This window comes from Salminus brasiliensis, chromosome 15, assembly GCF_030463535.1.
Source record: "Salminus brasiliensis chromosome 15, fSalBra1.hap2, whole genome shotgun sequence".
NCBI lineage: Eukaryota > Metazoa > Chordata > Actinopteri > Characiformes > Bryconidae > Salminus > Salminus brasiliensis.
In genome coordinates, this window is record NC_132892.1 from 19037492 (window position 1) to 19109580 (window position 72089).

The window sequence follows — 72089 nt, forward strand, 5'->3', positions numbered from 1 at the left end:
CATAATTAACATCAGTTTTTTTAGGCCCCAAAATAGAACCCTTCAGGACTCCACAAGGTTGGAATGGGCGATATGGCAAACAAATATCACCATATTTAACGATTCTCGTTATTTTTTGCGATACACGTGATCGCAGGCACAATGCGGCAGTAAAGACTGAGTCTTAGGAACTATTAAGATTTTTTATTTAGAATCTGCAGCACTTCTTCCAATTAAATAGGACTAGTTACACTGTTCGGAATGAAACATGCAGATGATCAATGTTCTTTAGCACTGATAATATCCTCAATATGCTTAGAAAAGTAGCTGTATTGTGTATCACGATGCAATAAAATATCATCACACTGCCCAGCCCCACCACAAGGTGCAATATAGCCAGAGGCTACAAAGGAATTCACAATAGTTTCCACATTGGGATCAACAAGGTGTTCATAAATGACCATACACCTGATAAAGCTACATACAACCATAACAGGTCATTGCATAGATGTCATCACATATGACCAAGTTACAAATACATGTCTTTAACTGCAGCAGATTCAATATAATCTCTCTTCCGCTTACTTTCATCCTATTAAAATGCGTTTTGAAATAGCACAAACTATCTAAACCCAATTTAGCAAAAAAGAAGTGTATGGGCAATGGACTTGCATGCATCATGTGACCTTTCCTCTAACAAAGGGAACAGTATCTGCTCAGTGGTGATAAGCCTGCTGCAGTAATACAGTAATTACATGTCTGCTGTCTTAAATTGAGACCAGTGGACTTCTATTTCCAGCCACCACTTTAAAAAGATTCAAAATGTCATAATCAGGCAACGGTTTCAATCACACACACACGTTAGGATGTAAACTACTCGCTGCAGACCTGTTGCACTGTGCACTACACCCAAATCGCAAACCTCAGATGGCCTGTGTGTCCAGAGGAAGATATAATACTCGTAGATCAGATGTACTGTTTTGAACTGCTGATGACGCATAATCATTAATCTAAATGATGGCGCTGTTAATGCCAAAGATTACTCATCCGCCGACAGTGGGCCAGTTCTGGGTCAAACTGCACTAGCTATATTAAAAGAACTCAGGTCATGATTAATAAAATTGCTTTACACACTGTTAAATGATATACTAGGTGTCAAATGTTTGTGGACACCCCATTTAATGAATGCATTCAGCTACTTTAAGTTGCACCTGTCGCTGACACAGATGTGCAAAGACTCAAATACAGCTTGTCTAGCCCCTGTAGAGAAGTACTACCAATAGGACAGGACTCTCAGCAGCAGATAAACATGAACCTATTGGAACCATGAGGGGCTAGAAGGGTAGGAAGCCCCAGTCCGGTTCCTGGGAAGGCCACTGAAGAATGCAGAAGCCATTGTCAGGTTTGAAATGTATTTTGCTTTGTTAGACAGTGCATTATCATGCTATAGCTAACCTTTAGATGATTAGTAAATTGTGGTCATTAAGAGATGCACATGGTCAGCAACAGTCCTCAAATAGGCTGTGGCCTCGAGCAACGATGGATTCCCGGCACCATTGCACCACCTCCACCAGCCTGGCCTGTTGACACAGGCTGGGTCCATTGAGGTCATGCTGTTGGTGCCAAGGTCTGACCCTACCATGCGTGTGCCTCAGCAGAAACTCATTAAAAGATCCATCAGACCCGATTCCTTTTGCCAGTCTTCAACTGTACACTGCAGCCTCAGCTCACCAATATGAATAAATACATATTTTGACATTACATTAGGAAATATGGTCATCGCTCAAGTTTTCATTGGGAGGCTCAGTTGCAACACTTCAAACAAACCTCATCAGACCACATACCATTTTTTTTTCTTCAATGGTACACTTGACAGAAGTGGAATCCGATCCTCTGCTCTTGAAGCCAATACTCGTCAAGGTTCAATGTGCTGTACATTCTGAGACGCTTTCCTGCTCACCACAGTTGTACAGTTGAGTGGTTAGCTGAGTTACTGTAGTCTTTGTCAGCTCAAACCAGTCTGGCCATTCTCCACAGACACCTCTCTCTCTCTCTCTCTCCCCCTCTCATTTCACCATTCTGTGGAAACTCTGCAGACTGCAAGAAAATCCCATGAGACCAGCAGATTTAGGGTGTGTTCATACTGGTGACCTAATTCGATTAAAACGAACCCTGGTTCTGACTGCTCTGTAAGTATGTTTCATTAGACATATGTTTCACTAAAAACTTATAGAAGGGTTGAGGGGGCTGAGACCTCTTCTAACCGAACTCTGCATACCAACCAAAGGCATCTTCACAAACCAACCTCCAACTTCACCATGGCTCAGTGCAGACCTGCCTATGTTTCTGTGCTTGAACTACTTCTGTCTGGCACTTTAGTTGAGCAGGGCTGTGTCCCAAACCCCACACACACACCCAACAGTGCTTCAAAACTAGCCACTGTTGCACTAATTAGTGTAGTTCTCAGTAAAGACATGTGAGAGTTGGGATGCAGCCACAGTAACTTTCAATTTGACAGCTTTAAGGTATGTCGAGCCATAAACTATACTAAATTACAGTTTAACACTGAGGTTTTATTATTATTATTATTTTTTTTTTAAATTTGTGTAGATCGCAGAGGGCCTGTGGCCACACCTTTTTTTTATGCAGACCTCAGCTTTGTCATACATCACCTTTTTCCCCTTTTGGGCTTGATTGCAAGTTTGTCGGCATGAACGCAAAGCAGACCAGCTTTAAAATGAAACTACGTATAATTTGTAGCTTTTTCTGGACCCAGAGAACCAAACTACAGGTTAAAAAAACAAAAACAAAAAAATCCAACTCAAAAATCAGCCTGTCTCGCACCAATAATCAAGCCACGCTCCCAATCAGTGTGAAAAGTTATCCCATTCTGCGAGGGTACATTAATTTACAATATTTATCAAAATAAATAAAATTACTGATAACAAGGACAGTGAAACAGCACATACAGGATAAAATGTTTGTTTTTATAAGTATTATAAGTATAATTTTTAACTATGTAAATAAATCTAGATTTTCGAAATTACATTGAGAAACATGCTCATCACTAAAGTTTATCTGGAGGCTTAGTTGTAACACTTATCAGACGACCAGAAGCCTGTTTCACTTGCATTACACTGTTTCCAGTCCGCTACTGTGCAGAGACGCTTTTTGATCAGATTCACTAAAAACAGACTTAAAAACGTTAACAGATGAAGCCTTCATCTCTCTGCTGGTCTAGACACAGGAGTAAACTATGCTCAACTTCTCAAACATGCACAGAAATATATGCAGCACAGGCTGGAGGATTTAGTATTTATAATGTGAGCCCATTTAATAAGGACTATTTATATTGAACAAGTTAGTGTGTGTGAGAACTAGGACATGGAGGCCTTGCGAGAAGTGTAAACCTACATAATGCTGAACTATTATTCAAACAAACCAACTGATCCCAAAACAATAAAGCTGAATGTATGATGTTGAGTGTCGAAACTTCGTTGCCTGAAGCACGTTAGAATTGGATAGGTCATCATGACCTACTTACTTTATTTGTTACATGTTCTAAATTTCAGAATCCAATAATGAGAGGGAAAAAAAAAATGGGGGAATCAGGGACGGCATTATCCGCGTTCTGAGCAACAACCTCATTTTCTGGCACCATTTTCGCCCTTATGCTGACCTCAATTTGATTTAAATGGTAAAACCTACAACAGGAATGATACAACTGCCGGCAGCTTCTAAAAGAATGCACAATGTGTGTCACCAACTTTATTGAAGTATATGGCAGGGGGTATGTTTAAAAAGGTCATAAATCTTTTTTATATATTATACTTTATACAGTGTGTCCATAGATATAACTAGGCTATTTGTTCAGTTTTACGCTTTATGCTTGCCATTTCACTTTGCATCCATTTCAATGTCAGCAGACATTGAAGGTAAATAAAGTTCACATAAATTAGTATGTACAAAGGTAAAGGTGTACGCATTTGTCACTGTACAGTGTACACTATACAGTACACTGTACTGTCACTGTACAGTGAAATGTGTCCTCCGCATTTAACCCATCTGGTAGTGAACACACACACACACACACACACACACACACACACACACACACACACACACACACACACACACACACACACGGTGGGCAGCCAACTCCAGCGCCCGGGGAGCAGAGAGGGTAAAGGGCCTTGCTCAAGGGCCCAACAGTGGCAGCTTGCCGAGCCCGGGAATCAAACCCACAACCCTGTTATTGATATCCCGGCGCTCTAACCACTGAGCCACCACTGCCCCAGATGCTGAACCTAAGAGATGTTGACATACTTTGGAGCATTTATCAGTGTTTACAGCTATAATCCTACAGACCTTATCTTTCAGTGCATGTATGTAACTAAGGTGACAACCACACAATGCTTGCTGTGTAAACCAAGATACCACCCTCACCTCCACTAAACCCAGTAGAGGACAATGGTTGAACTGGACAAGAGTGAAGAAATACAGACCGTAAACACAGGCACATTTTACTAGTGACCAGTGAATGCTAAGCAGAGTGCATTAACCCTTACTAATTTATGTGAACTTTATTTATACTATAAGCTCATAAATGAAAGAGGTACAAACCTTGGTTTTATTATATTTATACTGCTGAGGCAAGTTCTTTTACACGAGGCCACTTGTACAGGAGTTATGAGGGTTGGAGGTTTGTAGCTATTATGATTAAGCACCAAGTGGTAATCATCAACACTGCTCTTTAAGTTGAGCACTTCTCAGAAATGATAAATCGGTGTGGTATTTGTTTAAAGGGACCTAAAATAACTCGCTTCAACAATTCCAGCAACAACAGCTTGCCTCACTGATCTCGTCTCGACTTATTTGGAGAAGCGGCTTCGCGCGCTCCTAAAGAATTCTAAACAAAGGCTTTCCATGTAAGTTGGAGGGCTCGAAGATGCTGGTCAAATGTTATTGCTTCCACAGAACGCACTGGACCCGGCTTACAGACCTACATTCAGAGCCGCATCGATATTTACCTGAAAGTGGCAAAGTTATTACGGGAGGTGTGAGAATTTTTCACTGCCACTTCATTTGGCTTGATTCCAGAACAGTGTCCAGTGCGATTCCCTGTCTAATTTCCACAAACTGAACACCCAGACGCAGCTATGGGACAAAACAGTCCCATATATATTGCTCCAAAATATATCCACACTATATAAACTTTAACACCTCCCACCCCCCTTTGCAAATACTGACCCTAACATGCAACCGCTGTAGACAAGCACTAGCATCACTGGCTCAAATCTTTTGGGAAATGGCTCAACATTACCAGTTACTGGTCTAAACCTTTTCAGTTTGAGAAATTTTGGATAAACCCCTCAATCCTGATCCAGTTACAACTTTAAGTATTTAGACCACTAATCCAGCACGGTCAAATAATCAACGTAATGTAATCACATCTGTTACACTTTTAGCATGTAGACTGATATTACTGAACCGGAGACAAACTAAACCTCAGGCTTACTCAGTTTTGATGAATGACTGTGGAAATGGGGGAAAAAAACAACAACTGTTTTGTGAAGGTGAGTATTGTTCCCTTGACACTATACATATGGACCTATGAAAGAAACCTGACCATCAAACACCTCAAGAGTGAAATAAATAAAAGTCTATACTAATAATATTATTTTGCATTTACTTTTCTAGATCAAACCAATGCAGACCATGTGGAAAGAAAAAAAGCATATAAATGGGTGCATCTATTTGGTGACAAGTGGGAGAATTTATATCATCATCAAGTACAATTAAATAATTGAGACTAACCTACACATACGTCCTTCTAAAAGGACAATTATCTTGCATAAGTACTGGACATTCTTCGTATCTGAGAAAAATGAAAGTCCTGCTTAAACGGACTGATTTAAGACAAACACATTTGTCACCGCCTTGCAAAAACCTATTATGTCCAAAACAGCAACTTCAAGAAAAGCCTTCTCAACTTTGAACCGAACTTAATGTGCAAACATTTAAATGTCATTATTTAACTCCATGTCTTCATTTAACTCCATTCACGTAAAAAAAACAAAAAAAGACCTACCGACTAAACGCAACAACATAACATACATTCCAGCTCATTTAGAAAGCAATACTAGAACTTTAGGGTGTGAGACAGTATAATAAAAGCTTATCCATTTAACAGCAGAAATATCTGATGCTAAAAACTGGTTATAAGCTTCGTCTAAATACGTCATTTATAAGAAACTGGGAAAATGCAATAATGATAAAATAAAGGATCTGTAATAAACACACATCACAGGTTGATTAAACAGAATTCTTTATTTTGACATTTCTGTGGATAAATTATGTGCATAGTTCAGGGTACTTTAGTTTTTAATTTATGAAAAATATTTGTATTTATGAGAAATATTTCCATGTAACCTAACTGTATTTAGTGTATCTGACCTGAGGAATTAAAAAACAACCAAGAATAGAAAGCAGGCACTTACCAGCCCTATATCACACAAGCAAGCTTTCTTGTTCTGTACACATGTAGTTCTCCTGTTCTTACTTCTATAGCACCATCTGGTGGATACAAATGCGGTTACTGGAATTATTCCAGAGCTGCATCCTAAAAGTTTTATTTTTCTAAGGCTTCTACACAGCCCTTAGTTTCATGACTAATACTCAGGTGGGATTTCACTTACCTGTCAGGTTGTATGTGTGTGTGTGTATATATATATATATATATATATATATATATATATATATATATATATATATATATATATATATATATAAAACCAATAACAATTATAGTAGGAATCGCTTGATTCATAGAAACTTCTGAACTGAAGCAAAATGACAGACACCTTGCAGCATATGTATAGAAATAGGATGTGTTTCACCTTCCAGTTCTGGGCTTTTCTTCCACACAGTGCGGAGGCCTGAAGAAACCTGGGAAGAGGGAAAAAAAAACAAAAAACAAGAACGGTTGATTGAAGCACAGAAGATGAGAAAATAAGCCTATTTCTTTGTGTTCTTATGGATTATATGCAGCAGAATATGCATGAAGCAGAGTAGCTGTCCTATATTTTCAGTTAAGGCAGACTGTTCTCTGCATTTGATGCTACACATCTGTATCTTAACACACTATGACAAACAGAACATGCATGAGTTTCAACCTTCAAACCCCCCCCCCCAAAAAAAAAACCAAACAAACAGGGTTCAAGGGTTCTTTAGTAAAAACAATGGTGCCATATAGAACAGACAATTCAAAGAACCACTTCAATGCATAAATGATTCTTTGTCTGGTAAGATGGTTTTACATATACAAGGCCAATCTCTTGTATACAGTTCTTTATGGAACAGTAGGGATCCACTACTGTTACGAGTCAGGGAAAACATTTTTGCTTAGTGCACAGAGACCAGTTACTCAATCACATGTAAGGACAAATGTAATGGATCTTAAAATGACAGTTATTCTGTTACGCTGGTCACATCATCTGTAACGCTTGGTAATCTCATATGCTTCACTCAAAAATCCAAATATTCAAAAACAAAATGAACATCTAACTATCTTCAGTCCCTAATGATGGTTGATTGAGGTACCAAGTTGTCTTACTGCAGTGTTTTTCTTTCCAGTTCTATCAAGGTGTTACTAGGAAATATATATTACATATTTATTTTTCTTTTCTTTGTAAGGCAACATGCAGTGAAGACAATAGCACTGTTCATTTGCTCTGAAGCTGAAATGTATACTCTGTACGGGAAAACAAACCCATTGATATGAAAGACAGCCAAATAGGCCTAACATGCACAGATGTGTGCACTTAGCAAATGCAGCTAGCGTGTAATTGGCAGCTTATTTATTTACACAATAATCTCTAAGACAGACGAGCCAAAACAAATAGACTGGTCAACTGCTGAACTGTTAGAGCGAATATCAGGCAGTAAGAATACATAACAAATAAAACAAAATCACGCAAAAAAAAATTGTATTTCTAGTTGCACTGTTTTCCTACTTTGTGACAATTTGAAACTGCCAGGTGTCTTTTACACTGTATCAAAATGTCCTGATGAATGGACCAGTAGAAATGGACTTAAACAACGTAATTGTTTGATAATGACTTCTATTGAAAGAAAAGTTTTTTTCTCTTGTCACAGAAATAACTTGCATCTCCAAACTGACAGCTTTACAGGACAACACGTTGACCTTAAAGATTTAAAAATGTGCCACACCACTGCTCAATCGATTAAACTGAAATATCAGTTTTGTTTGTTCTTACAAAAAACAAACAAAAAAACACCACCATTACTCTATTGTGGTTATACATCTGTGCAGGTTCTAATGTTCAGAAAAGACAATAACGTGGACACTACAGTTTGACAGAAATGATCTTGACCTTCCTCCCAACATGTAACAAGTTTTCATCTTCACAGGATGATGTATGTGGCAGAAAAAGTTCAACAACTTAATGCATTTCATTTCTAGCCTGCTACCCATTATGTGACCAATTTTCAGACATCTCTTGTACCTATAGACAGGTTTCTATGGAACATTACAAAGATGTGTGCACAACAAGGGGGCAGAAAAACACTTGTCACATTAATAGAGAGAAAACAGCAAGGGGTTGTGTATTGTAGTAAACTGCACCAACAACAGAAAATGGATGAAAAAGGTTCATATTCTGAAGGGATCGCATCCTTTCCCCCCAAAATTGTAGAAGACGAACAGAAACAAATCTCAAATCAAAACTCTGAATTGTTGAGTCAATAAGAGATTGCAAACCAATCTATAATCTATGTTGAACACAGATGTTGACCAACATTACAATTGAGTGAGTAGCTATGTTCCCAAAGCACTTTTGCCCCATGGCTGCGTGCACACCCAGTAATGTTTGTAAACAGGAAACCGGTCTATCAGTAAGGGTAAGCTGTAGGTTATATAATTAAGAACTATTGTTACTGTGATGAATTACCTTATTACATGCTTTTCTGGGCAGGTCATGGATATAATCAGTAAATTACAACACTGACCTGCATGTACTGACTGAACTGACACTTTGCCATTATCTTATATTGCTTATTAACAAATGTTATGACTTGTTTTTCCAAAGTGGCATTACTGCTTTGCTAGCGTGTTCTACCCAGTCCAACTACATACACACACACACACACGTGGACAAAATTGTTGATACTCCTCGGTTAATGAAAGAAAAACCCACAATGGTCACAGAAATAACTTGAATCGGAGAAAAGTAATAATAAATAAAAAGTCTATGAAAATGAACAAATGAAAATCCGACATTTGAACCATGCTTCAACAGAATTATTTTTTTAAAAGTAAACTTATTAAACAGGCCTGGACAAAAATGATGGTACCCCTGAAAATAATGTGACCATAGGGACATGTTAAATCAAGGTGTGTCCACTAATTAGCATCACAGGTGTCTACAATTTTGTAATCAGTCAGTGGGCCTATATATAGAGTTACAGGTAGTCACTGTGCTGTTTGGTGACATGGTGTGTACCACACTCAACATGGACCAGAGGAAGCGAAGGAAAGAGTTGTCTCAGGAGATTAGAAAGAAAATTATAGACAAGCATGTTAAAGGTAAAGGTTATAATACCATCTCCAAGCAGCTTGATGTTCCTGTGACTACAGTTACACATATTATTCAGAAATTTAAGATCCATGGGACTGTAGCCAACCTCCCTGGACATGGCTGCAGGAGGAAAATTGATGACAAATCAAAGAGACTGATAATACGAATGGTAACAAAAGAGCCCAGAAAAACTTCTAAAGAGATTAAAGGTGAACTTCAAGCTCAAAGAACATCAGTGTCAGATCGCACCATCAGTCGTTGTTTGAGCCAAAGTAGACTTCATGGGAGATGACCAATGAGGACACCATTGTTGAAAACAAATCATAGAAAAGCCAGACTGGAATTTGCCAAACTACATGTTGACAAAGTCCAAAGCTTCTGGGAGAATGTCCTATGGACAGATGCCAAAGCACATCAGCTCTATGTTCACAGACGGAAAAATAAAGCATATCAAGAAAAGAACACTGTCCCTACTGTGAAACATGGAGGAGGCTCTGTTATGTTCTGGGGCTGCTTTGCTGCATCTGGCACAGGGTGTCTTGAATCTGTGCAGGGTACAATGAAATCTCAAGACTATCAAGGGACTGTAGAGAGAAATGTGCTGCCCAGTGTCAGAAAGCTTGGTCTCAGTCGCAGGTTATGGGTCTTGCAACAGGATAATGACCCAAAACACAGCTAAAAATAACTAAGAATGGCTAAGAGGAAAACACTGGACTATTCTAAAGCGGCCTTCTATGAGCACTGACCTAAATCCTATTGAGCATCTTTGGAAGGAGCTGAAACATGCCGTCTGGAAAAGGCACCCTTCAAACCTGAGACAACTGGAGCAGTTTGCTCATGAGGAGTGGGCCAAAGAAGTCTCATTGACAGTTACAGAAATCATTTGATTGCAGTGATAGCCTCAAAAGGTTGTGCAACAAAATATTAGGTGAAGGGTATCATCATTTCAGGCCAGGACCGTTTGAGTTTTTTTTATTTTTTATAATTCTGTTGAAGCATGGTTGAAAAGCAATTTTTGACTCATTGGTTAATTTTCATAGCATTTTTATTTATTATTACTTTTATCAGATTAAAATTATTTCTGGGACCATTGTGGGTTTTTCTTTCATTAACCGAGGGGTACCAACAATTTTGTCTACGTGTGTAACAAAAGCATAGAACACAGACAATCCTTAATTGAAACTTTAAATAGTAATTGACAAACTAATGTGAATATTTGCTTCCAAGACTTTCACACATGCTGCTGAGCATCTCTTTTATTGCTAGTGATTACTGCCATTGTTGGTGCACAAAACTATGAAGAACTATTACGTATAGGTTCCTCTGCATGTGAGCAGAGGTTAGTATGAATCAATATTCTACATTGTACATCAATACAAACATCCACACAAACACACACACACGGGTCTGAGGTATGGTACTATAACAGATGTACTACAAAAGGTAAACAATCATCTTGGTTATGGTAGTAACCTCACAAAACTGCACCCAGAGTATGCCAGGCAAGCCTGCACACATTTAAAACAAAAAAAAAAGCAAGCAAGAATCACTGCTTCACTGCTCACACTTCAACAGACTGAATGGAGTGTATGGAGTTATTGCTTACCGAGGCTTTTTCATGAGATCACATCCCATTTTGTAAGACATCAGCAGTCCTTCAAGAAGTCCATGTCCTGCTCATGTCCTCGTAACATGAGGAGTTCAACCATGAGAAATGAACCTGTACTCCTTTTCACAAGATGTATTCACTTCCGCAACACAGTGAGAACATCGTGCGTACACAAGCTGGCATAAGAAAATATGGAGGCTAATATTCCACAACTTATTTACCTCTCTAAAAATGATCAGCTTGCAGGATGCATGATGATTTGTTTATTGTCTTTTACTGAAGTTCGAATGTGTACACATGTCATTCCATGGCATGCATTTGTATAAAAAAAATAAATTAATAAATATAAGCAGTCAGCCATTGGCAAACTGCTTCTGAAATAGAATAATTGTGCAAGTCTGGGACTGCAAAGAGAAAAAGGGTGAAAACTTAGGAATATGTGAAGTTCTACACAGCTTCAAAAGCATGAGTTGGAACCAAAGTTCAGTTTTTATACAAATGAAGCCTCATTAAATAAAAATACACACAAAGAGGCAGTTGTGTAATCTGATTCCAACCACAACATGCATTAAAAAGTTTACCCAAAAAAAGAAAGAAAAAAAAAAAAAAGAGCACCAGTTCATCGGAAGGATAAATTCAAATATTGTCTTAAGAGTTAAAAGGAAATAATGTTGGATGCTGGTCTGGCCTGCTGTCTGCCTGATGCTGGTGCAAGTGCATCCGTGGTTGGGTGCTGCTGCCTGCCTACCACCTGGTTCAAGCTCTTCCACTGTTGAAGTTCACAAATATTTGGCACAATCCACCTAACCCCTTTGGGTTTTCCTTTCTCGGTTCTCTCTTGTATTAAGATGCCATGCTCCGATGCTGCCTGACCAAGCTCTCCACAACTCCACAAGTCCTGTTCTGGATCCTTGCATTGATTAATTCTCACCACACTGCATAGCTGTGCATATGATAGTTTTCCCAAAATGGGCTTTCACATCAACACTAAGCATGTGTCCTACACTCTCTCACTCTCTCTCTCTCTCTCTCTCACACACACACACACACACACACACACACACACACACACACACACACACACACACACACACCTCATGATCTGCAGTCATAGACATTAGCCATAGCTCTTCATTATCTCACTCTTTCTATCCAGCTGTTATTGCTGTTATTTGTTGTGGTATCAGGTGTTGACTAGAGGAGGATAGGTTCCCATTTTGAGTCTTGGTTCCTCTCAAGGTTTCTTGAGGGCCTTTTTTCCTTGCCACAGTCGCCCTTGGCTTGCCCGACACTCGTTGCGAAAAATGCAAAACACATTTGAAAAACTGAACTGAAACATTTTAAGTTTGGCAAACATTCTATCTGTCTTTGTAAAGACACCATTTGTAAGAACCATGGAACTCAAACATGGAACTACAGATTTGTTATGACAATAACGCCTTAGAGGACAAACTCATTTACACAAAAAACAAAACAAAAACAAAAAATCATCATGATGGTAGTGTGAAGAACCTTTTAAAGACAACAGTTTTCAAGAACCCTTGCATTTTAATTGTCACTTTAAACAATTGAAACAACTGATCGGTCAGCATGTTTCTCAGAAATGTTAATTGCTTTCCAATAAACTTGCCATAGTATTTCTTTTTAAAAGAACATGTTTTATAACATTTCAACTGCTTACTGTCATCATATCCTATACCCACACACATTTAAGGCTACACACAGCAGGTCTTTTTCGTCATATGTGAAACAGATCTGAAATCTGTTTCATATGTGGTCTTAAAATCCAATCCATATTTGATATGGGCCAATGCGACTCAGTCTGAAGAGTCTGGGCGGAATTCCTGTGATTAACATCAGTCCAAATTAACATTTGCTGAAGAAAAGGAAAAATGGATGACCGCAGCAGAGGGAGGTAACAGCTCAACTTTTGCTTAAAAGCTGTGTTGGTCAGCTGCTGGGATAGCAGCTGGATTGTAATACCAACCTATGAATGGGTCAGCAATCGTGCTTCACTATGATTGCTAGAATAATTTTTTAATTACGCAGGGTCTGGAACTCTACACTTTACATTCACTGAACCCGATCGACGGCATCGGCGGTATTCTAGGCTTCATAACTCAGGATCAGAATAACCTACAGACATGCGTCTGTAACGGAGTACAGGCGAGAGCGAGGGAGGTAATGTCACTGCCACAGCTGGTCTTCCATATAAAGAAAAAGTGAGAAGGGTTTATTCTGCTGCCTTATGTCTCTGTAAGTGTAAATCCCACAATTTCTTTTTTATTTTATTAAAAACTGTGCATTCTGTTTAGCGTTCAACTAAAGATGCTCATTCTGCCCCATAATGAAGAGTTCATATAAACCATTGAAAAGCCAATAACACCATGACATTCATGCCCATGCTGAGTATGTAAATGTTGGACATCTGATAAGAATTCATCATGTAAAACAGTCAGCACTGGACAAAACGCCTCCTTACACTGGAATGTCAAGCTAGAAGCACTTTAATGACATTCAATAGCCATGCCATTTTTCACAGTTCATAGTTTGTGCCCAAACTATTGAACACAAGTCTAATTTTTAAACAAAGTCTAGATTATACTGAGATACATAAACACTTGGTTGACACTGTAAATAAAAGCAGCATGAACACAAACTACTTATATGTGACACACACAGACACACACAGACACACCCCTTACAGCAATGCCATCAAAACTGTTACTATGGTTATGTTGTGTCTTTTGTTTTGAGGTTTAAGTGAGACAGGTGCAGGCAGTATTATACAACAAAAATAGCAGCAGGAAGAAATGGGAAAACTAAGAAAATTAAGATGCGTCACTCATTCACCTTTTTCCTGTAAATTTGACCATCAAAAAACTTGCATGGTTGCTTTGCACACAGTGGTCTGCACATCAGATTTCTTTTCAGCAAGCCAACACATGTGTGATGGATTGGATTTAGGCCACTTTAAGCTGCAGACAGAACTGAAAATGGGCATCTAAAATATTCCATACCAAAATTGGCATTTAAAAACACAGCACTATAAGAATTGTAATTTTAAAGGACAATTTATCCATCACTCAACTGCGCTCAAACAAATGGCACTGTGTGTGAAAAACAGTTTTGTACTGGTGACCTTGACAGTTGGAAGCATTTTTCTGTTAAGCAAGAGAGCAAATGCTAGCGCTAATTAACCATCAGGCATTAAAGCCAAACGCTTTTCAATACAGTGGAAAAATCTGTTTTTCAAGAGGAAAAGGGTGGAAAATCTATGTGGAAGAGAAGGCCCCAAAGGAGGTGTACAAATGGTCAAATTAGCAGATATGCCTCGGTGACTTTTTAACTAAGATTTTGCCCTAGACCCTAAAGATCACTATGGCAGGGGTGGGCGATACACCAAAATATTATATCACAATATTTAAAAATTTTCACAATACACAATATTAACTGCAATGTACATGATCGCAGGCAAAATGCTTCAGTAACCACAGGCTCTTAAAAACTACTATTCAAATACTCTCCCATACAGAGTACAGTGAATTTTAATCAACATATGCTACAATTCATCCAATTAAACCAGACTAATTCAGTGTTCAAGCACTGACATCTATGATATGCTTATACATATTATGTATCACGATAACAAAACGTATTACGATGCAATAAAATATTGTCATATTGCCCAGCCCTACTCCATGGAAACTCTTTAGATTAAACAATAGGAATATAACATTATCTAGAAACATTTAGAATACAAGCAATAATAATAATAATTATAATAATAATAATAGACTCAAATTGATCCAAAAGGTTACATGTCCAGGTAAACAAACAAGAAAGAACACCTACTCACCTTCCACAGCTGAAAATTTGCATACCTTTAGTTAGACCATTGCTGACCACGCACATACCCACCCACACACACACCCCAAAGCTCAAACAAAGGATGACCAAGGAAAATCACATGAATTGTGATTTTGAAGACTACAAACATTTTCTGGTAGAGGCACAAATGCACAAATCTAAAGTTGTCAGCATTTTTATTCAAAGAACTGCAGCTTAGGAGAAAGCAGAACAACTCAATGACATTCAAAATGTTCACTAACAAAAAATGACTGCTAGAAGGCATACACGTTCTACATGACATGCACAGGCAAACCATCACTATCCATTTCAAATACTAAAAGAAGATGCACTAGAATAAAAAAAAGATATTAAACACATTGTTGTTGTAACTGTGGGCGTTGTGCAAGTAGTGTGTTCTTGTTGAGCAGCAACAAGTTTTATCTAAAAACATTTAGCTGATGACGTGGGACTTGAAACACTCGCATTTAATAAACACAAAATGAATAAAAAGCACCTTCTAATTTAAAACAGCACCCTCCTCCCCAAACTCATTTGCCATTTCCTCACCTTTCCTTTTGTTCCACAAGTTCTTATTCTATACACTTCCCAAGCACACCTTTTTTTTTTTTAAAGAAACTGTACAGAAGTATATACACAAGTTTTCTGACCATCACCCATTCTTTCCATTTATTAAACTGACGCCCTACTAACCTTAGGTTTCTTAGCTAACCGCACCTATTTAGAGCCCATACATGCAAGTCTTATCAACTCCCACAAAATCAGGTAAATTTTAAAAAAGACATTAAAAGAGGTTGAGTCCAACTCGGCGAAAAGATGCTCAATAAGCAAGACAACCTATAGCAGAAGTGTCAAATTCTAGTTTCCCAGTGCAGTACCATCCCAGCTTTTCCACATCCAATACAACTGATCAGCTTATAAGACAAGCCATTCAGCTAAAATCAGATGTGTCAAGCGAAGGAAAAGCACTAAACCAGTGCACTGTGAAACCTTCGAGTCTGATATCACAATTAAGGCAATATTAACAGGTTTATGGTTTCACATTATCATTACTCCTGGATCATGCTATGTGTCAGAGTTGTGGGTCACAGGACAAAAACTGGTGCTGGTACGGAAGCAGTGCCACAGAGGACATGACTGACGGAGGACCATGTATAATATCAATAAGCAAGACGTGGGATGCTCCGGGGCAAAACTGGTATACACAATCATGAAAGTGAACAAAAGCTTAGTATCTACGACGTTTGTTGTTGGGCCCATCAAAGCTGCCCGCAACCGGGTTTCCTCGCCCAAAGCCACCTGGACCACCCATACCGGGCACAGGTCCTGCACCACCCATCACTGGTGACTGCTGTTGTTGAGGAGAGTCAACACCAGGCCGACCACCCATGGGAGAACCCATCTGAGGAGGTCCTCCCTGAGAAAACCGCTCGTTACGCTACAGTGCAAGTATAGTTGTAAGATATGTGCAAGAAAGTCCATCAAGAAAAAGCAGTTTTTGTTTCGACGTTGCAAATTTCAGGTGTCGGAGAGTCCAAAGAGATCAGAATTAATGACAAAATTTGAAATGTCACAACGCAGCAGTTCCCAAGCGTTGTTGATGAAAAGCAGCAGAGTCCAGGCACCAACAAAGAAGGAAATAAATTTCATTAGTGTGCATAACATGTCTGCGGTAAATCCAGATTAACAACTACCTGATTAACAATAATTCAGAAACTGAAAAGGCCAAAAACATGCCAGAAAATTAACACTGAAAAAGGTTTTGTTGGAAATGTATTTTGTTGAGCTATAGAAAACAAATCATATTTTCTCTTTATTAAAACTGAATTTTCTGGAATGTTTGCTGACCACTAAAAAATAACATTTTAAAAAGAAGACCCATTTCTACTGCACATGCAATAAACATTAGGATTAGATTAACAGGTACATGAAGGGGTAGGGGGGGTAGAGGGTAAAAAAAAAAGACAAGGGATATTTAGGTATCCAATTTTACCGGGGTTGGATGGGAAGCGTGGTTACTAAATACCTACTCTCTCTTCCATAAAGTTGGGCCAAGTAGATTACTGTTTTAAGGTTTAGCTCAATTAACAGTTATTGTTGCTTTATTTTTCAGGTCTTCTGGAGTTACACTGGGCTATTTCAGCAGCAAAAGCATTTTTACAAACAATGCTGGGTTTTAAAAAACAATTAAATAAACTAATTTTAAAAAATTACTGAGGTCAGTGGTCACCAACACTACTCCTGTAGTAGTGTCTCATTTGGCCATCAGTGGCTTCCTGAAGGGAACCATTAGATGGAGATGTCTAGGAAGGTAGACCTACAGGAGCAGAACTGGCATACCAGGCAACACGGTATGCAGTGGAACAGTGCAGTATGGTTAATGTGAATTCAGGACTATCCGTACCCTGGTGCAATACCTGTTTCTTTTTCCCCCCAATTGCAGAACAGTAGCTGTGAAAGCTTTGTGAGCCTCAATTCTAAATCACCTCCAGAGAGTATTCTGGCCTCACTCTCTCTGGACGCTAGCTGATAAAACCAAAATGGCAGAAAACCAAAAAAAACCAAAACAAAACCCTACTTAAAATCAGACAGGTCCCAAATGCTTTACTAAATAGATTTAAAAATTCAGCTCTAAAAGGAGTGATCCACCAGGTTTGGACTGGAATTAGATGGTGTTGAAAGCAGGTGTTTATTCAGGATATACTTCGATGCGTAAGTGAGAAACTATCAAATCTTAGATTGAGAATGCTAACAAAACTTGCAATATCTGTACAGTCACTGCTTGCTGTGCAATTATTCATATACAAACTGAACAGTAGCCTACTTGGCCCTCAACTACAAATGCCCAATTCTAATCCTTGAACAGACTATGCAGAGCCTTTGGAAAAAATAACTTAAGGAATTGTGATAAGGAAAGTTATACAAAACCAATAAAAAGGTAGTTAGAGAGCAGTAAAGATTATTAATATTAACAGTAGTAGTAAACAATGCACAAAACTATTACATTTTGATCCACTAAAGCCATTTGTTAAAAAGGGCATATTACTATAAAGATACTGCTATTTAATGCATTAATTTTAAGATTAGCATTAAATCTTAAAAAGCCATTTTCTCGAACAAATGGCAGTACGATAGTCAGCCATTACCTAAATTTCAGCCACCAATTTGAGCCATTTAAGTACTTGACCACAAATTACATTTGGTTATTTTAAATCTAGGCATGTCTTTAGTTTAGTTTGTTGTAGTGCTCAGCAATGGCTTAACTGGCAGGCCAATAGCTCCACATAGCTGATATTGACTTAGCTCACGCTAAAAAAAGTGTTTTAAAAAGATTTCAGTAAAAGTTAGCTTAAATCTAATCAATGCTTTTGTGCAAGTCTTAACCTGCATGTAAAAGTAACAAAAGCACCACAACCAGCACCACTCGATTGCCCAATACAGTACAACTTAATTGCTTCTGTTAATGTAAACACTTCAGACTTGTAAATAGAACCTATGGAATTCTGAAATACTGTTGCAATTTCAAAATAATTTCAAAGATTTATTAGCATCAATTTTACTGGAACCCCAATTTCCAGACAGGACTTCATAAATCATAAACTGTTTATAATAATATTTTGGTTTGAAATTGTGGAAATCCTGTGAAAAGCTCTGGATAAAACTAGGGAGTAATTAGTTTTAAATTTTGTCTTGTTTTACAAGCGGGGGTTGGGGAGGTAGGGTTAACCAGGCATATTCACAAATGAGTTATTATAAACTATTATATTACATGCATGCATTTTAACATTATTAAAGTGAAAAAGTAAAAATTACTAAAGCAAAATATAGTTGTACTTCATAGTACAAAAACTGTACAGATATATTATACCAGACTGTTTGCCTTACTATGGTCTTTATATAAACTTGACCTGGTTGTTTTTTTATATAAAAAAAAGACCTGGTTCTCAGATGCTGAAGAATGCGAATCGAGCAGTCAATTTTACTGAAAATGCAGCGTATGCTTACTCAACAGAAAGATGCAGACTCTCAAAAACATCACACATGGAATTATTACATAAACAATAGATCACTGATACATTACCATAGCTCCGTTATCTGGAATGAGGGGTGCCCCCATATTTGATGATCCCTCAGGCCCCATGGCTCCACCCCGGCCTGACATGCCCATGCTCATCATTTGAGAAGGGCCCTGGTTGCCACTTACAGCAGTAGCAGGGTTAAATGAATCTATACAAGACAATGTATGACCCATATTAACCAAGACAAATCTCTGACCACCTTTGCACTATAGTGAACAAACCAAGCTAAAACCATCAATGTAGTTTTTGACTATGAAAGGGAAAAAAAAAAGTAAAAATGATAATACCTATTCCAAGAGTTACACTAAAGTCATGTTCAATTTAACAGCATAAGGATATTCCACCATGTACAAAACGTTAAGAAAAAAGCTGATTGCCTACACTAAGCTACCATGTAGAAATACAAAAATGAGGAGTATGATCAAGTGTTTTTTTTTTCATTATACCACAATACATTCATTTAAGCTTATTCTGTTTAAGAGAACATTGGATACAAAAGTGCTGTAATTTAACCATGTATAAATGTTTAAAGTAATACAGGGTTCCCTGAACCCCACAAACTGAATTTATAAAGGAATCAGTTTGAACGAAAGTTTCAGAATGTAAATGTAATTTTAATAATTTTATATTTTAAAAAACAATAACTTTGTTTAATAAACAGTGGACGTTATGAGAAAGAATTAAAATTAGTTTTATCATAGTAAAATTGACTGTTAAAACTGAAAAAAAATTTGTTCTGCACTTTCTGTTGCATAGTATGGTATGTAGGAAACTGACTATGAGACAAATATTAAACAGTGTACCAAATGAATAGTCATACCACCAAGCGCAAGATTTACTTTCTTTATCGGTGAGGAAAATGCTTGGTAGAAACTAATAAAAGCACACCCTGACAATCAGAAATTGTCAATTGCTTTAAATGATCATTTTATCATAACTAAATCTATAAGGTACAGGGAAGAAAAGATCATTTGTATCTTAACAGCATGAAAAAGTACATTTCAGTCATACAACACACACACACACACACACACACACACACACACACACACACACACACACACACACACACACACACACTCCACATTTTGAACAGAGTAATATGGAAAACTACAAAAATACAGTGCCTTGCAAAAGTATTCAACCAAAATCTGTATTAAAAAGAGGACAAGATGTTTTGTGGTGTATTTTACTGTAAATTACTAATTAAGCTACTTATTAAAAAAAAAAAAAAAAAAAAAAAAAAAAAAAAAAAAAAGCTGTTCACAAATATTCGACCCCATGCTATATAAGCTCCAAAGAAACAAGCACCGTGGTCACCTACAATTGACCAAAACCTGCAAATCATTACAAATTCTTGCCAGACTATTGTTTGGGATGAAGCAACGCAGGCGCATCTACCAACAAGTATAAACGCTCACAACAGCGTAGGACACAGACTCTTGACTCGATGCAGAAGCATAAATCGGAAATTAGAGATAAAGCTGTAGACATGCAAGAGAGGAATATCCCAGACTTGTGACTTGTAAGGAAAGCCACAGAGAGGCCAACCATCACTCTGAAGGAACCAGAGTTCAGTGGTTGAAACTGGAATAAGGGTAAACCAGTCCACAATATCAAGAACTCCACATACAGCAGGTTTTCATGGGGAAAAAAAAAACAATACTGACAAAAATCATCAAAAGTACTTAAAAGTTTGTCATGATCCAGCTAAAATGTAGCATAAAGTTTTGTGATTCTGTGAGATAAAAATGTAGCCAAAGTCCAAATATGCAAGAAACAGGAACGTCTGTACATTGACATACCCTTAGGCTATAGTTATAAATACCCTTATTTAGTTTGTAAAGTCTAATATCCAAACAATACCGCCAAGCTTGGATGCTACTAAATACAAAAGTCAGTAGGGAGACCACAATACTCAACACCACACGTCACCCAAGAAGTTTTGAAAGAGGTGGGTCTTTAGTCGGTGTTAAAATACAGCAAGTGACTCTGTTGTTGACTCTGTTTAGACACACAGAGAAAGTTTGTTCCACCACTTCGGTGCCAGGACAGAAAAAAGCCTGGATGCTTGTCTTTCGTGGATCAACAAGCATAATGCATTTTGGAAACAAGTTTTGTATACTGATGATTTTAAAACAGTTTGTTGCAATGAGTAAATGTGTACTGGGAGGATAAAAAGTGTAAAATATAATGAAATGGGGTGGATTTATCATGCTTTGGGCTTCTGTTGCAGCCATTAGCACAGGGAACATTTAGTACATAACGGTAGAGGGACCAATGGATTCAATTTTGAAAGTAAACGTCACACATTCTGCAAAAATACTGAACATAAAAGTCTGTCTTCCAAAGCAGAATAACAATTAATACTGCTCAAAATCCACAATTGACTATCTTAAGTTCTTGCCACAGCCATCAAGACCCAGGAATCATTGAAAAATATGAATAGACCTTAAAACAGTAACGCACGCAAAATGAACCAAAAAAATAAAAAGGAATCTGATGACATTTTACTAATATTGAATACTTTTGCAAGGCACTCATTCAAAACTGCAAACCATGCCTTTGCACAGTGTTATTGCAAAATTAAATTCCACAAAAATCTGCAGATGATCTAAAGAAGGTGGTTCAAAATTAGTTAGAGACTTATGACCATACCTCCCATATTAATGGCTCCACGGGCCCCCATTTCACTCATTCTCATATCCTGTTCTCTCTGGAAGTAAAGAAAAGGTATGCAACTGTAAACCGCAATAAAAAAAAAACGTTAAGTAGCGGAAATCTTGCTGGACCGTGTCACTGGAAACTTATTTTGTGCACATATCTTTATGGCAGCTGGCTTTGACTGTATATTATTATTATATTATTTTACATATGATATGTAAAGAATGGACCACCTTTCTTTCTGTTAGAAAAAAGTTCCATTCTTATGATCCAAGTTGCAACTGAGCAGCAAGAGGAATGGTAAGTACACAAAAAACTAAACTGTATTTTGAATATTTCTGCCAATAGTACCACTGTCCTTAAAATATGAATATATAGATGTTAGGGGGAAATCAAAGATCTGTAAACAAAGCCATGAGTAGTGATGGAAACCAGTGGTTGTAATATCTAGCAATGTAAATCATGTCAAAACGACCTGTGTTCCACCAGCTTTCATATATTTCAATGGTAAAACAGAGGTACATCTGAGGCAAAAGACTTTACTATTTAGCCTCACAAAGCCTTGCATGTACATTGTAGAACATTTCATATTATTCTGAATGATAATCATCCTGGTTTTCTACAATTAAGAGACAAATATATTTAACTTAAAAGATTTGAAAAAGGGCTGTGCTTATATGTTGACTAACATAAGCACATGCTACAATGGCATGCTGTTCTGAATTTTTTTACTATGAATATTCTAATCTTGCAGTGCTACATCTTCAGTAGACGTTTCATTTCTCTCTTTTGGTTGGGCACTTCATTCAGCTCATAGACGGAGGAAAGACAAGACGACTGGCAGAGAACATAAACAAAACAATGAACAGTTTAAAATCACATTACCAAACACAGCTATGAACACAACACTGAGACAGCCATGTCTTACTGACCTATATGAGTGGGGAAAAAAAATAATCAAAAAGCAAAATTAAATGATTAAAATCAATGTCTTGACTTCGAAATGGTCGACATATCGAATACTTGCGAAATATTCAGAATCGTAGTACATTTTATGCTTACAGGTCACTGTGGCAAACACCTTGTTGTGCTAAAACATTGTACTGGGAGAGACAGGGAGGGATTATTTAAGGTGAATTAGTGTTATACTTCGAACTACATTTTATTTCAGGTTACTTCATTGAAAGTTTCAAACATTTAAAGTTCTTTTTTAAGGGACTTCAAAGGCTGTATAAATATTAAGGTGCAACAGAGCACTCAGCCCATAATTTCATATTCTCACAATATTTTGGACAACCTTTGAAAGAGAGGAGGGTGGGCTGGGGAATCAAAAAACAAACAAACAAAAAACCAAACAAACAAATCTACAGCCCGAAGGTAGGACATGACTAACAAAACAGTTTAATGGTGTAGACAGAATTTGATGTGCAATCAATTAAACCGCATTAGATATCACATTTAAACACCCAGGCTCCACAATTCACGGTCCCGTCAATAATGCCAAGTTTGGCATTGCAATATCAATATTTGAATGAAGTCCTATTTGGGAATTTTCTGTTCTAATAATTCCAAAATTTGAATATAGAACCGAAGATTAGGCTTTCTGCTTGATACAAAACACTGAGATCTCTGAATGTTCTACATATTCTCTATACTATAAATCTTTTGCCGGAACACCTAGCAAGTCAGTCCAGCCTGACTGAATGCAGGAGTCCAGAGGAAAATGGATTCCCTCTCTGAGGGAGTTTTCCTTTGGCCATTGGCTTGCTTAAAATCAGTTGTGTGATGTTATGAAAGTCACTATATACAAATACCTGACACAGCAGACATCAGGTAGAGGAGGGAAGTTTGTGTGTCAAAGTTCCCCAAAGTTGAGTTAACTTACAAGGACTTCTAAAAGGATTTTTTAGGGAATTTCAGAGGCAATATAAATATAAATATTTATATTTTATATTTATATAAATGACTGCCCTTATATCATATGACAGTATGCCTAAACTAGGCTTTCTTGGTCTTGAAAACATTTAAAAAGTTTAGGAGTCAGAAGTAGAAAGACCACTGCAGACTGCTCAATACTAAAAACTATGGGAAAAAGGCATATCACAAATGCATTCTGCTAAGCAAATATACTATATACAATGCAAATATTAATATTAAAAACAAAATGTAGCGCAGTACAACTTACCTTGTTACCACAAAATATGCCCCAGACACAAACAGAAAAACTAAGACACAGCAAATTATGCTAAAAATTAAAATGTATATTAACCCAAACTACACAACCATTCATGTGCACACCAACTACGAATACTTTTTACAGTCAATTTAAAAATAAAAGAATATCTTCTTTTATAGGTCAAGACGGTTCGAAATGTTGAAAAACAACTTGTTTTGCTTAACAAAAAACAAAACCCAAACACAATTAAGTGTAAATAACTTAAAAAGCACTTTAACATCCACTTTAAATCTGATTAAAGGAATAGTATGACGGAAATCTAATTAACATGATTTATCACTTACCCCTTATGCAGTCGCTCATCCAAGACATGTTTGGTATCTGATGACTGCTTCTTTAGTTTTACAATAGGAAAGGTTAAGCTTACATCACTAGCAAATACTGGACTTTTGCATCTGGACTAAGTGAGATATTATGTTAACTTGACTTTTCATCAAACTATTCCTCTCAGACTCCATCTGCAAAGGATTTATGAAGGTTAGAGCAAACTCAATGTAAGGGGGAGGGAGAAAGGGGAAAAGAAAAAGCATATACTAAGCCTTACCTAGTATCTGGTATTTGAAAAGACCAAAAGAGGATTCAGTTTTCATAAAACTGCTTAGGATTTCTCTACATTTATATGTAGTAAAATTGATGCCCCCCATATGAACAAGGAATCACATTAAACTGTCAAATTCATAGCTGACCACAAAATGTTAAAATATGAGCCCCAATTAGTGGCAAAAACTTCCATTTAGAATAAAAAGACAGCACACAACTCAAGAATGGGGTCACACTGTCAGGATGTGTCGGTACATACATTTCACCCCCCCTGTAGTCGGACGCGGAATTGTAGCTTAAGCAAGTATCTGTGATGATCATCCTCAGACTACAGAGAGTACATGCAGGTACGGCTTGAGGCAATAAATCAGTTTCTGCTGTTTAAATGGAGACTCTGCACAAATGATTAATCATAAAGTGAAATGTGCAAAGACATCTCCAAATCTTGCCCTGTTTTAGACATTTCCCGTTTCCATCAGAACTGTCAGGCAAGAAATCCAGTTCTCCTGCCACACAGATCTGTTTGAGAACTCCCCATTTAGAAATGCTGCAGCTCTTTTAAAGTATTACTTTTACCCTCTTCTGCTCTTACGTTTATGTGTCTCAAATGCAGCAAAACAGTGGTGTGGGGAGGAGTTTCTGTTATTATGTAAGCCAAACAAAGCCAAACTGGCCTGGAGGTGTTCGGAATACTTTTGATCTCTTTACTTTCCACTGTTGCTTCTGGCTTGCTCACTTGGGTTCAGACCCAGATCTTTGAGAAGTTGTTTTGTGACCAGAGGTGACATACAGATCAAATCTACTCTTTCCACGCTGTCTTGGTCTGCGTCAAATGTTTAACAAAGCAAGTCTGGTTCTATTATGTTGCGGACCTTCTCAGGATACAGGATTTAAACATTACACTAAAAGTCCTCAGATCACTCCAGATCTTCTACGTCCATGACTTCTGCTCAAGCACCAAACTTTGCTTCTCACTGGGAAATTTGTCAGAAAAGTGGTTAAAACCTCTCTAAAAACAGTGTATGCCTGGCGTTAGACACACACAAGTAGACAGAGAGGGTGAGAAAGACAGACATAAAAAGAAATACACACAAAGAGAGAAAGAGATAGAAAGATAGAGATAAATACAGAGAACTAGTGAGAGAGAAAGATTCCCAGCTGATTTTCTGCATCTTGGGAATTTAAGAGGAGAAAAGTCATCACATTATTTACAGAACAACATGAAATGTCAAGTAAGTGTTTAAACGTTAAAGTAAAATTATTTAAATAAATAAGTTATAGATGCAGTTGCACTCTTGGTCAAAATGTTTTACCGCATAAAAGGTGAACTAATCTCCAAGCATATCTCCAGCATAAGTTAGAAACTAAACATGTTAACATTTTAAGCCACCTTTAACTAAATTTCATTGTGTCCAACTTGAAATTGAAAAGGAAAAAAATAACCCAAAGAACTTAGTACTTAGTAAACTTTTACCAAGATCTCAGACTTTGTTAGGCTGACTTTCTTCTTAGGACCATGGCTCACAATCAAAGCTTTAAAAAAAAAAATAATAATAATAATTTACTCTTCAAACCTTGTCCAAACAATCAGCAGCCATGAGCTCCTCTAAGCAGCTGTCCAACACCAAGTTGAAGATTTAGCAGACTATGGAGATGAGGTGTCCAAACATTTGCATGCCACTATAAACTTTATATAGCTTTTTCTTTTTGGCAAAACTCAAATCAAAGTCTAAACTATGGAGTCTAAATTGATGACATTTTCCACCATTCAAAACATAAAACAGGCCATGAAGAGATAAGGTCTAAACAGCTTTAGCTTTCACTGCAGGACAATCCTTCAGTGACATTTTGTTTAGCTTTTAAAACAAATAATATGAGATTGATTTAGACAATCTCATATTGTATAAAGAAAAAATAATGAGATTTTTTTTTTTGTTATAATGAAATACTACTACATAGGGTAATCTAAACCAGTGATGTCACAAATTTTAAAGTCAGGTCTGCTGGAGAAGGCTGCTTGTAATGACACATCTTATGTCCCACTGAGAAGACAATTGCTGTGTAAAGCTCAAATCGTTAAACTAGCATCAATGTTCCCAACTTTCTGTAGCTTTTACAACCTGAAAATTCCAGAAGACAGAATGTGGTTTTGAAAAGAGAAAACATACATTATATTGATCTGAAGTTCACAAGACATAAGCCTAAAATAAATTAGCAAATTCCCAGAACACACACTTTAGAAAACACATGCAATGTCCCAAATAAAAAGCACAGACAAAAAGGCAAAAAAAAGCAGAAAGAGAGAAAGGACTGGCCAGAAATGTGCGAACTGCACCATTCGCCCCAATACTACTTCGCCACAACACTGAAAACAATTGCAACCAACATTCATTATTAGAGGATATGGACACAAGTTGCACCAAGTTGATCAATAGTTTTTAATGGGTTATCAGACCTGTTTTTATGGGTTGGTCTAACAGATTTTGTAACTTTTGAGCACACTTTTTGTTTTTAGGTAAAGAGCCAAAATACTCAAAGCACTCAGATAAGGATAGATACAGACAAATGGACAGAGAAAAAGATAGATACATTTGCCCAAACAGAGGTGAATTTAAAATGGTTTGTAATTTACATGAAGCGTCAAGGTTTTTTAAAAAAAAAAAACAAACAAACAAAAAAAAAAAGCAGCCACTCCTTTGCAAACTTTAGCGAGGATAAATATGTTTCTATTCAGAGCAAAGAGTCACGTTGCAAGTGGAGATGGCACAGCAGTATAAATGGGCATCAGAATTCTGACTGTGGTTTTAGAGGGGGTTTAATCCAACCCTGAAACAAATCTAGGATGAAGTACAACAGAGAACATGTGGAATAACATTCTCATTACCAATAACTATTACCAATATCATTCTTGAGCAAGAAAATTTAAAATAAATAAATAGCCTATAAAAGGTACTGAGGTATACAGATCAACTGATTAAAGCAACTTCTTAATTGGAGAGAATGCATTACAGAAACATTTTTACTTGTATCTATTATGTAGCAACTTTAAGTTCTTGTAATCATGACTTATGTGCATTAGAGGTGGGAATCTCTAGGGACATGTTTCTATTGGATTATGATTCAGAAGGTTGCAATGTGATAAAATGATTAAAATCTTGATGCTCATTTCTTGGATTGCTTTTACTCAGTGCATGACTACTTTGTACTTTTATAGCAATGCATAAGTAATTATACATAAACTAACTTTTTACTTAATAAATCAAATGGAAGGTCAGCAGGGCTGAAGTGGAAAAACGAAGAGCGCTCGCTCAGAGGCCAGGTTTAGCATGTGGGCAGAGCATTTCACATGTAGGACCTTACCCAATTTAGCAGCAACCGGAGTGTTATTAGTTTCTAAAACTAAATCTTTTATTCTTTAACATTTCAGCCATATCAGCATCTGTGTTGCACTTTTACTGCTCTTGTTTGGAGCACGAGACACTAGCTGCCACTCATTGGTGATAAAACAAAGTTTTGGTGACATTAGCTTCTGTGGAAAGAGATCCACGCATTACATTACAGTTTGTGATTTGGTTTTGGTGGTGTTGTAGAGTGTGGGGAACACTGGGTCAGTAAAATAAGATGAAAATTCATGCCCAATATAGTCACTCAGTCACTGTATTATATTACTGTCATGGAAACAGTCAGTCAGCCATTTAGGTATTTTTGAAACGTATGTTTTACGCTGTAAAAGATTCAAAGCTGCTAAACACCTACCACATACCCATCACACATGTTTTGCATTGTTGTATACTACTGATGATGTTTACAATCTCCAGCTGTAAACGCTGTCTAGCTGTATTTCTCTCTCTCGAACTAAGATGGCAACACTAACTGCTGTAGGATGTAGGATGCTATGTAATACACTACATAGTATAGATTTCTAAAAACACTGTATAGGGGCTGTAAATAATACTGCCCCAGAATTTAGGCAAGCTGCGCTAATCAATGCTAGTAAACAGCAATAAAATCACTAATTTAATACCAGTTTCAGTAATCAGACTAAATTTAAATCTGATCTACTTAGTTTGGAGCAACTTTTCACCCCAACTCTATAAAACTCTATACTGATTAATGTCTTACAGTCCAGTACGACCCACCTGACCACTCAGCTCCCAGTTCCTTTACAACTCTGCAGTCAAAACTGGTTTAGAACCAAAGAAAGGAGCATTGTTCTCTCGCTGGTAGGACAGAGCATTTCCACCATAGTCTGGTTTCTAAATACGTGGAACTTGGGAGTAAAGACAGGATGGGAGGAATGTTAGATCTTCCCATATGGAGATAATTGGATAAAACGTGTCACTGCAGAACCACAACAAACGGGGTGATTTTTGGCAATGCGGACAATCTAATTTAGTGTGAGGCTTTATTCCTCCATCCCAAACTTTCCATTCCACCTCTGCTACTGAAATGGACTCAATGGAACTGCGGCACTATTTAAGGTGGAATGCAGAGTTAGCCTAAGAAGCTAACTTTCACTTTTTTTCACATTGCCGCACCTGTCAGTTCAAATAAAGCTCTGTTTAGTTTTCCTTGCCGAAATTAGGTCCCAGATATACCTCTGTCTGGGGTAGCTTTCTAAAAAATTAGATGTTCGTTTGCAGCAGCTAAATATCAAGTATATTAATGGAGCCTAGCAGACAACAAAGCTATGGTCGGGAAATGGACCGAAACCTTAAAAGCAGATCCCGAAATTCTTTAAAAATGTCTGGATCGGCCCCCGATCCCGGGTCATTGGATTGGATCATCCCTACCGATGTAGAGTAATGACCATAACTTCTATTTTAAAGCAAATGACAATAAACACTGACTTCACAGCAGTTTGAGAGAAGTAATTAGTAAATACCCCCAACACTGTTGATCATTACAATACAATGCATTGGCAAGCAACCTATTTAGGAAAGTACCTGAAAAGAACTTCTGTGGAAAAGCACCTCAGCACACACTGCAAATATTTCAATGCAATCTTGCACTAAAAACTCACTCATCACAAGTTCAAGTTCCAGATATTTAGTGTACTACAAACAATACATACATGTTCTATCACAGCAACTTACATCTTTTTAGTCTGTCTAATGACATTTCTAATGTATCGTCACATATTAATTGTGGTTAAAATGTTTACCACAATTGAAGTGATAGCAGCAATTCCCACTACTGTTATAGGTCAACTTCAGACAAACCAACTAACATAAACAAGCCAGTTAACTCAAACTAAATGTTGAGGCATGGCTTGTTATGAGAAAAGGGACGACTGCATGGAAAAAAACTCAAAGAAAATAGAAAACTGGCAACCTGAGATACTCTTTTATATGGGAAGACTGATTGAAATGTTGTGATGCACAAAACTTATGTTGTATGCGATGAAACCTAACCAGGACCAAAAACAAGCAGTAAGCTTAAGGTACTAAAGTTCATAACAGTCAGCATCCTTGCGTTCAAATGCTGCCATTCCAACAAATGTCGTCACTGCTGACTACATGTCTACAGATAACCTTGACACCCCTTAGCTACATCGCCAACTACAACCAACTTAAATATCAGTAGTGTGGAAAAGAGACTGATCCACACAAAAGTGGACATAAAATAAAGACAGGTTGTGTCTGAGTAACTGCAGCGATTAAAAAGACATTTATTTTACTAAATGGGTTATCTGTGTTGTACTCACGTTATCTATAAAGCCAGGCTTAAAACCGTCAGGCTGTCGCCTCATCTCATCCTGACGCCTCATGTCATCCTGGTCTCTGTGGCGCATCATTTCCTCCTCACGTCTCCGCCTCTCTTCCTCATGTCTGGAAACACAGAGTATGTTTAAAACTCAACTTTTAAAACTTCCATAATAGATGACCTGAATGATGGCCCTGACAGGAGTAACCAAGAATCTCACAGTGTACCTCATCTCCATCTGCTTGCGCTTCTGCAGTTCTTGGTTTCTTAGTTCTTCCAGGCGGCGCAACTCTTCTTGACGCCTCATGAGATCTATTGTTCAAAAGTTCAGGAATGGATAAGTACCGACACATGATATCAAACTCATAAAAGGTATCTTAAAAGGGTCCAAAGAATAAAAAATCTAACATTCTTCACAGCAAAACTTCACATCTTAGTACCTTGTCTCATCATCATGAGTTGGTGCTCATGTTTTGCTGTCTCCATCTCAGCTTCTAGTTTCTCTTTGGCTTCTTGGATGTTCCTGTTCACCTGATCCCGCTGTTGTTTCTCCATTTCATCAAGTGCCTTCCAACGAGAGGAGTACTCAAATTCAAAGGTGCCCGGCTGAGCAAAGCGTGGGGGCTGCTCCCTTTCCCTAGGAAGAAAACCCGGAGCAAATGACAATAAGGCTAAAAAATAACATTTGTTTTTAAAGCATATTGTAAAATTAAAGGTAAAACAGCAGCATACTTGTAATACTGTGCTGATTTCTGTAATAGCTTTTCTGGCAGGCCATCTTCATCATCAAACTGTTCTGTTGGTTCAACAACAGCCGGACGGGGAGAACTAGAAAGGTAACCAAGAAGAAAACAGTAGGCCAAAACAGATCTTTAACACACTCAATTTCACACAAAAAGATGTACTCTTTTAGCCAAACCCATTAAATAATTTACATTTCCAAACAAAATAAAGTCTCAAATGTCAGATATTAAAACGAACAGATGTGAGTTCTTACGTGGTGAGTAAAAGGGCTCCTTCAGCACACCGATCAAGAGCCTTTCTCGCAGCAGGTTTATTAGAAAACTCCACAATTCCCTTGCCTGTGGGTCTACCACGGTCATCTACCACCACAATTGCCCGCTCAACTGGCCCAAACTGTGCAAAGCTTTGCTCCAGAAGCTCATTGGTAACAACTGGCGAGAGATTTCGGACTGTGAGGGCAGCTCCATGCGTGGCAAAGCGAATGCGAATAGGCCTGTTTCTTAGCACCGTGCCATCCAACTCAGCCTTGGCAATCTCCGCTAACGTCCTGGTTTCCTTCACAAAACAAACACACACACAAAAAGTGTCACTGAATACGCAATATAAACAAACTACAATTCATTTCTCTGGCTGCGACATTTATTCTGAGATTATTTAGAGATTCAGGTGAGATACATATTGGGATGTTATGCGTGTTTATGTACATAGATAAAATGTTATATAGCTACAAATGCAGTCTCTGATTTTCTTAACAAGAAAATCTGTTTTGGTAAAGAAACCAAGATCAAGCTCAAAAGGAATCCACATAGGTTTCTGACTTTGCTCTGCATTTCTGAAGCATTTTCCTCAGTGAAATTTAATAAGAACAGATATAGCTAGATCTTCTCCTGTGCAAGAACATGTAGCTCAGTTGAATTTAGGAATAAACACAGAACCTCAAATATCAAGTCCAACACAAAACTTACTTTGTTGTTGTTTCTTGATGCATTTCCACAACTTACAGACTTACTTTTAGGAAAGTAAGGAGCATTTAACATTAAATATCCTATGAAATCTGAACTATAGTTAACAGAAAAAAATCATACCTTGAATTTTTAGTCTTGGAGCCAATTTTAATGTCTGGGAACCCATTTAAACAACCCTAAACCGACAGTATTTACCTTGTTTAACAACTTAACGACCAACATAAGGGAATAATAATACGTTTGTAAGGTTAAAAATAAAGTAAAAGACATTAACTAGGCTTTAAAGAAACACTAGCTGGCTAACTACGCTGACAGGACTCTTAACGTTAGCTTAGCTTCTTCAAGCGGGGAAACCAAAACAAGCCAAGTGTTAGCTAGCTAGCTTAGCTTAGCTTAGCTTAGCTTCAAGCTCTGTAGCTTCTCTAGCTATAATTTCCTTCTTCAATATTATTAATTATAAAGAATAGCTTGGTTGGATTTCAACCGTGGTTAGCTTCAGACCTCAAAGCCAAACCTAAGGAGAGCATCATGAACAATCTTCATGATGGTAGCTAGCTAGATAGCTAGTAAGCGCAAGCTAGCTCGTCAGCTAATGTTAGCACTAGCTCGCTAGCTAGTTATTTCGCCACCACAAAGAAAAACAGCAGTAGCCATAAAAGTCAACAACGAAACCTGCTTGAATTCAGACAGCTGCTCGTTATTGCTTTTGTTTGGGAGACCGTAACGTGAGACCACTGCAGACACCTGAGGCGCTTACCAGTCGAATGAAGCCGAAGCCTCGGTCTCGGTTGATGAACACCTCGTTAGCTTCGCCATATTTAGCGAAGAGCTTCCTGAAGTCCTCCTCCGTGATGTCAGTAGGAAGGTTGCCGACAAACAGTCTGCACCGTTGGGTGAACGTTTTCTCTCCCGGTCTCCTAAAGCTCTTCAGGTCTAGGGTCACTTCTTGCGGCTCGCTGCCGCCTGCTTCGGCTTCTGGAGGCGGGCTGGAGACTTTAGGCGATGGCGTCGCGGCCTCCATCTTCGGGGAGTCCGTGCTGCGCTTTCCCGGGTTTAGTGGCTTAGGAGATGGAGCGCTGTTCTGAATATTCACCGGTTTCAGGTTTCGGTTCGCCATGGTAGATGCAGCAAAGTATGATTATGCTACAGTAAAGTTGAGGGAGGAAAACCGCTTCCTCTGCGTGCAATTCCCGTTATATCCTAATCACAGCCTCCTCTGTGGTCGGATTGCTGTAAGCAGGTAGCCGCTCATCTGCGCATGCGCGCTCCTGCACGCTGGTCCTTCGTTTCCGCTGGCAGAATCTGCGGGAATCTGGCTCCATCTACCGGGAACGTGGAGGCGGTGTCGAACAGCCTTTTTGTCAATGACCAAACTCTCCAACCTGATATTACAGACATCTGACGGATACTAACATAGCATCTGTAATGTTTGATTGATGCCAGATGACACAGGGTTGCTTTAATGTAGAGACCACTGCTCAGATTAACACATGGCTTCAGGCAGTTCATCTTCTAACCCGCCTCTTTCTGGTCAGGGTCACAGTGGATCCCGAGCCTACTCGAAATTATTGGGCGCAAATGCAGAAACACCCTCTGGACACACTGGACACAGTGCATCTCATGGTACCACACACTTACATTCACTCACACCTACAGGCAGGGGCACCGCCAGTGATTTTGGCCCCATAGAAGGAAATTACACTGGCCCACACAACTCTTAATAAGTCTACCAGAATACTCAATTCATATAATTTTAAGGCCCCTGTCAGTCACCGGCCCTTAGAATTGTCCTAACTAATTATCCACCTCCTGGCACCTTTGCTTAGAGGCCAATTTAGCATAGCTAAACCCCTGCAAACGGGTCACTGTCTATGAGAAGTTTGGTGTTTCCACCCATGTCCAAGTGGCTTTCCACCCACCTTCATAAAACACATGATGGGTGAATTGGCTGAATTAGCACAGCCAGGTCACCTGTCTTGTGTTTTTGTGAGTTGGGAGGTAAGAGGGGTGAAAACACCAAACTCCTTATAGACAGTGACCTGAGCGAGGATTGAAGCCCACAACCTCAGGGCCCTGGAGTTGTGCGCCACCCACATCTGCGGCACCACCATGCCTATCCACAAGTAATATGGTTAAAATATATAACTTTATGATGCAACGCAGCATTGTTAAGCCCAACTCACATTGTTATACGTTTTGCTGATTTCTGTGAGAGTAACAATGCCCAAAGTCAATCCTGGGTCACCGTGGTATATGGGTTTGCAGACCACACGTCCCATGTGGGTACGGACTGCAAACCACACTGTATTGGATGTCTGAGACAGGGCACGTGATGTGGAGTACAGCGAAAAGACACAAAAGGCTAAGACTGTTGGTATTCAGGGACAGGAACACAATAGCAGGTTGGTGTGTGGTCACATTTTTGCTCATTGTAGTAAAATAAAGCGTCCGTGGGAGAGTGACCTTTGCACAGCAAAAGCAAAAGCATCCCTGAAATACCTCTGGGAGGATTTTGGAACGCATACAGTATTGAGAGCGTTTACTAATGTCCATTCAAACACGTGTTCATTTTTCAGGAGGGATTTCCGAGGGGATTTTAGATCAAAGATGATCCACTTGGCCATCAGGTAAACAGTACCTAAGGCTTCCATCTGTGAGGAGAGAGACGTGAACCAAGCTCCACTCTCCACTTCAGGTCTTTCTGTCCGACTCTCCCTTCTCGCTGTGGATCTGAAAGAATGTGGAGCCGATCGAGAAGCTCTCACATCAGACTGTTGAAACCACCCCAGAGGCCAGACCTCGATATCACTGAATGTCTTTAGGATGGCTTGAAAGGCCAGGACCGGAAAACGCTCCAGCTTCTGAGTCTGAACGGGGAGGTGTGGACAAGTAAAGTGAGCCTCCTGAAAAGACTGGACTCACTACAGGCTTAATGGGCTTAAGTTTTGATATTTCTGTGTAATTATGTTATTTTCACTGACTGAATGTTTTCTTTACTCGCTCGCTCACTCGCTCACTCACTCTCTCCCTCACTCATTCACATACAAAGTCAAATGTATGGCATGCCCTATGAACTAGCAAATGACCCAACCCTTTTCACCCTCACTCCTTTTTTTCTTTTTGTTTCATCTCAATCCCCTGCCCATTCAGGGGGCATAAAGAAAGCGCTGTGATCAGCAGGGTCATGTGGCATATTTGCACCAGAGAGGCGAGGGGCTAACTATAGGTGGTGGTCAGGAACTCAAACAGCCTATGAATTATCATCCAGTAAAACACTCGCTAATATTACCATACGGCTATGCCATGAAAGGATGGGGGGTGGGGGGTGGGTGGGTTGTGTGCTGGAGGAGAAATGCTTATAGGAACGAGAGAGGGGGTGGTGCCCTAATGTGGGGAAAAAGTGGGATTCTAGAGCCTTTACAGCAGCAATACGCTGAATAAGAGTAAGCTCTGATATCATGGCGTCTATGTTGGCCCTCCTCCTGCCTCACTTTGCTGCATTTCTGACACAGTCTGTTGGAATTTGTAGCTACAGTGCAAGGAGCACAGTACGTTCAACGCTCTGCGCCTGTAGAAAAGTCATTGTGTAGATTGTGATGGAGGGAAAGGTGAGGTCCTGTCTTTACGTGGGTTTCAGTTGAATAGTTGACTGACTCTAGGTTCCTTTAGCGGAGCAAGAAAACACCACAGTGTAAGGTACAAAATTTTTTATTTGTCCACTGTTTTGTAAACATTTGAGGTAAATGAACATTTACATCAACTTGTTCTTGTACACAGTTTTACACAAGGCACTTTTTGACAGCAATGCAGTGGGCTACTCGTGTCAGGTTTGCTTGTATTTCTTCACTGGCCAGAAAACAAAGCCCAAAAAAACGAATGGTTCTGTGCATGATTTCAAATCTGAAATGTCTAAGTATCTTTTGTAAAATCTTGCTGAGAGTTTAGTTAAGTCTAATTAGCATTTTAATAGATGAAGAACTGAGAGAGCGCTCTGACAAATCTGAAAAATCAATGAAATCATGTTGGCGTTTTGACTGTAAGTGGGTGGAAGCTGCTTAATACTAAGCAGGGAGTTATTGAATTATTGCCCTGACAATGTTTTTTATTATCAAAGTATGATGTTTTGGCTTTTTGTTTTTTTGGCCCCCTTTTATTCAATCTAATTTTGATCATCAAAAGTGGCTTTTCGGCCTAAATGTGCAAAATTCAATCATTTTATCAAAACAATTAAATACTAATAGTTAGATTCAGTTAATTTTAAAAAAACGTATTCTCCCGATTTCATCCAGCTACTCTTAAAAATAAAGGTGCTGCAAATGGTTCTTTGAGGGATGCCATAGAAGAACTGCTTTTGGTTCCATAAAGAACCATGTTTATCATGAGATGAGATGTGAGTGTGAAAACTTTTGGATGGAAACAATAGTGGTTCTTCTGAGGCATCGCTCAAAGAAGCTTTTGTAGCACCTTTATTTTGTATATGTGTATATGAGTGTATATAGAAGATGATTTAATGAGCATCTTATCAAGTAAACAAACTCTGTTAAAGGGTATCCCTAATAATAAAGCATAATTCAGATGTGTTGAAGTCCCATAATATTTAGGATCCAGATAATCCTAATATATATTATGCATACAATAATTCAGAACAGTCAGAATTAGAGAAAATAATAAATAAATCGTTTCTATGTTTTTCTTTTTTTGCCATGTTTAATAAATATATATATAATTTAATTTAAAATAAGAATTGCACTTTACCACAAGGACAGACTTCCTATCCTGGAGTCTGTCGGTTATATTTCCGTTATATATAAGGATAGTAAACTTTTAAAAATCCACCAAAGTTCAATTTCTCTGCTAAAAGCATGTAAAGAAGTAGTCTCTTTACTTTCAAGGTTAATATGTAGGTCTTACAGATGGGTTTAAGCATGACTCTAGCCACTAGCTAGTTTAGAAGCACATAGGACAGCCTGAATTGTAGCACAGCAACATCATGAAAACCATATCTCAGCAAAACTCACAGTCACAGCCCTGGTGTCAGCTCCTAAGCCCCACACCTAAAGATTGCACTTAACGGATGAGAGGGAAGAGCATCAGTACCTTGCGAGGTGTATCTATGGACCGCTTCACCCATTCCCGAGTGAGCCAAATCCCAACGCAGCCAAATGCCAACAGACCACCCATGAGCGAGCTGGTGTTCAACGGGACCAAAAATCATCACGTAATAAGCTTATAAACCACCTCCCGAATGTACCAACAACAAAACGGCTGAAGGGAGGTCAGCGAGGAAGATGATTTTGTGGATCGAGCCATTTTCCGTGTAAAAACTGGCCGGAATTCGTGGTCACAGGGAAATTGACATTACTCTTTTTTTTGTTCTTCTCAATATTCTGAGATTGATTTGCTTATACTACAATGACAAAAGTCATCACTGCCTCACTATGTCAATCTCGCCTCGCAAAACCTTTTCTAACTAGTCACTCTATCTAGTAATAGTACTATAGCTTTAGCTCTGTGACCGCTACATGCACACATGAGCCTCTATTTACAGGAGAAATCTTGAGTATTATTTCTGCTTACAAGAAAGACCTCTATGCTGCTATCACACTGCAACCACTTGTATTCATAGTTATTCATATCATTTGATTTATATATATATGTATATATGTACACATATTGCTTAGTTATGATATTTATATCTATTTACCCCTGATGAAACTGCAATAATAGCAAATACTGCATGTTCTTAAGGACAATCATTACATGACTCCAGCATATCAGGCACACACTTCCCAATAAATAAGCCTCATTTTGGGATCAGTCAGCTACTAGCCTGCATATTCTGCATGCTCAGCTGGACTTCATTTGTTCAGTTCATCTGTTAACAGGGAATTATGCCCTTCATTGGTCTTCGCGAATTTACAAAGGGTCAAATATAGGCCTTAAGAGATGGACAGACGTTGAGTAAAAGTGTGGCGACACTCGACACACCAAGGCACAGAATTCTTACAAGAAACGAAAGTGCATATATCTGCCAAACTTTGGAGGAAAATTAATATTTACCATCCTAAAACCTTTCCCCCATTTATTTGAACCAGGGCCAGCTTGCTTCTCCCTTATCATACTCATCATAAACATGTGGGTGTCCCACGTCGCAAGCGGTTTTCACACCAATCGCAGTGCTCAGGTGAACGATTCATAACAGGACAGGACTTGACAACTGCAGCACCCTCCCTTAATGTCCTGAATGTTGTCTTGTATTACCAGAGGCGGTGATGTAAGAGAAAAGAAGGGGTTGACTAGACTGCCAAGTCGTCAGGTCTAGCCCTGATGCTGCTGATTTTGCTGGCTCTGCTCAAGCGACAAATATCTGTCATCGTGACAGGCGGCTGATGCAACTCCACCGTGGTGGTCGTCAAGCCAGGGCCTATGTCTGGTTCACTTTTCCCATCACGGAGAAAATCAGCAGTGCAGATGGAGGAAGGGTGAAGCGATTCTTTGCTCTCCATCTGATTGCTTAAGGAGGAGCAGGATGACGAGGACACGGGCTTCATTTCGTTTTTCTGCAACTCAGCCATCTTGTTAGCCCAGTTCTGCTCCATTGCCCGATGGTAGTTGTTGCTGTTGTTGTTGCAGCTGCTATTATACAGGGTGGATTGAGGAGCCTCGGTAGGTGGAGCAGCTTTGTACTCTGCTTCGGCGGTGGGCACGAGCACTAAAGTTGTTGAGGGCTGGATTGCATTGCTTCCCAAAATGGCCATGTCTGTGTAGTTGGGAGGTTGGTTGAGGACAGGTGGAGGTGAGCTGACCACAGGGAGGATCGTGACGTCATCCATCCTCCCGGCTTCATTCGAGTTGTAGGGTAGAGATTCATGCTCTGGCACAAACTTGTTGGTCACACCCTGCTTGACTTTCTTCCATCCCAGGTGATAGATTTCTAAAAGGTTCAGCACAAGAGACACACAAGCCACCACAAGCATAAATATAATAAAGATGGTCTTTTCTGTGGGCCTGGAGATAAAGCAGTCCACTGTGTTGGGGCAGGGCCATCTGGCACATTTGTAAAGGGGCCTAAGTTGGAACCCATACAGGAAATACTGGCCCAAGATGAAGCCCACTTCAAAGAGAGTCTTGAAAATGATATTGAAAATGTAGGTGCGCAGAAGAGCACCTCGGATCCGGATTTTGCCGTGCTCATCTCGTATGGGAGGCTTTTCCTTTTTCCCACTGCCACCACCTCCGTCCCCCGCTCCTCCCGCACCGCCGTTCCTGTAGAGGTCTTTCTCTTCCTGGAACCTGCTGGCCTTGTGCAGTTCTTCCTCTTTCTCTTTGCGTTTTTCCTCCATCCGGACAATGTGAAGCACATGGCCCAGGTAAATGAGAGTAGGCGTGGACACAAAGATGATCTGTAGCACCCAGAAGCGAATGTGGGAGATTGGGAAGGCCTCATCGTAGCAGACGTTCTCACAACCGGGCTGCTGCGTGTTGCATGTGAAGTCAGACTGCTCGTCTCCCCACACTTCCTCTGCGGCGGCACCCAAAACCAGGATCCTGAAGATGAAGAGGACTGTCAACCAGACCTTCCCAATGACCGTTGAGTGTTCCTGTGCGTTTTCCAACAGCCTCCCCAGAAAGCTCCAGTCACCCATGCTTTACGTTTTCTAGCCTAAGGAAAAATACAGTCCGAGGTGAATCAGAGGGAAAAGACTGAAAGTGTGATGAGATGATAAAACGTACACTTCTATGGTTTCCTCAGCGTTTCTCCCCTGCGTCTCCCCTGCGTCTCCCCTCACTTCATTAACCAGACTAGCATTTCTCACTGTTGATCAATCAGGTGTGCTGGAGATTCCGATAAATACTTGAGAAATGTCACAGAATATGACAGATCACACAAATATGACACTTTATATTGCACCAAGCTCGATTTGCCCTGTACAGTGTTAGCCATAAGCTGCAAGATGTCACATGCTAATGAGATGAGGCCTCAACAGCTCACAGTTCCTGGAATCACACTGTCTATGCTTGCCACCATTGCCACTATCAATGATCTGTGCCTCCGCACACTGTGCCGATATGCCAGACTACTGATCAAGCTAACGTGTAGGTGTTTATAGAACTGTCGAGTGGCTCTAAAATATAACAAATTCATGGCAAGTTCATGAACACATTAATCCTAGGGCTAAAGTCTAGGGCTCTGCATAAAATTGATCTGGACACGTTTCAACTGTGTTACTGTAGATGACTGCTCGATCAACTCATCAGGGTTTTTGGGCCCCATGAAAAGATATTTTACTGGATCTCCCAACTCCAAAATGCTCAAGTAATAAATTTTGTAGGGCCCTTGTCAATCAAAGGCCCTTAGAATCACCCTAATGAAGCCCCTCTCCCGCCCATACGGCACCCCTGCCTTCACAACAAGGGGAAGCTGACTGCTGTTCGTACATCGTTGCATTAGACTGAACTTTAATCAACCCTCTATTCAGTTCAGCACAAGCAGAAGAGACAGACACAATACAATTCAGGTTTCTGCTACTCAGAACTGCACGCGTATCCCGTTGATTATGTGGGCTTGCTCTCTGACTGTTAGTGCACACTGAAGTCGTGATGTCGTATTGTGCTCTGCAATGCGAATATACACTGCCTACACTATATACTCTCAATACCCAGCCACGGGGTTAATATAGCTAAATGCAGTTACTGCTCTAAACTGTCTATAGGTGCAGTTACAGTATGGTATGTAGGACTGTCCCAGCCTCTACTAGAATTCTGAATACTATGTTGTATATAAATATGTGAAGCAAATGAATAATATCTTTAAAACCATTTAATCTACACACACTTTTGAGGTAAAACTGATATTTGTATTTGGTAAATATTGGGCAGTCTGTACATTCACATTGTAATGTCTGGAAATGTGAATGACAGAGGTTTAGAGTAGATCCAGCCTTTGGGAATGCTGGTCTCATCAGAAAATGAAGTGCTGATGAGGGGAAATTTAGATTTCAGCATATAGAGGCATCAGGACTAGAGAAAACGTGCAGTAAAATTGACTCAAATTTATTGAATTAAATGAAACATTTCTATGATGATGTAACTGAAAAGAATACCGGTAAAAATACAGAAAATGAGTAATACTATTTGACTGTTTTAATGCACACTACTAAATATTCCGAGTAAAAGTAATTGGCCTTGTTTTCTCAATGTATTAGAAGTAAGTGCAATAAACAGACAGTTATACTGCAGTTGGAAATGATTTTAGACCCGGTGAGGTATAAACTGTGTGCTCAATTCAGGATTAGATTAATAAGCCTATTACACTGAACGAACAAAGAATTACATGTTTACTCTTTTGAAGTTTTGACGCGATGACAAACTGTCTGTCAATCCGACAATAGAGAAGGTGCCAGATTTTCTTTGTGCCTGCTGGCACAATCTATTGACGCATCACTGCCATTGTTGCTGGCTTATTGTCTGAGTTGCGTGCCACACGGAACGGCTTATCAACACTGGCAGGCAAATAACTTAACCAAAAGTTGTCTAAAGCCCCAGACGTTTACACCCAAAACTTGGAAAACAAAAAAAAGTATTAAAATAATCAACCACAGGCACTTGAAACTCCCTCTCTTGCCCTACTCATTTTGTTGTACCTGGCCTGTACTTTTTGTGCCTCTCTTTTTTTTAATGCCTTTCGAAATCAATATCTGGGCAGCACTGATGCCATGTATTGAGGACGTTGGAAATCATACAGACCCCAAAACGGGTTGTAAGAGCCCTCCCCTCTCCTCCCACTCCCCAAATCCCAGGAGCTTTGTCAGCTTACCAATGTCCTTTGAAATCAGCCAACCAAACTTCCCCCCAGCACAGTCTTCTCCGCGTGGTGGAGTCAAGGCCAGCTAGTTTATTGGGGAGATTTGAACTTGGAGATGGGCTTCAGCGAAGCGCAGCTGCCTCCCGTTCCAAGCCATCCCGACTGTCACATTGGGTGACTATGCATGAGTGCATTCATAGAGCTGCTACTCTGCACGAGTGCATGCCACGCCCCTGTCTGCTGCCCAAATTCATCACCAATGTTCTAAATAGCTCGGTACATTCATGGATCCTATTAAAGCAGAATAAAAGCAAAATAAAAACATGAATGATATGTAATTGTATGTAGGAGTGTGAGTGTACGCTTTCACAAAAGTTTTGAGATCCTTTCCACCACTACATTTATCAAAAAAGAGCACAGTCTCCTGTTAAAAGCTCAATGTTTTCTGAAAGCCAGCTTCTAGAACTGACCATGTGAAAAAGTAAAGAAGGTTAGGCAGATTACAATTATATTTATTTATTGTTTTCATTTTAATATGACAGCCAATAACTAAAGATACTTAAAAAAGCATGGAGTAGAAGTACAATCTGTACAATCAACTAATTAAGTTATTCATCATCAAATATTAGTGCTACTCTAATTACGCATCTACAAAGTACAAGTACACACACAATCTTTGCTCATATATCATTTAGGCATCAAATATCCAACAATAAAAAAACACTAAGTGGGTTACAAATATAAGCAGTAAGGTATTAAGGCATTGTAGCTGAAGGGTTACACTATAGTAACAGGGTTACACTGTAGTAACTTACATGATGCTCTTTTAATAAAAGCTCATTTAATCCTATAGGCTCATTTTAAGGCACTAGGTATAGCACTTTATACAGTATTACATACAACATAGCATGTTCATATATTCTATAAAGCAACAGAAATACAGTAAAAGGCAAGTATACCTTCAGTCACTGCTTTTCCTTTATTTTCACAGCTGTATGTTTGAGTGGCAGTATTGTGTTTAACATGAGCCAACAGTGTGCACTACAACCATCATCATCCTAATCATAAGCAGATTAGCTGTTGGTTTTACCAGATTCACATTCAGCACTGTACTATAACTGTTAGATACTAATCACATAAAGCAAATTAGCACACCTCTGGGTACAATAGCACAATAGTACAGTAGTCAGTATACTGTAGGTTGGGCTAACCCAGATTCTTAGCATTTCAGGCTTGGTGGTCTTTTTACCACTAGATGTCACTAGAGTTTTTGAAACAAGTAACATTTAGCAGGAGTTGCTGAATACTGAGCAAATGCAAGTGGTGTGGTGTGTAGGACCCAAGATTTTACACTGCTTTGCACGTGGATGGCACGGAAGATGAGGAGGCCAGCATTATCTCATTCTTCTTGTTCTGCAGCAGACCTCTGTCCTTGCCTGTGCGGTTTGCATGGCCCTTCCCAGGACTCATATGCATGCACTGGGTCACAGCCTTAGCTACCAGGTAGGCCAGCTCTGCCACATTCAGCACCATGCAGGCCCCAGAGGCCGCTGCCATGAAGACAGTGAAGACGGTTTTCTCAGTGGGTCGTGACACGAAGCAGTCCACCTCGTTAGGACAGGGTGACACCTCGCAGCGAAGCAACCTGGGTAGCCAGAAACCATCGTAAATGGCATACAGGGCGTATATGAAAGCCATCTCAAAGAGTAAACGGAAGACCAGGCTTATGGCATAGATCCACCACAGTGGGCCAGCAATGGGCAGCCTCCTCTTTTTGAGACTCTCCAGGTCTTCTTCTTGCTTGGCCTTTGACCTTTTATCACTGCGCAGGATTCCTCGCTTGTCCTCGTGGTTGCGGTAGGCTACGTACATGGCCACCAGTAGCGCTGGTGTTGAGGCGAATATCAGCTGCAGGCACCAGAGGCGTACATGTGAGATGGGGAAGAAGTGGTCGTAGCAGACGTTCTCGCAGCCAGGCTGCAAGGTGTTGCACACAAAGTCGGACTGCTCGTCACCCCAGACGGTTTCAGCTGCCACTACCAGGATGGTCACGCGGAAGATGAAGAGGACGGACAGCCAGATCTTGCCGAGGCTGGTGGAGTGGCGATTTACTCCAACTAACTGGGTGTATAGTGCGCCCCAGCTCATTCTGTTGGTTCTGCTGGATTAGGCCTCCTGGAGAAGGAAATAATATGACAATAGCTTAATTCTTCTGTAGTGTTCAGTTAATGTGAACTAGGTTTGTGTTTCCGGTCAGAGACATAATAAAAATGCATATATTATCACATAATGTTGTGACAGATCTTTAATCAAATTCTTGTGAATGTTACAAGTTTAAACCTCTATTTGCTGTTCATGGCCTGTAGGGCTCATACCGCTCGAGTTTACATAAAAAAGCATAATCCTTTTATTATTTTGACCGTAATAAATACATAGTGTGGTTTCTTACAGACCAGTTTAGGTCAAAGTATTACAAATGTTACAAATTCCATGTTTAACCCCTTACACATTTATTTATTCACTTCTGTTACCAGAGAACAGCTCCACCAGTTTGCACAGACATCCCTGTAGGTACTGAGTAATACGCCGTAGTGGAAAGGGCTTAAGGGGTTAACTAACAAACAACAGTAACAGTTGGAAAAGTGCATATCCTGAAGGAAAAGCTAAATTGATTGTGCAGCTAAAGAAAACTGACTGCTGGGCTCCCTTGCTACCAGTGTCAGACTAGCTGCCCACCTTTCTGCCACTGCTATCTGCCTACCGAACTCCACTGGACTCCCATGGACCCGAACTATTTGCTATTTTTAAGGTTACCACCATTAACCCTCAGCATTATCTTTGTTATTCTTCTTATTCTCCATTATGAGTATATGAGTTATATTGTATTATGATTATATCAGTGAATACCAGAGGAGGATGGGTTCTCCCAAGGGTTCTTCCTCCTGCTCTGAAACTCTGCTCTGAGTCCCAGACTTGTCCTATTCCTAGATTCCTGGAAAGCTGCTTTGTGACAACGCCAGTTTTTCACCACTGCACTTCCAGGCAGTGGTGGTTGCTAAGGTGTCTCAGGTGGTTGCTAACAGTTGTTATGGTGTTCCAGGTGCTTGCTAAGGTCTCTCAGGTGCTTGCTAAGGTGTTGCTAAGTAGGTGCTGTGGTTGGATAAGTGTTACCGGTGTATTTGTATTGCATCCGCCCACAAGAAGGAAAAAGTCTCCTCTCAAAAAACCAACCCCTGCATCCAGCCTGAATTCATCCAGGAACCGTGGCCTCCTGATATAAGATCAGGAGCCTGAACCTAATTTTACACCCTTATTATATCGTGTCTTTCTAATTATACCAGTCATTTCTGACCAGGAAGGGTCAAGGGCGTGCAAAAACTATACGAATCACCCAAGACGGGACGAAAAGGATACCCTGTGTGGACAAAGTCCTGGAAGCTGATGACAATCAGATTAAATGAATTAACTTTAATGAGAGAAAAGTTGCAAGTCACAACCCAGAAGGAGGGTTAGAAGCTGAATGTGAATGAGAAATCTTGAAAGCAGTGTTAACAGAGGCAATAAAAGAAGGTAGCTGTGCATAACAGGAATCACAGTGAACCTCACGAATCAGTCCTGTTTTGAATGGAATATTATCAACTGAAAGAGCTATGGGTTTTTTTTTATGGTAAATTGGCTGGATATAATAACAAAGGCCTGTCACTCATGCAGTGCTATTCAGGCTAGATTCTCAGTAAAGCTGGGGTATTTTTGAATGGAGATTAGTTAGTTAGTCCATTAAAAATTCAGAGGTGTCCGGTACGTCTGTTCAGCATGAATAACGTGGACAGGCAGTATCGTACAGTATAATAGCTCTCTGTTCGCAGCACAATAGACGCTTCTTAAGGCTTTTCTCCGGCGGGCAGCAGCGTTTGAAGCCCGGCAACCAGCATAAGAAACCTTATTGATAGCAAATCTCCCTTGCTGACCTCTTGGACTATATTTCTCATGTTCTTGCCTCAATATGTAGCCCGGCTCACAGCGCATGGATTAGATCATTAATAAGTAAGCAGAGATTAGAAGCCCATGCCGGACTCAACAGATGCAGAAAAGAAAAGACACGGGCATGGGGGAACTGGCAATTAACTTTGTATCATACCTTACACCAAAAGGAAACGGATTATCTCCATGACGACGGGATGGCGAGTAATGAAGTGTCCTGCTGCTGATTTTAGCGCTTGGGACGCCCATCTGCACGCCTGCTGAGAAGCACCTGCATTTGGAGGCTCACCTACGTGACATCAGCACAGAGGCGGAGACTGCATGTCCCCCTGTCCATGTTTACGGACTGTTTGGAAACGTGAGGAGACTACGGTGCATCAAAGTGAAGGTTTTACTCCCATTTCTATTTTGTCTCATCTTTACAGTGTGATATATATGGTCCAAAGTCTTTGGGCTCTTAAACTGAATTGACCAAAGGTACCAGAAAGTATCCTCATTTTTTACAAATCCATTTTCTTAGACATGACATAGTTTCCCACATACCTGATGGCGTAAAAACAAAGCGTACCTACCCCAATACCCACCCTGACCCACCCACCTTCATTGTCTACCTTGTGCCGTCCGTCTCGGTCCTCTTCCCCAAACAAATGCCCACTTGTTGCTCAGGTAAAAGACAGTTACCTTTTACAGTACTGTTCTTTCATCGCTCTCAGGCGGCTCCCACCGTATTGGGTTTCTCTAGTAGTCCCAAGGCTGCAGACGTGGAGAGGTGACTGCAAAGAAAGAGGGTGCAAGAAAGAGAGTGAAGCTGACATGGCTGAAGAGATGTGCCGCAGGCGAACTGCTTTGGACTAAGCTGTGTTATTGAACAATTTCAGTCCATTTCTGCGCATGCTGATGGAGCCCACCTGAGGGTCATCATGTCGAACCCGCTCGCTCGCCTGCTCACGTTTCACCTCACAAAGTCTTTTTGTCCCATTCAGTTCAGCGCTAGAGTCTCTGCCAATGGGAAGCTTCTCACTCATGTCCCACCAAAGGGAGGGTTTGGTGATAAAACGAGACTCAGCTAGAGTAATGTCTTTAGAATCAGCAAAAGCAGCATTGTTAATTTGGTGTTAGTGGACTGAAGCTTTAGGACTACTCTAAAACTGATCTGTGAGGCCTTCTTCACTATATTTCATATATTTTCTTATTATATTTATTATATACTCCTTACTCCTCATACATGGCTTTATGATCAGCCTATAAAAAATAGTGTAAAGTAGATGTGTGAGAGTGAAGAATGTCTAAAGTATGTGTGGATAATCTATACTAAATGCATCTATACTAGATAACTAGATAATACTTTTTTTAGTACAACAGTGCATCCAAGCCAAGAACCATGTAGAAACCTTGAAGGATGCTGTTTGCGTTGTTCATTGTGTTTCTCAATACTACTGACAATGCTTCAGACAATTCTTCATCATTGATCATTGTGGTATTGCCTCATCAAAACGGAAAAGTTCAGGACCCTGGATAGCACCACCACATGAAATGCATGTCATAAATATATCATTGATCATATTATTAAACTTACTCTGTTAAATGTGTTTGAATGTGCCCTTACGACACTTTCCTCTGTGGCGTATTGATGCCCTGACTTAATATGCTAATCGCTAATCTAGTATCAGTAAACCGAGTTATTGTATGCATTTAGAATTTTTCATTCTATTTTTAATACACTAGCATGACACGATAGTTTGTGGACCCCTCACACATGTACATATGTTTTATTAACTGTTATGGCTGCATATCATAATAAAATACATGTACATGCACTGCAGCCTCAGCCTTCTGTTCTTGTCTGACCGAAGTGGAACCTCAGCAGTGGCTGTCCACCACTCTGGGTGTGTGTGTGTGCTCACTGCCCCTAGTTCACTAGTGTGTGTGTGTGTTCACTATCACAGATGGATAAAAGGAGGAGGACACATTTCACTGTGCATAGTGCAGTGACAAATATGTGCATCTTTCAACAGTCAGGTCCATAAGTATTTGGATAGTAACACAATTTGTATAATTTTGTCCCTAAATCACCTCACTGCTTTGAAATGAAGCAATTCAGATTCATTTTATTCAGGAGGTTTAACAAATTTTATAACATAAAATTGACCATTTTAATGATTTAGGAATTCCAATTTTTACACAGTCTCAACAAAAGTTGGAGTGCTCCCTTGTCTTAATAGTATTGCGGCCTGGAGTTTATTGCATGTGTTCAATTGGCATTTGGTAGCTGTTCATGAGAACTTTCAATATGTGAAAGACAAGACAAGAACCTATCTGAGGTTTACTTCGTGATGCCAATCACTGCTAGAACAGCTAGAAACCATCCTGCCAAGATACTTTGGATAGATGAAACCAAGAGTAATTTGAGTATGACGACGGAAAGAAAGGCTTAATATCCAATGCAAACCACATCATCTGTCAAACATGGTGAAGACACTGTTATGGCATGGATATGTATGGCTGCCAGTAGAAATCTGGTCACTGGTACTTAATGGTACATACAGCATACTTATAAAAGCATACTGCAAGTGCAACCCAGTAGCTTCTTAAGGTAATGACGATGGAATCTCCTTAAATCCTTAAGAAGGACTATGAAAAAATGGCTGCAGTTCGTAAACTAATTTAATGCAATATGTTTATTAAACCCCTTGAATGAAAGTTGACAGTCTACATAGCTAGGGAAATTGTGTCACTGTCTACATACTCATGACTACTCGTTAGCATTGATTATTGCTTTTGCAAAATAAACTGTGTTGCCAGATGTAGTTTCATAAATAGTTTTTTTTCTTTCATATTGTTTACTCTATGTGTTGTCTGTGTATTAAAACAATGCTGGTGGCTGCACTGATTTGTGATGACTCCATTGATAGAAATATCAGAAATACTTCCAGCTTTGTAAAAACAAACAAAAGAGTAAATAAATAAATGCAGTTAATTGCAGAATTTAAGAAGATGATGGACATTATGACTGGTGTGCCAGGCTAGTTAGAGAGCTTAACTTTAACTTGAATGCATGAAATGTAAACACCTGTTTATTAGTCCTTCATACAAAGTGTTTTGTTATTTTGTTGTATTGACATAAGCCTTTTCATTTATGATTTGATTTTTCTGAAATAAAAATGGCTTGGCTTATTAAGAACAAAGATAGATGGAGAAGAAATAATATTGTTGAACTACGTATTTGACATGTTTGATTATTTTAAAATGAAAATTGATCACCATACATTACTAAATCTATATTATAAATATTTACTTATTACTTTACCACCCCCCCTTCCCTTCAGGGTCACAGGGGTCACATGGTCACATGGTCTAAATTATACATATTAAGTAATGTACACCAATTAGCCATTACATTTATATCACTGACAGGTGAAGTAAAAAACATTGGTTATCTAATCCACACTGGCACCTGTCAAAAGCTGAGATATTTGAAGGTGATGGTGTGTTAAAAGCAGGAAAAATGGGCAAGCATAAAGATCTGAGCCACTTTGACAAGAACCAATGGCTAGATGACAGGCACCTGGGCCAGAGCCTTAACAAAACAGCAGGAGGGTCTTGTAGTGTTTTTTGTGGTATGCAGTACCTACCAAACGTGCTACGAAAAAGCACTATAAGAATGGGAACCTAAGGCTCATTGATGTGATCAACGGGGATCCCAACAGCACTAAAAGGATCTGCTAATGTTTTGGTACCGGATACCACAGGACAGCTTGAGAGATCTTGTGAAGTCCATCACTCGAATTATCAGGTCTATTGTGGTTGCACAGGGAGGACCTACTCACTATTAGGTGATATTAATGTTATGGCTGATCAGTGCAAATACCCACCAACGTAGATGATTAAATCAGTGGTGCTATCAGATATGGTTGGCTTCCTGTTAGTGATCATGATTGACTACAGCTGGTAGCTTCTCTGTGCAACAAAATGATTTGGAAGCAAAGTTAATTTAGAAAGATGTATGTTTGAAGGAGTAAAGGTGAGACATTCAACCACAAGAACACTAAATCAGTGGTGGCGTTATCATCAGCTGGTACGCAGCACAAAGGAGAACGAATAATGAAGGAGGACAACCCCAAACCATCAGCCAGGACAATGACGGCAAACGTACATCAAAGGTGGTTGTGGAACGGATAAAGTTGGCTGTCATCAAGTCTTTGGAATTGTCTAATTCCTAAAGTACTGACCAAAATCCTGACCTTTATGCACCAGGCACCCACATGTTTTAGCTGAGAGGTTGTAATAACACTTATGGTTGACCAGGGCAGATCTAGCAGGGAAGAATTCATTTGTATTCTACGTATCTTTTTAAAGCAATAGTTGCATTATGGAACACATCCCCAATAATACCAAAAATCAATGCGAAATTAAACTAAAGGAGAGAATCAGAGGAAAAGGGAGGGACTATTTTTTCACCCATGAGGAAGAATGAAAAATAAAGAATGAAAGCAACTATGAGAACTTGCAGCCCTCCGCACGTCTCCCCCTTATTCCCTGTGTGAGAGCCACAAAAGAGGGTATATTGTTTGTTAAAATTGCCCCCTGCATCAGTGAGCCAGCAGCAGAACAACGGAGTCCAGTGTGAATGGGTGCAAGGCGGGCTGAATGGCAGGGTAGAAAGGACTTGCTCTGGAGAAGCATGTGACTGAGCGGCAGGGTTCTGAAAGAGAAAGAAATGGAGAGAGTGAGCCCTCGATGTCCCACACCATTTCACATAACTTCCATTTATGAGACAAACTCAGTCTCTCACATACACACACACACAATGTCAGAACAATGCTGGCCTGGTTGCAGAGGAAGAGGAGGCCTGCAGAACTTGCCAGGATGAGGGGGTGGGTTCCAGTGTGTGGACACAGATGTGCAAAGCCTGCTTTTCTGAGTACTGCATGCATCCAATACGCTTTGGCACAGCATTAGAGGAATGCATGGGATGGAGAGTCAGAGTGAGCTTTAGTCATTCAGATGCCCTTTGATTCAACTGCATGGCTTAGAAAAGGCAGGTCCGTTTCTTGGTCTTGCTGGCTGATATTTTACTACTTGGACAAGTATGTTTTTTCTATACACTAAAAATTCACCAATGATAAACATAGAATACTAAAACACGCACACATCTACAGATGGTTGCAGATTTGATGGCCAATGTTGAGTGTCATGAAAAGTCATTGAACTCTTCAATTATATTAGGACATATATTTTAACCATTGTTTGGAATGAATGACCCAACAGCGCTTCAGCTTCATCTCACAGACAGATTACCACATGAAGACATTTCCATGAAGAATTCTCCAGTACAGAGCGAAATTCATAGTTCCCTTTAATAGTAGCAAGCCATCCGGGTCCCAGTGCAACAAAGACCCGGTTCACTTCATCTGACTAGTATCTAGATTGTATCCTGATAAGATTTTAGCCACATGCATTTACACTCTGTAGTCCAATGCATCTCTGGGCAGTCAGACTGAAATCAGACTGCTGTGTGGGATGAACTATGCAGATTTGCTCAATGCGCAGCAATTATCTTTGGTGTTTCGATTGTACAGTGTTATAAGTTTAAGATCCTTGAGGAACTTTTCGAGGTTCTTTCATTTGAAACTGTGGAGGAACCTCTTAAGGTGCTTTGAGAAACTTCAACAAAAGAGTTTTAGAAGAAAAAGGTTACTTGAAGGTTCTTAAGAGGTTCCTTTAAGGATCTTATACTTTTCACAGGTGTCCTGGCAAGGGTTCAGCTTGTCAAATGTGTCTTGGAGAGATGGCTGTGTTTACACTGCTGTTCAATGTAGCCTAAATGCTTCTCAGACCACCTCCTGAAATGGTTTGACTGAGGGTATTTGTATCTGGGTTAAATGAGTCTTGGGTGTGTTTACAGTTACATTTCTATGTGGCTTGGACTTATCCAGATGTAATCTGATCCTCCAGAGACATGACGTGACCAGGTGGAAACAGGATCAAAGCATCCCCAAACTATAAGCCTGTTTACACCTAGAATTACTATACATTTTTGGTGATCAGATTTCACTTGTCAGCATGTAAACACACCCAAGAAGCATCGATATCGGACAGCGATCGGCTCACTTATAGCACATTTGGAGGTGGTCAGAGACAGATCTCATACACATTAAATACAAGTGTAAACGGAATGCACTTCCTGTGATCAGATTCCATCAGGGAAGCGAAAATACGTCTGTCCACAAATGTTAATACAAGTAATAATTACTGTGCATCTCGGCTTCTCTCTCCCTCACTCTCTCTTATGTGTTTGTGTGTGCTTATCAGTAGCTGAGAGCATTATTACAAAGTTTGTTCCCTTGTCGTTTAAATGGTCCGTCACATATTCTGATAGAGCCGATACGGAAATGTGCAACCAGTTCCTATGTGTTGTAGAACTACCACAGTTTCCAAAGCAGGACAGTTCTAAACAGTACGTGTAGGTTTGCTTTTTACGTAAAATCGGTAAGTAAAATCGGATCGCATCTGGTCTCACAGGGGACGCATTTTAATGATGAGTGTATACAGGCCCTAACACACTACCTCCACCATGCTTCATAGCTGTTATCAGATTCTTACTTTAAAGTGCAGTGTCAGTGGGCTCCATAAGGCCCACTTTAGATGGATCTGTCTAAAACCCAGTGTTCCATCTTCAAGAATCATCCGGAGCAATCAAGTATACTCTGGTTTAAAGGCCCAAAGTTAGATTGGACAAGGCAAACCTAAATCAAGACTCTCCATGTGAATCAAGAGTCTATGTACAACTCTAATCCACTGTAAAATAAGATAAAATATCATTCAAAAAATTAACACTAATCCATAAATTCAGACAGAGAGCAAATATGAGCACATGGCACAGTACACTGTTAAATATATAAGATCCTTGAGGAACTTTGGAGGTTCTTTCATTTGAAACTGTGGAGGAACCTCTTAAGGTGCTCTTAGAAGCCTTTCAGATCAGGTTTTTTTTTTTTAAAGAAAAATGTTCACTGATGGTTCTTTACTGTTTATCTGCATGAACTTTATAACCTTGCTCACATTTTCATCTTGTATGGCTTGATGCCATATTTACAATGTTTTCTTAATTCAGTTTTGTTTTATTGTCTTTATTCCTGTTTAGATTTTTATTATCATCTGGAGTTGACCTGAGGAGGATGGGTTCCCTTTTTGAGTCTTGGTTCCTCTTAAGGTTTCTACCTCTTAAGGTTTCTATAACTTAAGGATTTAAGTTATTCCTTGCTACTGTTGCCACTAGTTTGCTCAAAAGAGGCTTAGACCCGGATCTCTGTAAAGCCTATAGAAATAAAACTGAATTGAATTGAACTGAATTGAATTGAATTGAATTGAAAGCACCTTAAGAAATTCCTCCACAGTTTCAAACTGAAGAACCTCCAACAGATCCTCAAGGATCGTATACCTTTAACAGCGTATGAAAACCTAGTTGGAACAACACACACACACACACACACACACACACACACATATATATATATATATACATATATATATCTCATAAATGCTGCATCTAACCTTCACAAGAACCTTTTTTTTTCATTCAGTAAATACTGTGCCATCTCTAGCGTGATCTTACAAAAGCTGCCATATGGACAGACCTCCAGTGGATGGCAGCAGTAGCACACATGCAATTCCCAGACTCTCCCAGGTTTATCTAATCACTGATCTGGTAGCCATGCGTGCTAAGAGCAAACATTATTATTTTGGGGGGCTCATTTATTTTGACGTAATTGTTTTATGAATGATGAAATCTTATGCAAATGCCTCCTGTCCTGATGTGATTTTCAATTCCCTTGATCCGGTTGGATTCTTCAAGGTAACAATGAATTATTGCAGCTAAATTCAAATCTACACGGGCTCTTCATCGTCTCTCAGAGCTACACCCAAGCATGAGATCCACACATTGTTCAAAACATCCAATCAACGATTTTATAACCAGCACTGGACCACTTTAAATGATTTTCCACGCAGGCACGCATATCTCCCAGGTGACAGCCTTTTCCCTTTGTCAGTATGCAGGGAATGGCGCCTCCCATCCTTGTCAGTTTGTTCACGCTTTGCCCTGTCTGCCTGATGCTGGAACATAATTGGCAGAGTGTGTAATTACAATCAACGGCTGTGGGGGAGGCAGGAGACTGGCTGAGGTAAGCCCTGAGCAAGAGAAGAGAGGAGCAGACACGTGTTAAAGGATGCTGTCCACCAGGAGCAATTCTGCATGAATTGTGATTAATGAAAAAAAAAAAGAAAAACTTTAAACGGCTGAAAATGTTGTCATTTTATGAACGATATCTTGCTGGATTTGGATTCCTGTGTGAAAGATGTCATTCGTAGTCCTTAAAGTCATAGGCAAGCATAAGGACCTAAACCAGTTTGACAAGGGCCGAATTGTGATGGCTGGATGACTCGGTCAGAGCATCTCCAAAACATTAGAGTTTATCTCCCATTCAGTTTTTAATAAACGATAATGTGCTGAAAATCCATAAAACTCCAAACTCAGTTTTTAGACTTGCAGTGTGGAGTCTAGTTTGAAGTTAATTCATACAGTCAGTTCTTGAATTTTGAAAATATTTATACATAAATAAGGAAATAATTATAAAAGTCAAATTTTAATAGTCATATTAAAATGTTAAAGTAAATTGCATAGAATATCTATTTTCTGTAGAATATGTATTACAGTGGGGAAAAAAGTATTTCGTCAGTCACCAATTGTGCAAGTTCTCCCACTTAAAAAGATGAGAGAGGCCTGTAATTGACATCATAGGTAGACCTCAACTATGAGAGACAAAATGAGAAAAATATATCAGAAAATCACATTGTCAGATTTTAAAGAATTTATTTGCAAATAATGGTGGAAAATAAGTATTTGGTCAATAACAAAAGTTCATCTCAATACTTTGTTATATATCCTTTGTTGGCAATGACAGAGGTCAAACGTTTTCTGTAAGTCTTCACAAGGTTGGCACACACCGTTGCTGGTATGTTGGCCCATCCCTCCATGCAGATCTCCTCTAGAGCAGTGATGTTTTGGGGCTGTCGGCGGGCAACACAGACTTTCAACTCCCTCCAAAGGTTTTCTATGGGATTGAGATCTGGAGACTGACTAGGCCACTCCAGGACCTTCCCAGTCCTGCACCAGTCTTCCCAGCCTGGTGCAGGTCTACAATTTTGTTTCTGGTGTCCTTCGACAGCTCTTTGGTCTTCACCATAGTGGAGTTTGGAGTGTGACTGTTTGAGGTTGGGGGCAGGTGTCTTTTATACTGGTAACGAGTTCAAACAGGTGCCATTAATACAGGTAATGAGTTGAGGACAGAGAAGCCTCTTAAAGAAGAAGTTACAGGTCTGTGACAGCCAGAAATCTTGCTTGTTTGTAGGTGACCAAATACTTATTTTCCACCATTATTTGCAAATAAAGTCTTTAAAAATCAGACAATGTGATTTTAAGAAATTATTTTTCTCATTTTGTCTCTCATAGTTGAGGTCTACCTATGATGTCAATTACAGGCTTCTCTCATTTTTTAAGTGGGAGAACTTGCACAATTGGTGACTGACTAAATACTTCCCCCCACTGTATAATGAAAAGAAATGTCTGTCCCAATGTTCAGGTCAACTCTGTTGTTAAAAAAAAAACAAAACAAAAAAACCCTCAAAAAGCATAACATCTGCAATTGGTTATGTATAATAACCAATTGCAGATGTTATGCTTTTTGAGTTTTTTTTTCTTTTTTCTTTTTTTGTAAAACACATGCACAGAACTTAAGTTCTAAAATACTGTATCTGGGGTATTATTATTATTATTATTATTATTATTATTATTATTATTTATTCCTCCTACTTCCACTTTTACTTCACTATATATTTTGGATGAGTTTAATACTTTTACTCCATTAATTTTTTGATGTGATGCATCGTTACTCATTACAATAAAAAAAACAAAACAAAAAACACTACGAATCATTTCAAACTCACATCATCACCACGCCAGAGCGGTAAATGACACTGTCACCGAGTTTGATGAAGCCGCCTCAACACGTGACCGTGCATGCTGCCCTTCTTCCTTTCACTCTGCTGTTGCAGTGAGGACACTAACGCTACAGCTCTGTTAGTTTATCTCCAGATGGAAGAAGAAGAACCACCAGAAGAAACACCGTCTTCACCACCTTCAAACACTCGTATGTGTCCGAATGGCCTGAGATCTTTTAGCTGTAGTTGAGTTTAGAGAGAGTGAAACTCAGGGTTTTAAGCTGCTCTCCTCACCTGATGTTACATATGAAACACTCGTATGAGGCAGGTGGAGTCAGTTCTGCTCAGTCTTACTTTTGGGTGAGTTTGTTTAGAGAGTTAACTGAAGACTCTGTGTTCATGTACTCTCATACAGTCCTGTCCTTCTACTACAGTCAACAATGATATTCAAACTTTTGACTGCTTTCTGTAATAACTACATAACACAGTACTTGTACTTTTACTTTCAGTACTTAAGTAGAACGTTCTACAAATGTTGAATACTTTAGTACTTCCGCTTCAGTGTGGAGCTTAAAGACACTTCTACATCTACTCAAGTCACTGTTTGTACTTTTACTCAAGTCTGGGTCTCTAGTACTTTATACATATCTGAAAACATGTGACCTGCATCAGTGATGTTACTTCCTCTGGCAGGACAAATGTGGAAGGCATCATTTTGTATAAAATGTTGAGGATACCCCAACAGTACATCCATCATTGGTCTTACCTGTTATTGAGTTTATCTCCCATTCAGTTTTTAATAAACGATAATGTGCTGAAAATCTATAAAACGTCAGTGTGGAATCTAGTTTGAGGTTAGAACATGAAGTTAAGGCACCAAATGGTGGAAATCGTTGATGTCAACTCACCTTATTGGTTTAAATGGCTTAATGGGTTTAATGACAACAGAGTTGACTGATGAGTCAAATCTTTTAGTACTTAAAGAATAGCCTGCAGTTCCAGAATCGTGAGTCCTTTAACATCTACATCAGATTTTTTTTTTTAGATTTGACATGCAAGTCTAAATCACACATCATAAACAATTATATGGTCCAGAGGTTGAGTGATAAGAGGTTACAGAAGCTGAGAAGAGCTCCAGTTCCAGTCTTTCAGTCTCTTTCACAGCTGCTCCACAATTGATGCAGCTCAAGGTCGAGAGCATCACAGACATCAGCTCGAGGGGAAAGATTCATCGAAATTGCTGACACGAACTCTTGTAGATGTTACAGTTGTCGACAACTGGAGAAAAAAAGCAAGTTACATAAGAAAAAGATCACTTCCCATATCTATGACCGATTTACGCCGTGGGCAGTGCGAGGGATACCCTGCCATCTGCTAGACTGGCCCTAGTCCAATTTCACTTCCAGTGCATCTGCCCTCATCTTATGAATACCAAAGCGTGGGCTGGAGAGCTGCAAAGAAATACCTAGGTGTTGCTTTTTAGTCATTGTTTACGTATTCGGGGAAAAAGCTAACTATAAAAGATGGCTTCTGTATTTTAATGCTCAAATCTGGATAATACTGTTAATCACAGCTTGTGAAGTGATGCTGCCAAAGGACGGTGGACAATTTTAGCAGAGCTTCAGGGAATTTGGGATTTATAGGTGGTAGAGCCATCAGAATCAATGCACCAAGTGCTTAGCAATGCATCATACAGTAAATAGTCACAACTTTGCCCAATGCATTTACCTGATTGCCAAAGTACACAATGAATTGGTCACAAAGTGCACTGAAATCCAGCATTCCAGGCTGTAAACATTGTCCTCCTCAGTGACTGCATGCACTAACGAGTCACAGAACTTTCCGCTGACTCTGCCTTTAGCATGCTAACTGAAATCAGATGCTCTCATTACATGTTCTGTGAGAGGCCTCATGAATCAAAGGTGTTAAAAGCCCAAACGCAAGCTTTCTACCCCTGATTTTGGCCATCATTGCCCTCACAGGACCACAGAGTCTCTTCCAGTAAAAGTCTAGAAATCGTAACCCTTGTCTAGCCCTAACATTCTGTACACTTCCCTTGTCCTAAGGGTCAAAGGTGACCTGAAGTGAAATCTATGTTCAGCTATCTACAGCATTTCCTCCCCAACCTTCCTTCCTAGTTTTACATAGCTAATTACCCAACACTACTCTCCCCCTATCACATGTAATGCTGTAGACACAGGGAGGGTGAGGACTGACACATGCCTCCTCCGACACATGTACAACCAGCCACCGCGTCTTTTCGATCTGCTGTTGATTTCAACGTCACCGGGCAACCCACAGGCTCAGAGGACAGCACCGGTTACCCAGCCTTGATGCATCAGCTAGCAGATACCCATGTTGGCCAGTCTCACACCGAAGTGATGTGAGGAAAGAGAGGAAAGAGAGGAAAGAGAGAGAAAACAACCCGTCCGAAGAGAGTAGGGCCAATTGTGCTCTCTCTGGCTCCAGCTGCTGATGGCAGGTTGCGTGAATGGTGGTGTACAGCATTTACGGAAGTATGAACACAGGTGGTGTTTCGCTTTCTCTAATGCTGGGGTCACTAATGCTGAAAATTCATTCAATTTCAAGCTGAAAAAAGATCATTTAGGAGGTTGTCTCTGCTGTTAAACGCAACGGAGGGTCGTTTTTGACCCCTAACAACATAGCATAGATACCGCCACCATCATTCAAACATGCTTATGCCTTTATAGTTTGCTTCAACAACTCAAAGCACACTAAATTAGATAGCACTGTATTTAAACCTTTAGGAGACTTTAGGACACTATATGCACCAAGAATTTAAGACTATGCGACTGTTAATAATCAGCAATAATCAAAATATGAAACTGTAAACAAATAGAAAATCTGTACTCATATTCGAAAATGCTGTAGCACAGGTATTGTTTGGCATATTAGTTAACCAATTAACCAATTAACTGATTGACCTAATGTACACTACTTGCACAAAAGTATTTGGACACCTGCTCATTCATAGTTTCTTCAAAAATCAAGAGTATTAAAAAAGAGTTTATCCTGCTTTTGTTTGAGTAACTGTCTCTACTGCCCAGGGAAGGCTTTCTACTAGATTTTGAAGCATTGCTGTAAGGATTTGATTGCATTCAGCCACAAGAGTGAGATCAGGATTTTGGATGATCACCACCCCACCTCATCCCTAACTCCCAGACTCATCCCAAACGTATTGTATGGAGCAGCAACCATCATTCCAGAGAACACAGTTCCACTGCTTCACAGATCCATGCTGGGAGGCTTTATACCCCTCTAACCCACACCTGGCATTAGGAATGGTGCCAATTGGCCTTCTTTGGTCAAATGTCATGCAGGACCAGCATAATCAACCTACTATGACTCTGTCTGTGTATTTCCTGTGTTTTGCAGATGTGTATGTCCAGCTTTTTGGAGCAAATGAAGTAATTCTGGCAGATGTTTCATAGGCATCACATGACTTACCCTCTCTCTAGATTGATTATTCATCACTCCTAATTTGAAGGCTCATCATTTCATATTATGTCCAGTGCTCATCATCCTGTGCACTAGACTGAGAAAACGCAATGACACAGCTACTAAATCCTAATTTGTCTGCCCACTGCTCACTTCATCTTCCAGACAACAGGTAAATTATCGAATCATTGTTTCTACTTGAGAAATAATTAAAGCTCTCTGCACCGCGGCTGTGTTTGCAGTGATGGGGTTTATGTGTCACTGTTTGACACGTAACACAAACGACAATGATATTCTTCTGATGCATCACTGTCGAGGATATCTGTCCTTCAGACCATCAGATTCATTCATTCGTTTTCAGCCGAAGACCTTGAATACTGCACAACATGAATACTGCCTGAGCATACTGGAACCACCCACTCAGTTCTGCCACCTGCATGAAGGGCATTCCAAGTAATTAACTAACTGTGAAAACACCTGTGTAATCTTGAGCCACTATTATCTATGTGCCTTCATCCTTCATCTGTCCATTCATTTGGCTGGCCTGGAGATGCTTTTGTGGGTCTGTTTATTCTTGGAGAGCAATCAGTCCAGCTCTATTTATAACAACCCACCCCCAACTTTCCCATCGTGAGCTTGGGGCACTTGGAAAAATTGGCAATTTAAGGGCGAACAACATGTTTAACATCGTCAAGCTGCATCAATGAAGGGGAAGCCACTCCGGGTATGGAGCTAAACATATTAGTGACAGTGGATATGATGAGCAATTAAGGAGACCGCATGAGGAACCAAGAAATAGTAGCAAGTCTCAAAAATTCATGGAAAAAGCAAGAAATGATAGAATTCCCAATGGGTAAACCATTAAAGAGTACTGGTGCTGTCCGCATTTGCCAGTTCCATATTGTATGTTCGATGGAAAGCTACAGGATTGTTTGTTTTGATATTCCTGATGGAGTCTTGTATCACTCTAAGAGAATTAGCAACACACATTAAGGCAATTACAGATCCACTATGAACTGTGTCAAAACATCTGCCCACAGCAACTCACAGTCAGGAACAACATTATAGTGTCATGAAATGGCTTCGGGTGACTTACGCTCAGAACTGTCACAGGGTGATTTCATTACACAATCGAGTGGTAAATGCTTTGCCATTGGCTTCTTTTAAACCAGACAGAGGCATGCCAAAGTCTGGCCACCCCATTACTGTGAATCAATGACTGTGGAAAACATGACCACTGTGATTCCATTCCTTTCCGTTTCATAAATATAAAGCCAAAATTATCCGCCATGTTGTCAAATTTACAACCAGATTCTGCTCAGTAGAGACCAATGGTAGGAGCCAGACTCGCCTACTCATTTGGTAGATCCTCCCTCTTCTCCCAGACCATGCATATTTTAGAGTGCCTTCATTAAGCTTACAGCACACAGGCAAAGTGGATTTTTCCTCTGGATACTGAGTGCCGAAAAAATGACAAAGAACTTTGTACAGAGTGTCTGTTAATATGAACAACAGCCCACCTCGACACCCTAATTAATAGTATGATTAACTAGCTGGTTGCCTGACAGCTCGACTACAACTCACGGCTACTCCATGTAATGAACAGAAACCACGCAATGCATGTGGTGGTCTTTTTCAGCCAAAGCTGCCAATCACTCTTGCCTTCTTACGATAAAGCAGAGCAACAGTTTAAAAACTGATTTCTGGGGGAAAATAGCTGTTGGAATTAGACACTGGAGATGGGAAATGGGCTGTTTTGTCATTGAAGCATATAGGAATGGGCTCAGCTACACGTCATACTGCAACCAGCCAGCAGAGGCGCTAGACCTGTAGTGGATTCGCTTTTGAGAAATGCTACACTGTCCATGTTATAGCATTTCTATCTGAAAATAAAACTACTTCAGAATCATTGTGATGCTCCACTGACCTGTAAGTGGCGTGGCCTGTGAGTGGCTTTTTCTCAGCTTGTCCAGAAATGCATGTGCACAGTGTGTCCTTTAGTGGTGGCTTGAAATCAAATTCCACCTCCTGACTGACTGTAAGGGGAGTCCAGGAGCAGGAAATGCCATTTCTCACATAATGCAGCTTAAAGCAAGTACAAAATTACCAGATTTTTGGAAGACATTAAGTAGTTTTTAGGTATGGTTACTTTTTTATTTCCATCTTTAACCATTTTAAAATAGTCAGTACTTAGTAACACTCCCTTCGGCAAGTATCACACATTGTAAAAGCTTCTTGTAGCAGCTAAAAGTCTTTTTTTTTAAGCTTATTCTTATTTGTTAAAGGCTTCTAGTTCTGTGAGATTCTTGAGGTCTTGCTACACTGCTCTGTGGTCCCTCCACAGATTTCATTGATTTCAGGGCTGTAAGAGTCATGGCAAAACCTTCAACTTGGTCCTTTTGAGCTCATGTATTGTACATTGTAGGTGTGTTTTCTACTACTGCTGTAGAATCTTCATTATCGTTTTTATTTTTTTTCCCCTAGAAATTAACATTTTCTGGTGTTTAATTGAATTCATTGCTCTCTCTAACAAGACCCTGACTTGACCTCCACCTACCTAACTTAGCCTTACCTAGCAAGGATCATGAACAAGTCATAGCTCTACCAAGCTAATTAAATATTGAGACCTTGGTAAAAGTTATGTGAGCCACTGTATATGGCATTCTGAAGTAGGCTGTGAAATTTATTTCTACTAGAAGACTCCAGATGCAAGGGTGCAACAGGTAAATTAAGCAGGTGGGCTTGAGCAGGAAAGGCAAAAAACTGCAGGAATCCAGTCCTTCAGGACTGCCCTGAATTGCCCAGACCTGATCTAGACCTTGCAAGTCCTGCAGCCCATGGAAGGCAGGGGCAAAGCCAACCCCTCTGTGCAAATGGGCAGGACCAAGCTGGTGGGAGCAGAAAGTGGTGGTTGATGTGACTGGGGTTCGATTCCTGGTCTGGGTGACTATGCTGCGCTACACCAATAAGAGTTCTTGGGCAAGACTCCTAACACTACACTGACCCACCTCTGTAATACGGGTGACCTTGTAAGTCGCTCTGGATAAGAGTGTCATCTAAATGCCATAAATGTAAATGGAAAGGAGGTGGGGAAAGACAAAACATCAATGCGGCAATTCAGCGGCAAAGAAGGTGTGTAAGTCAAGGGGTCCTATTTTAGTAATCTTTAGGTGAGTACAGCTTGATTTAGGGCATGGCAGGGTGTTTTTGCTATCTTAAAGTATGGCTTGCAGTGCTCGAAATGCGCAGGAGGCCTGTACTAAGCCTTTTAATTAATCATGGGTGTGTTTTGGGCATAACGTGCAATAAAGCAATCATCATGTCACTTGCCATTCCCTTTAAAAGCCAGGTGCGGTCTGACTGGCGGATTGCTATTTTAATGGGGCATCATGCACGGTCTGGGAGGCTTGTTGATGCGGTGGAGAACATCGCCTGTAGAATAATGTTATTTTATATTATTTTCTGTTAATTGTTGATGTAAAAGTTTGCATAGCTGCCAACTGGCACGAGCTATGGGTTTGTGCACTGTTGTGTGTCCATGTGTGCAAGTGGGGGTGTGAGCGTGTTGGACATGCAATTTACCTGAACACACCCCATTTCAAGGCCACCACGCCCATCGGCATAAATATATATTTACAAGCACCGTCGCTATTTAAACAATGCAGGTGGAAAGCGTGAAAATAGACTGTTGGCAGGGTGGAAGATAACAATGAGCATCACTACATGCCTTGCGCAGGGTGTAAAATAGGGTGCAAGGTCTTTTAAAGATAGGCTGAAGCGGCTAATTGGTTGAGGTTGAACTGGTTGAACTTTTGTTAAAGCATGTATTTACTTTAGTGAGAGACATAAAGGTTTATACCAGTTTTATACCATGAACTGAATTTAGTCAGATTTTGACAGTATTTGATCATCCATCCAGCCATCTTTTTATCCCCCTCTCCCTGGTCAGGGTTGCTGTGGGTCTGAAGCCTACCTGAAATCAATGGGCGCAGGGCAGGGACAACCCCTGGACAGGGCGCCAGTCCATCACAGTTATTTGTTTGTGTTTTCCCAAAGCAAAATTCTCAATATGCATTTAAAAAAACAACATATGGTTTAAATATATCTAAAATTAAAAAATCATCATTAGTCTTTTCATATAATATAGAGAATACTCATGTGTGTAAAGAATACGAGTGAATGAAGTTACGAGGAAGCTAAGGATTAAGTTCTCTAAAAGTAAGGGACAGTGATGGACAGTGTACTGCCTTATCTGAACAGCGCCTCAACAGAAGCCAATCTCTGATCGCCTGTTCGGCTCATGGCACTAAGCTACCATATCTGATCAGGGCCATTTTAATTAAGCAAACTGAAATTCTATGCACCACCTGACTTCAGCAAACAAGACAATGAGACATAACATAAAAATGGTCAGTACTCAACAAGTAGTCAGCTATGCTGAAACATAGTTAGGGGTATCTGATGTTTGGATAGTAACCTTGAGAACATGTATGATGTGATGTTTGAATGTAAATCCGTAGTGTCATATATAATGCCAGAGGATATCGAGAGCTGTATTCCGGCTTGTTTTACTCCGTGTTGAATCCAGCCTGATAAATGTTAGAGTAGGGGAGGAGTTACTGCCTTCTAGAAATGTTATTTACTGAAGAAGAGCTGATGATTTGGCTTTGATCATTTGATGATTGGCCTTCCAGTGGTTATTCTCACAACTGGTCACTCTCACCCGTCATCCAAGCTTATATCGGTCCTGCAGATATCTCCTGTACAACATCCAGAGAATTTGACCCTTCCTCTTTAGAGAGGCCACCCAGATGCTCGTTAAGTCTCTCATCACTTCAAGACTTGACTACTGCAACTCTCCTCTGGCTGGTCTCCCTCTGCGCACCATCAGGCCCCTGCAACTCATCCAGAATGCAGCGGCACGGGTCGTCTTCAATGTCCCTAAATTCAGCCATGTCACTCCACTGTTGTGTTCTCTCTTCACTGGCTTCCTGTAGTTGCTGCCCACATCAGATTCAAAACCCTGATGCTGGCCTACAAAGCCAAGAACGGACCAGCCCCTCCATACTTGATGGCAATGGTCAAAAGCTGATCCGCACCAAGAGCCCTTCGAGCTTCAAGTATGGCTCGGCTTGACCCGCCTTCCCTCAAAATCCATGGAAGACAAGTGTCCAGGCTTTTTTCCTGGCACCAAAGTGGTGGAACGAGCTTCCCCTGAGTGTCCGAACGGCAGAGTCTCTCGCTGTCTTCAAACACAGACTGAAGACCCACCCCTTCCGAGAATACTTGGGTGAATAGCAGAGTGATCACCTTACTGACTTGTGTTTAGTAGTGTCTAAACTTGGAGGTATCTTTGAACTATTAGTCTATTCAAACTAGCTGAGTTTTTTCTTGGGTAAATAGTAAAGCACTTTTGTAAGTCACTCTGGATAAGAGTGTCTGCTAAATGCCTTAAATGTGAATGTAAATGTAAATATCTTGCATTATCTCCTTATGTAGCATGTTTTACTAAATGTCTATAGTGCTAAATCAGCATCTACAGTCACAGATGTAGAGTGAATTCTGCTCAGTGTGAAGTCTAAAAGGACATTTGTTGTTTTTGTATTTTTATATTTTAACCCAATAATCATACCACATTTTTACCAATATACTTCCGACACCCACTATTAAGCAGCCTCCCCCCCTTAATTACATAGTGTAGCCGATGCTGTGAGGGTAAAAGCTAGCATGTGCTTCCTCGCATAAAGCAAGCCACTGAATATTTTCTAAGTGACGCTGATACTGAACATCATTGGACAACTGACAATTGCCACAACTGTTAGCAGCTAGCAGATACCTGCATTGACTAGCATACCACAGTGTAACGGGGGGATCCTCCAAAGGGGGAGCCCCATTCACTAAAAGTTCTACAGGGCTACAACCTGCTGGCCAGATTGCATGTCTCTAGGACTTGCGGATTGAAACAACATGGTTTCAGGGGTCCTGCTTGGGCCCCTAAAACAAGGCAGTAATAGGTCAGCCAAACTGCACAATATGTAAACCAGAACAGTAATTAAAAATAAAAATAAAAAGGGTCCACAGACTGATGCTAATTATGTGTGTAATTATCATATAGGCCTCCTGACTGGAGTTGAGTTGAGTTAAAATTTCCGCAGGGCTACAACCTGCTGGCCAGACAGCATGTCTCAAGGTCTTGCGGATTGGTCTGCGTAATTAATTTTAGGGCAGATTCAGAATAACAGAAGCATAAGCTTTCAGAAGTCCTGCTTGGGCCCCTGAAAACAAGGCAGTGACAGCTCAGCCAAACTTAAAGCTAAAGCTAAAAGCAGCTTAGCCAAGTGTTGCTCTCTGCATGGACACACTGCTCTGAAGTTGAGAACCTATGCCACACAGAGCACTGTGACTGAGCACTGAGGGTATTTTAATGTTACTGATAACATTACCATGTGTGCAGTATACCAAATTACCAAATGTGGGCATGTCAATTGCCAATGCATATGAATTATGCTGAATTATGATTAGGCACCCTACCTCATTTTCGTCCCCTTCCCATGTGACTGTCCTTTTTTCAGAATAAAAAGCTATCCCTGAAGATTAGAAGGCTGACTTCACAGTGTTGCTCAACGACTCTAGATGATATTCTATTAGTTTGTATCAGTATTGTATCTAGCTCATGGAATTTCAGGCTAGACTGAGTGTGACTCATACTGTTGTCGTTTTTGTTTTGGTTTTGAGCAGCAAGTGAAATCCAATTATATACGTACATTTGAACTGCCAAATGATTTGGCAAAAGCTACAGGACTTATGAGAATGTGCATGACAAATAGGATTACGGATTTATCGAGGATTTGAGGCAGTGCATAATACGGCTGATATCATGGTGGAGATTAGACTTAGTTAGATATCAATTCACCCCCAGGAATCACTCGAAGTCAACCTCTTTTCAGTATTTCTTTCTGTGATCAACCCATTAAGCATATCAGCCTGTATGTGATAACACAGTGACAATTCAACATTAAGGCATCAGGCATCAAACCCAATCAGTTGCTTAGGTTTGCTACAGTTTTAAATGATGGGGTATTGGACTTTATCTCCTTTGTTTTCTCATTCAATTGTGTATGACTGCCTGCAGTATGCGGTGCTATATCTCTATTAGTCTAAAAGCCTTTTTGTGAGCTTGTCAAGGGTCTGCAATGCACTATAATACAAAGAAGGCCATTATATCTACCAGCTGCCATGGACTAATTTATTCCATGATTTGAAATTGCTGTAGATGATCACAAGAAAAGTGCCATTTGCAAGTTCAGACTATGCCTTCAACATACAGTTGTAGTATGAGAAGTAAAAATGTATGACCATAAGAGGGAGGAGAATGTTGAGAACTTTGTACTAGAAGGCCGGACCTCCGTTTATGAAAAGAAGTAGAACAGACAGACATGCTAAAGGAACAGGGAGGACATAAGGTAGTGTAAGGGCATGAGAATGGGCTCACATGGAAAAATTCCAAATGAATTGTGAATTGATTGTACAAATTCAAATATCACTTTTCTGCACACATTTTCCAAGATGGTAGGACCTAAGTTTATCTGTTTATTGATTTTCCTTATTTTCCTTTTTTTTTATTTTTTTTATTTTCCTGTATTTAAACACTCCATTGTTAGCCATTCAAGCAATAAGTCGAAGCAGTCACACGTGACAAAATGAACCAATTACGCATAGCAGGCTGCTCTAGGTGAACCCCAGACCACCAATTTCAGGAGGACATAAGATTCTTTGTTTCTCTGAACAGTTTGAAAAACAGCTGCCAAACTTGACCAGACGTCCCAAACTCTCAGAGCAAACGTCTCTGGGTTCGTCAGAAAATACTGTGAAAACAGCCTTTCTCCAAGGTTGCTTCTGTTATTTAAAAAAAATGAACTGTACATTAAATGAAGATAAATTGTTCTAAGATTTAATGTATGAATCATTTTGTTTAAGTTGACGTATTTGTGATGAAATGTAGGAACAAAAATGTTTCTTTAGGGAAACAAAAGTGGTTCTTCTCTTAAAGATGGGCTGTTTATATTCTCCAGACTGTTTATGGGAAGCACATGAGCTCACACACATGATCTGAAATCGTTTGGTTCCTTGTTGAATTCAGTTTCCTACAATAGTGGTCTTTATAGAGATCTGGATGTTTTGTTTTATTGTGATCAGGGGATTGGGACCGGGGGATAGTGATAAGGGACAGTGAATAGGGCACAGACACAGCTAGAGTTTCACATGGAGCTTAAGTGAGAAATGTGTGACCGGTATGACCGGTAAACGTACATTGATTAACACAGGTATTGCTATGTTTAGGGATGCAATGTGTGGTGGGGGAAGCAGGTTAGATGAACTAGAGAAATGATCTAGTGGAATGGAGATAAGTGATGATGGAATGGAGCTAACTCCGATTGGTTCTTTGGCTAATCTGAAGTAACAAGTGCCAAATTTAGGCCTGCCCAACCTAAATCCAACAGAGGAAACCAATGGATAATTTTGTTCTCTGACAGTTCATAGTAAATTCCTCACAAAACAATAGACAGTAGTTAAAGGAGAATCATGAAAAGGAGTAGAGGGGGGCTATAAGAGTGTGATGTAAAAATAACAACAATAGAAAACCCCCCACAAACACATGAGAGGTTTGAGAGTGTCAGGGATAAAAGAATGCATTGTATTATATAAAAAAAATAAAATGTCTCCTTTCTTAAAGAACCATTACCACCTGGATGTACCATTGTCTGTCCTCCCAGCATGAATATGAGTAATGCCTTGCTCTGCTGACTTTGCATGAAATTGGCCCTCATAAATAATGAGCAGTGCACCTACTTTACAGCTACTACCAAGATTACAGATAGAGCTATCTCTGCGTCTGCACCTTGCTGTGGATTACCACGCATATGTTTCTGTATTTATTAAACGATGCATCATCTGGCAAGATGGAGGTGACAAACAAGCAACACATGTTAGCAGAGTGCCTTCAAAGCTCCTCTAGTGTTCGAGTCTGGAGCTGTGATAAAAAAAGAAAAAATAAACAGAGATGAAAAGATGTCAGTAATGAGACTGCGTTCCCTTAGCACCTGATTTCAAAAGCCAAAGCAGAGGTCCCAACATCTGCTGACAAATGCAACATTTGGCTGTCACCTTGACAGCCAACCAATTTCTTTTCATGATATGAGACTGTGGCATTTTTCCTTACATATTTCATATTCATTTCTTCCTTTGTCCACTGAAATTAGGTTTTACCCTTTACATAATTGATTAAACATCTTGTCTAGACAATGGTAAAACAGAGGCCGGTAGCACACAAAAACTTTAATGAAAGCCAAAAAAAACCCAAAAGGGAAGGTCCTAAAACAGTCCAGGTCAATGCACGTTGTTAAGAGTGTCAAAAGTATTCATTACTCAGGTAGAAGTCGAGATATTAGGGTTTAAAAAGACTTCTATCGAAGCTTTTTACTCAAGTAAAAGTGTAAAAGTACTGGTTTTAAAACAAATGCCAAAAGCTTAGGTCACGCCACAGGGGGCCTATAGTGCACTACCCCACCTGCTCCAATTATTTTTTTCTAAAAGCCATAATGACTATAAGTTTATATTAAAATCATGTTGAAAAATCTTGGGATGCACTTGATTACCTGTTTCAGCTGCAGATCTGCCCATTGAAAATAAATGCATTTTAGTAATATCAGATATATTAAAGGAGTATCTATGTGCACTACTGAGCATTAACACGTTTCATGGAGGGAAAAATATGATGAGTAAAACGTCAAACTTCAGAGGCATGTGATCAATAAGCATTATAGGAATGTAAATGTGGGACTTAGTCAGGACATTTCACTTGAGTTCTCTTGAGTTTCTGCCACAGACATCTTCATACTAGGCTACATACATCTGCTGTGTGCTTGCTGGAGTGTGACATGACATGTGCAGGTGTGATGAATTGCTTACAAACCAATAGGGTTTCAGAGTATTTTGTTTATAATAAAATATTAATATTAAAGATGTTTAATTTACAGTGTATCACAAAAGTGAGTACACCCCTCACATTTCTGCAGATAATTAAGTATATCTTTTCATAGGACAACACTGACAAAATGACACTTTGACACAATAAAAAATAGTCTGTGTGAGCTTATATAACAGTGTAAATTTATTTTTCCCTCAAAATAACTCAATATACAGCCATTAATGTCTAAACCACCGGCAACGAAAGTGAGTACACCCCTTAGTGAAAGTTCCTTAAGTGTCAATATTTTGTGTGGCCACCATTATTTTCCAGAACTGCCCTAACTCTCCTGGGCATGGAGTTTACCAGAGCTTCACCGGTTGCCACTAGAATGCTTTTCTACTCCTCCATGATGACATCACAGAGCTGGCGGATATTCGAGACTTCCGCTTGAGGATGCCCCAAAGATGTTCTATTGGATTTAGGTCTGGAGACATGCTTGGCCAATCCATCACCTTTACCCTCAGCCTCTTCAATAAAGCAGTGGTCGTCTTAGAGGTGTGTTTGGGGTCATTATCATGCTGGAACACTGCCCTGTGACCCAGTTTCCGGAGGGAGGGGATCATGCTCTGCTTCAATATTTCACAGTACATACTGGAGTGCATGTGTCCCTCAATGAAATGTAACTCTCCAACACCCGCTGCACTCATGCAGCCCCAGACCATGGCATTCCCACCACCATGCTTGACTGTAGGCATGACACACTTATCTTTGTACTCCTTACCTAATTGCTGCCACACATGCTTGAGACCATCTGAACCAAACAAATGAATCTTGGTCTCATCAGACCCTAGGACATGGTTCAAGTAATCCATGTCCTTTGTTGACATGTCTTCAGCAAACTGTTTGCGGGCTTTCTTGTGTACAGACTTCAGAAGAAGCTTCCTTCTGGGGTGACAGCCATGCAGACCAATTTAATGTAGTGTGCGGCGTATGGTCTGAGCACTGACAGGCTGACTCCCCACTTCCTCAATCTCTGCAGCAATGCTGACAGCACTTCTGTGGCTATCTTTCAAAGACAGCATTTGGATGTGACGCTGAGCACGTGCACTCAGCTTCTTTGGACGACCAATGCGAGGTCTGTTCTGAGTGGAGCCTGCTCTTTTAAAATACTGGATGATCTAGGCCACTGTGCTGCAGCTCAGTCTTCTTGTAGCCTTTGCCATCTTCATGTAGCACAACAATTCATCTTTTAAGATCCTCAGAGAGTTCTTTGCCATGAGGTGCCATGTTGGAACTTTCAGTGACCAGTATGAGAGAGTATGAGAGCTGTACTACAAAATTGAACACACCTGCTCCCTATGCACACCTGAGACCTAGTAACACTAACGAGTCACATGACATTTTGGAGGGAAAATGACAAGCAGTGCTCAATTTGGACATTTAGGGGTGTAGTCTCTTAGGGGTGTACTCACTTTTGTTGCCGGTGGTTTAGACATTAATGGCTGTATATCAAGTCAAGTCAAGTCAAGTGGGTTTTATTGTCATTTCAACTACATACAGAGTACACAGTGAAACGAAACAACGTTCCTCCAGGACCATGGTGCAACATAGACAGTGCATACAAGACACAAGTGCAACACAAACAAACAAGTGCGGACAGACAACACAACACAGTACAGACCAGAGAATAATAAATAATGGACGGTAGTGTGCAAATTGTGCAATGTGTAATAAATAGAGTCCAGTGAGGTAGTAAAGTTATTAGTGCAATGCTTTGTGCAAAAATGCTTCCCCTTTTTTCCTGGGGTAAATGGTTGGAGAGAGAGAGAGAGAGAGAGAGAGAGGGAGAGAGGGAGAGTGTACATGTACCAGAAAGATATCAGTTCAGAAGTTGAGTTGTGTTGAGGAGTCTGATGGCTTGCGGGAAGAAGCTGTTGCAGAGTCTGGTCGTGTTGGACCGGATGCTGCGGTACCTTCTTCCTGATGGCAGGAGGGAGAACAGTCTGTGTGAAGGGTGGGTGGAGTCATCCACAATGCTGGTTGCTTTGCGGATGCAGCGGGTGGTGTAAATGTCCATGACGGAGGGGAGAGAGACTCCGATGATCCTCTCAGCTGTCCTCACAATGCGTTGGAGGGACTTGCGGTCAGAGGCTGTGCAGGTCCCAAACCAGGCAGTGATGCAGCTGCTTAGGATGCTCTCTATGGTTCCCCTATAGAAGAGGGTGAGGATGGGTGGAGGGAGATGGGCCTTTCTCAGCTTCCGGAGGAAGTAGAGTGATTATGAGTGATTATGAGGAAGTAGAGTGATTATGAGTGATTATGAGGGAAAAATAAATTTACACTGTTATATAAGCTGCACACTATTTTTCATTGTGTCAAAGTGTCATTTTGTCAGTGTTGTCCCATGAAAAGATATACTTAAATATCTGCAGAAATGTGAGGGGTGTACTCACTTTTGTGGTACACTGTAGATGTAAGTACATGTAGACCAATGGAGGTGGTGAAAAGATGAGACATAAGCAGTTTGACCAATGGCTAATGTAGATGCAGGTAAATGTAGACCAGTAGTGGCATTACTCAAAATAATAAGTATTCTGAGTAATTGTGTCTCTATTATCCAGACATCCACTACATTATGAAGCATTGCTGTGAGAATTTGTTTGCATTAAGCATTTGGAACTTTAGCAAGGTCTGGATGTTTGATGATCACCACCCCACCTCCTCCCCAACTCCTCAACTCATCCCAAAAGTACTGGATGGAGCACCATCCATCATTTCAGAGAACACAGTTCAACTGCTCCACAGCTCAATGCTTTATACCCCTCTAGTCCATGCCTGGCATTAGGCATGGTGTCAATCTCTGTTCATGCAAATCTGTGTCAGG

General features: G+C 39.9%; 3 protein-coding genes across 4 annotated transcripts; all 3 read right to left on the minus strand.

The window, feature by feature from the left end:
• Positions 1 to 6326: 6326 nt before the first annotated feature.
• On the minus strand, positions 6327 to 33237 carry pspc1 (paraspeckle component 1). 2 transcript variants are annotated; one of them, XM_072657568.1, is made up of 9 exons: positions 32749 to 33237; positions 31280 to 31581; positions 31015 to 31110; positions 30723 to 30919; positions 30510 to 30594; positions 30284 to 30407; positions 21795 to 21852; positions 19139 to 19284; positions 15217 to 16495 (listed from the first exon to the last, which is right to left on the minus strand). In XM_072657568.1, the coding sequence occupies exons 1-9, from the start codon at positions 33106 to 33108 to the stop codon at positions 16286 to 16288; spliced, it is 1578 nt and encodes a 525-aa protein (XP_072513669.1). In that variant the 5' UTR covers positions 33109 to 33237; the 3' UTR covers positions 15217 to 16285. The 2 variants fall into 2 exon arrangements, with proteins under 2 accessions (XP_072513670.1, XP_072513669.1); XM_072657569.1 differs by lacking the exons at positions 15217 to 16495; positions 19139 to 19284; positions 21795 to 21852 and adding an exon at positions 6327 to 6927.
• A 5050-nt stretch (positions 33238 to 38287) lies between these two features.
• Positions 38288 to 39637, minus strand: LOC140536286 (gap junction alpha-3 protein-like). Its single transcript, XM_072658002.1, has one exon. The coding sequence runs from the start codon at positions 39635 to 39637 to the stop codon at positions 38288 to 38290; it is 1350 nt and encodes a 449-aa protein (XP_072514103.1).
• Positions 39638 to 43143: 3506 nt separating this feature from the next.
• LOC140535762 (gap junction beta-2 protein-like) lies at positions 43144 to 46505 on the minus strand. The gene is made up of 2 exons (XM_072657237.1): positions 46459 to 46505; positions 43144 to 43971 (listed from the first exon to the last, which is right to left on the minus strand). The coding sequence occupies exon 2, from the start codon at positions 43942 to 43944 to the stop codon at positions 43144 to 43146; it is 801 nt and encodes a 266-aa protein (XP_072513338.1). The 5' UTR covers positions 43945 to 43971; positions 46459 to 46505.
• Positions 46506 to 72089: the final 25584 nt, after the last annotated feature.

What these genes read in the sequence shown, in the direction of transcription:
- LOC140536286 (XM_072658002.1), bottom strand. Translation starts at nt 39,637, where the DNA reads ATGGGTGACTGGAGCTTTCTGGGGAGGCTGTTGGAAAACGCACAGGAA.
- pspc1 (XM_072657568.1), bottom strand. Translation starts at nt 33,108, where the DNA reads ATGGCGAACCGAAACCTGAAACCGGTGAATATTCAGAACAGCGCTCCA. An exon ending in ACTCATGATGATGAGACAAG is followed by an intron (nt 30,595 to 30,722) that starts GTACTAAGATGT and finishes TTTGAACAATAG; the next exon opens with ATCTCATGAGGCGTCAAGAA. An exon ending in AGCCTGGCTTTATAGATAAC is followed by an intron (nt 21,853 to 30,283) that starts GTGAGTACAACA and finishes CTTTACTTCCAG; the next exon opens with AGAGAACAGGATATGAGAAT.
- LOC140535762 (XM_072657237.1), bottom strand. Translation starts at nt 43,944, where the DNA reads ATGAGCTGGGGCGCACTATACACCCAGTTAGTTGGAGTAAATCGCCAC.